This window comes from Mus caroli, unplaced genomic scaffold (genome assembly GCF_978045245.1).
Source record: "Mus caroli unplaced genomic scaffold, Mus_caroli_1 scaffold_15, whole genome shotgun sequence".
NCBI lineage: Eukaryota > Metazoa > Chordata > Mammalia > Rodentia > Muridae > Mus > Mus caroli.
In genome coordinates, this window is record NW_028227270.1 from 9550489 (window position 1) to 9622577 (window position 72089).

The 72089-nt window shown below is 43.7% G+C and overlaps 1 pseudogene; it reads left to right on the top strand.

The window, feature by feature from the left end:
* Positions 1-17748: 17748 nt before the first annotated feature.
* Positions 17749-18415, top strand: LOC110308299 (small ribosomal subunit protein eS8 pseudogene; annotated as a pseudogene).
* The last annotated feature ends 53674 nt before the right edge of the window (positions 18416-72089 follow it).

Genomic DNA, 72089 nt, shown 5'->3' on the forward strand with positions numbered 1-72089 from the left:
GGAGGCAGAGGCAGGCGGATTTCTGAGTTCGAGGCCAGCCTGGTCTACAAAGTGAGTTCCAGGACAGCCAGAGCTACACAGAAAAACCCTGTCTCGAAAAACCACAAAAAAAAAAAAAAAAAAAAAAAAGGAGTTATGTCTTAAAGGTAGAAATTTCTCATTTTTTTTTCTTGCTCTTTAGCATCAGGAGCCTCCTCAGAACACAGCAGAGAAACCTCTCTGGGACCTCGGGACTTGCCTTTCCCAAGTGTTTTCAGGTTCAGCTCAGAGCAGCAGCAAAACCCTGCCTGCCTGTGTGCATCAAACTCACTCTTGGGGGTGTGGGGGCGGGCTTTCCAGCCTCCTCAGCAGGGCTCCCGGGCTGGACCCCACCTAGCAAGCAGGTTTTACGTTGCCTGTTTATTATTTTTTTCTTAGCTTAATTGTGTCTCTATATTTGAAGATAAAAGATTTCCCCTCTCAAAATCGGACTTCCTGGCAGCCTGCGCAAAGACCTGGGTGCATGAGATGTGGGGTTTAGAGTAGAAGAGAGCTCTGTGCAGATATGGTGGCTCCAGCTGGGAATGCTGGGACATCTGAGGAAGACGTTGTGGTTCCACACCTTTCGTGCCAACAACTCAGACACACCTGGCTTTCACACTTCAGAAACGAGCAAAATAAAAGAAGTGTGTGTCACTATAGAACGGCTTTCAAGTTTACCATATTTGCTTTTTAATTTGGCAGTCTCCAACTCATTCTCTTCCCACTTGCCTGTGAGTTCTCATCAGAGATAACTCACACTCAAGATTCCTGGGATATGAGGAAACAAAGCTAAAGCTCATTGTCAAGGGTATGAGACTTCGGCAAATATTCAAATAGGCAACTAATGACGATACATAATATATCTGGTTTCCTGGCTTTCTTGACGAGTAGAAGATTAACTCAAACTTTGTACATGTGCTTTATCCGCAGTTGAGTTCTGAATCTGTTTGTGCCTGCTTACCCCTCCTGCTAAGTTAAATTTCACTTACTCATTAGCTGCCATACCTGTTTTTAAACTATGATAGATGTAAAAAAAAAAAAATCACCTAGAGAGAATATTAAAATTCAGAGTCCAGGACCCCACCCTCCAGAAGGCCAATGGGGTTGGATTTCCAGTTTAACCCAGAGGGTGCTCAGCTGCAGGTCTCAGGACCACACTCAGAGAGCTGCCCTACACCACAGGGCAGGGCCCTGCTTATAAATGATGGACTACTCCGCTTGCTGTCTTGAGGTCAAGAGCTTTGAACACATCTTAGGAAAACAGCAGCTTCTTTACATACGCTTAATGTTACAGCCGTTGCTGGTTTCCTAGCGATACTGGGATAACGAGGAAAACGCTACAAACACCTGTTTCAGTGAATTACTACCAACAACAAATGAAAACACTGAATCCATACAGTAAGGGGCTTGGATGATGCTGGTATTGCTATTACACATCCTTTGCAACTTCATCAGTTCAAAGCCAGGGTCTTCCTTTTATTTCTCCCTTAGGACTCCACCACCGTCACCGTCGTAAGCTGTGCCTCATATGTAATGGATACTTGAATAAACGTTCCCTGAAGGAACAGATGAAGACACGACTGAAGGCAAATTCAAAGGTCACAGAATCAAATAGGGTGTGCAGGCTTAGACTACAAGTTATAAAGGTCTTTTAAACCCAGCACAAAGCCACATTAAAATTTGGTCATTTCTCTCTGAGTCTAAACTCAGAGATGATTGGCAAATATGGTAATTCCCCCATGGAGTGTTAATAGGCAGCCTTCATGCACACTTACTAGATCCCAGGCACTATTTCCTGCACCCTGTGTCTATAAAACCCTAGAATAGCGTCTGTGTTAATGTTAAACCTGGGATTGATACAACAATCAGAAAATTGTATATGACTGTCCCGATGGCGAATCAAAATAACGGTGACTTCTGCACACAAAGGTATTTTCTCTCAGGAAAGAAGGAAGAAAGGAAAGGAGGGAGGAAGGCAGAGAGGGAGGGGAGGAAACCTCCCAGTAGGCAGGTCAAGGCTTGGCGCTTTCATGACTCAGCAAAGTTTGTCAGGCCTAAGGTCTCTTCTACCTCTGTGCCACAAGCTCGACTCGACACAGGGTTTATCTGCAAACTGGCCCGGAATCCAGCAGGATCACAGCGAGTGCTGCCTGCCCTCTTATCTGTTCTACCGCCAGAGTAGAGAAACTGAGCAGCAAAGACAACATCAGCCCACCTCCACCCCTTCAGTCTAAGAAGCCTTCCTGGAAGTCCCACAGAACACTCTAATCAGCCAGAGCTTGGTCACAAGGCCACGCCCGGCTCAAGAGAAATGTGAGCTTTGAGCTGATCTCCTGGCCGCCCCAGAAATCAGCTTCTGTTAGTTAGAAAGAGCGGAGAGACTTAGCTGTCTCTAAGAGCTGGGTCCCAGCTCCCGGGGGGCCGTCTTCATTCTCTGCTCCCCGGTGAACGGCGGACCCCAAGTTAGGCATTTGTTAAGCCAGCTTCTGGGAGCGTACGCTTCAACTCCTCCGTTTTTCCTATCACATATTCTGTTGGGGTAAAACATGAAATTTCAGCACGGCTCAGCTTTGGAGAAAGCAGCTGGGCTGGCAGCAGGGCCACACGCTGAGCAGATGCTTAGTGTAAAATTGGATCTCGCACGCTGCGAGGATGCTGGCGGTAGCGTTAAAAATAAACGTCTCCCCACACTCTCTGCGTGGTGATTATAGTATTCAGCCCTCAGAGCAAGGGGGTGGTGAGCAGGCAGAGGAGAATGAGTTCAGGGTGACACCTCCTTCAAGGGACTCCGGTGGCATGCTCTTCTGCTGCTCTTTCTCATTTCCAAGCAGGAACACCGCTGTCATTTTTTACCTAGCTTTCCTAAGCTAAATACTAAAGCGCGTGTGTGCGAGTCTCCAGCGACAGCTTTCCCAATGGGCATGCTCCAAGCCATCAGCTAACCTGGGTCTGCTCTTTCTCCGATCCCAGAGACTCAGAAACAAACAAAAAACTCCTTAAAAAAAAAAAAAAAAAGCAAGCCGGGCATGGTGGCGCATGCCTTTAATCCCAGCACTCAGGAGGTAGACACAGGCGGATTTCTGAGTTCGAGGCCAGCCTGGTCTACAAAGTGAGTTCTAGGACAGCCAGGGCTATACAGAGAAACCCTGCCTCGAAAAACCAAAAAAAAAAAAAAAAAAGCTTGGAAAGGACCGAGTTCTGAAGCTGATGGAAAAAGTCGCTGTTGAGTGAATTTACCTGAGGAGCTTTGAGGAGCTATAATGGCTGAATAGGATAGATAGTACAGGGCAATTTGTAGGAGTCAGAGATAAAAGACATAGGCTGCATTAACTATAGGGTGAATCGACTCAGAGGTTTAAACTGTTCTGTGATTCCCCTTTACGGAATTTAGTGGAGCAGAAGAAATTGGAGGCTGGGGGGCTATCTTAATCCAGCCACTGGGCACCCTGGAGTCTGTTGGCCCCTGTCTGACAGGTTCTCCTGTCTTCATAAACCAGGAACTCTTTTCAACTTCAAAGAGATGGTTTGGGGGGTTTTGTTTGTTTACTGTTTTTGTTTTTAGACAAGCTCTTACATTTCCCAGGCTAGCCTCAAATAACTTTGGACTTCTGATTCCCCCTGCCTCCACCTCCTTCAGTACTGGAATTACAGGAATGTCCCAGGAGACTCTAATTCCTAGGGATCAAACTCAGGGCTTTATGCATTTGAAGCAAGCCACCTGCCAAGACACATCCCCAGCCCTGGGAATGATCTTTATACTGGAGTTTGACATATAATGACATCCTCTCTAATAAGCACCAATTTTAAAAATGTCCCATTATGATAAGAAGTCACCTTTCAAACTGAGCCTCTGGTAGCAGAAGGGCTATACAGGTGTGATTCAGATCAACCTGTGTTGATGGCTTCCTCCTCATTATGTGGCCTGGACGGAATTGTGTAGACATGACAATGAAAGGTTTGATTTTGGGACAGTCGAGATAGCTTAGTCCACGGGAGATATGGGAAACATACCATAAAGATGGAGGAGACAGACTGCAAACCAAGCAAGCAGGTAGTATGCACATATATGGTTGTTTCTCTCCGTTCTCGACTGTGGATGTGGTATGACTAGCCGCCCGAGTTCCTGCCTTAACTTTCCTCAGTAATGGACCTCAGTAAAGGACCGTAACCTAGAATTCTAAGACAAATAAGGCCCTACACAGCCTATGCTGCCGTTTAATAGGCTATCTTATCACAATAATAAAACAGAGAAAAACAAGACTGTGTAGCCAACACCTTTGCTTGTGAGAATTAAGGATTATCACACAGGAAAGTCAAGATACCCCTGAAACCTACCCACTGTCTTTCAAAGCTCTGCTTTACTCCTTCCAAAGAATCTATAATGGCTGAATAGAGGGAAATAATAATAATGATAATAAACAGAGGAGGTAAGGGTTCAGGGGCAGAAAGGACCCCCAAAAGGTTCAGGCAGCCCATTATAGATAAAAAAAAAAAAAAAGAATTTCATGATTGCATGCTACCTTAGAGATGGTCATATTTGGAACTCTTATTCTACTGTATATTATATTTGTTCTATCTTAATCGGGTAGCATGTATACATGTGTGTGTCTGTGTGTGTGTGTCTGTGTGTGTGTGTGTGCACATACCCATGTCTATGTCTCTATGTGTGTGTAAGCGGGAGGTTACCTTCAGTATCATTTCTCAAGTCCCATGTTTTGTTTGGAGATATGGTCTCCCATCTGCCTGGAACCTGGCAAACAGGATGGGCTAAGCAGCGAACCCCAGGGTCCTGTCTGCCTCTGAGGTCTTCTCAGCACTGGGATTATAAGCTAGCACGACCACTCCCAGATATCTTATGTGGATTCTAGGGGACTGAACTGGGTACTCCAGGTTTATAAGAGAATAATTTTATCAGCCAAACTATCAAAGCAGTCCAGGACCCCAGTTTTGAAAATTGAGTTAAAGGGACTCTCAATTGTTATGAACACTAGGAAAAAATGAACTCGGGGCAGCAGTTGGGGACCCAGAAATCCTGCACAGCCTTATATCCTGCACCGGAGGCACAGTCATTACGATATATAACATGACTAAAATACCTACTGCAAATAGAAGTAAGCATGCATTGCAAAATAGCATTTAAGTGTCAAACCTTCATCTCATGTTTTTTTTGTAGTCTTCTTTGTAAGATGCTGTGAACATCTGGAGGGGAAAGCACAGTCCAAGAAAACTGGGGGTGGTTAAGATCCAAGAATAAAGTTATTGTCACTGAGCACAAATGAGTGGTTCTTTGGAACAAGCTTTCCTTTGCTGTATAGTAATTCATTATTCGCTAAGGGTAGAGTACAACGTTGCTGTTCTGGAATGCACCGAATAGATGACTCCCGGAGTTGGTGTCTGCATGCTTCCAGCCATAAACGGTTACAGATGCGTTCTTAGGGTTCTGTAGATTGCATGCTGAAAAGAAATGACTTGCCTTGTCTTCCACTCTTTGTACAGTTGCAGGCGTTTGAAACTTGTGAGTGCCTGGCTCCCCTACAACAGACTTTGCCCTACAGGCCTGTGTATTTATACTGCACCTGAGTCTTGACCCAGTCTAAGCCAAAGGATGAACTAGGCACATATTTCTTCCAATCGCTCATCACTTTTGCAAATGGCTGACATGAGTCCACGGTATTTCTCTCTCATCCCCGTGCATGTTATAGTCCGTGCATGTTCCATTCCACGTATGTTCTGTTCTGTGCTTGCTCTGCTCCATGCATGTTCTACCCTATCCATGTTCCTCCCATGCATGCCCCATTCTCATGCATGTTCTAGTCCATGAGTTGTGCATTATGTGCCTGCCTCATTTCTTGCACCTTCTATTCAGAGCATGTTCTAATTTGAGTGCATGCCCATGCATCTCTCAGCTCGTGGCATGTTCTATCTCAAGGCATGGTTTCCCAAGGCTTCTTTTGATATGCCATCCAGGAGAAAACTTCTTTCCAGCAAGAAATAGAAGCAGCCATGGAATCGGATATTCTCTCCAAGTTCCTACAACAGAGATGCCAAGATCTATATACTTGAAGGAAAGACTTCTAGAAACAAATCCAGACATAAGCTGACAGTGGATTTCAAAGGGATCCAGAATTGACCTTGTACTCACTTCAGGTTGCTGAGGAGACAACATCCTTAAGTTATGGGAGGAGGCAACTGATTGGCCAGCAATCTTCAAATGCTTGTCCTCAGTCTTTCCCAAGGAAAAGGTCCCTCCACCTTCCCTCCTGTTCTAGCTGTGTCCTGTCTGTCCTCTGAAAATACTGATTTTGGAGCTAGGGGACGGTTCCATGGGTGAAATACGACAGCACAAGCAAAGGAACCTGAGTCCAGATCTCCAGAACCCACATCAAGTTGGACACGGGGCATGGTGGCATGGATAAGCAGATAGAGGCGCTGGCTACAAAGTCTGACCTGACATTTATCTCCAGGACTCACAGGGTAGAAGGACAGAATCCACTCCTGCAAGTTGCTCTGATTTTCATTCATATACTATGGCATGCTCACATATACACACAGAATAAATAAATAAATAAATAAATAAATAAATAAATAAATGTGATTTCTGAAAGGGACACAGTAGTGTGTACCTGTAATCCCAACTCCCCTATGACAAGACAAAAGGTGGGGATGGGAGAATCCCCGGAAACTTGCTGGACAGTTACCCTAGCATACACAGCAGTAAACCACACGAGACCTTGCCTCAAACAAGATAGAAGCTAAGAAATGACATTTTTGTATGCACACATACATACATATACATAACCATACACACACACACACACACACAATCACTAAACCACTTGCTCAGATGCCCCATTCGGTCATTACTCTGTCTATTCTTCATGGTAAGCCATTCCACAGTTTGATGATCAAAGCATGCTACTGGTGAAGTTAAGGTTCATGGATAGCTGGGTGGGATCTTCGTGTGTCACCACATGTGATGTCCGTGTATATATATATATACACACATACACATACATATCCATATATATGGGGGTTGAGTGGGTGTGGGTATACATACACACACACACACATACATATGCATAAAGTTATATAAGTCCATGTAAAATGCCATTATGCTTTCTGGGTCAGAACAATAGTCACATGACCACTTCTGCATCAGTCACTGGATGGATTTATATAACTGAGTCAGATAATCATAAGCACTTACTAAAACTGAGCCTGCTGCTGTCTAATTAAAACTAAGTTTCTTATTGTCAAAAAAGACAGGAGAATAGCAGCTGTGTACATAAACAGTGTCTTGCATAAGCATCGTTGCTTACTGTGCGTTTAGTATGAGGCAGTGGAGGGAAAGGAACAAATGGAAGTGTTTGCCTTCAAGTCCCTCTTCCTGGCATATTAGCGTAGCTCTGCCAGGCCTTGCTAGGTAAGGAAACCCCAGTCTATGAGCCTGCTTCCATGTCCACTCTCTCCCGTGACCTTACTCATTCTTCCAAATGTGTTTGCCCCCCATTGCCTGGGCTGTGCCCCTGTGTCATGTCCTAGAGCCCTAGACTCGGTATTACTTCTCTACCTTCGGTAGCAAACAGGTTTAACAGCAAGCCAGCAATGTAAAGTCCCATGTGTAGAAGCTCCCCGGTATCCAGAGGCAGCTCTTATTTATATCCTCCTTGGTTCTCAGAGCCTACCACTTTCACAAAATTCCACTAGCTTCCACACAACAATGATATGAAGTATAGGATGCAGATATAGAAGAGACTGGACAATTTATCCAAAACTCTCAGCTCAGACCATGGAAGCAGCTTCTTGTGAGCCCAAGCCTCCTGACTCCCAGCTTCATCCCCTGGATGTTCATCCCCATCAATGTTAGGAGCTGAATTTGTTCTGTGTGAGTTCTTCATACAGCTAACAGCCGACCTGGTCGAACAAGGCAGAGCTGGGATTCAGTGAGAAAATATTGAACAAATTAGGCAGTTCCTTTCCTCCTCTCGAGAGTAGAGAGCAGAGATAGTTGATCGCTGTCAAGCTTAAAGAAAGGGGACCCTTGGGAAGACAGATCATTGGCACTTCATCTTCTTGTCCCTTTTAAGCCACACACTACATGTGAGTCTGTGAACTAAGCAAAACCAGACAGTTGGCCGATCTTATGTAGCTTGTACCTCAGAAATAGCTTGATGAACGGCTTTTCTACAAAACATTGGACTCTTCAGTTCCCCGTAAGATTGGAGCTCTCTGTGAGAAAGATTTTAAAAAGTCACTAAGCCGTCGGAAGTGAGCCCAGAGGAAGCCTGTTCTCCCCACTTGCCTCTTCAGCACCATTTTGCCCTTGTCAGTTTCCACTCTGAAACCAGCAGAGGCTGTCTGTGAGAAGATGTGGCCTAAAGGAGTGGTCCTTGCTTGTTTCTGCACGTGAAAAGAATTCAGCCTAGAAAGGAAGGTGTAGAGAGCTGTTTCTTTCTTTGGTGCATCCTTGTTTCTTGTGGCTATTGTTGAGCTATGCATACTTAGGTTTTTAAATGGGATCCATACAAGTCTGAATCCTTTCTCCAGATATTTCTCTTCCTGCAAGGAGGAGGTTTCAAAAAAGCCAAACCAGCTATCTAAGTGATGCCACTGAAGCCCGTAGCTAGGAGATAGCAGATGTGTATTCATCGATATAACCATATAAACAACCCAAAAAGCTACAAAGAAGTAAGTCAGGTGGTCTCGGAGACTGGAGCTTCTCAGATGGCCCAAAGGGCTATGTAAAATAAATGAGAACAATGTGGTAAGTTTTGCCTACATTTGCTTTCATTAAGACACCAACACACACACAGACACACAGACACACACACACACACACACGCATGCACACACACATCACTACCATCAACAACTATAACAACACCCTCACAGGATCATTTGAAAACGTGTGACATAACATCATTATGTATATAATATAAAGTATGTCCGTGAAAGTGAAGATATGGAAGTCTTCCCAATTCTCCCCAAATTTCCTCCCTGTGAGATCAATTGTTGATAGACTAGAGACTTGCCTGTACAGTTCCTTTTATGTAAACACAACACACTCATGTCTCCACCTCCTTTCCTACGCTCCTTACAAGTTCATCTTCCCTGGTATCACCTGCATCCCACGCTTCTATAATTAGCACAAAGGCCTGTAGCTACCTCGTACCACTAAGCACAAAGGAAAAAACAAATATTAACCCGGCATTGCCTCAAGCTTGGTGCTTAAAAATAACAAATAAATAACTTGATATCTCAATCCAAAATTATGACTGCTAGTGCAACAAGAAACTTCCAGAATCTTTATGACTCTAGAAAATTCCAAGAAAGCCATCAGCCAACTGTTACTGAAGACTGTTAAAAAACATCTTGCATAAGACCTCTGGGTCTTAGTCACTCACAACTTTTAACCATAATTCTATGATGTGCACAATTGTGGCTATGTTCTTAACAGTTATAAGATGGATACAGATATACTTTTTAGATTTTTTGGAGGGGTTGGTTGGTTGGTCTTTATATGATTGGTTGGGTTTTTTGGTTTTGTTTTTGTTTGTAGTGCTGGGATTCAAATCCAGGTCCTTGTGAACACTCCTCCTCTGGGCTACGGCACTAAGCCACGGTCCTAACCACAGGTGTGTGTGTGTGTGTGTGTGTGGTATGTATGTGTGTATATGTTGTATGTGTGGTGTGAGGGGTGTGTTTGAGGGTGGGAAGTATTGAACATATTGGGACTATTGGAGCAATTAAGAGAGCTGAAGCTCTACTGGGCTGCTAAACTGCTGTGAAGCCCACACCTTGATTTCTAAACCCACTAACCTGTACCTTGATTTAGAGGTCGATTGCCATTGCAATCCTATACTCCATCTCCTCGGCCTCCTCCCACGCCTGTACAGAGATGGTGCTGATGTGCATCTTGTACTGGAAAGCAATATCCCCTCACTCATTCCCTCTCCGCACCCCACCTGTAGCGGCCAATCCTGGCTGTCGAGTTGATGGGATCTGGAATCAGGTAGGAGATAAGGATCCGGTGTCTCTGGGAGAGGTATAACTGAGGTGGGGAGACCACCCTGACTTGGACATTCCAGGGGTTTGAATCACAGACTGAATAAAAGGGAGTACGCCATCGAAACGCCAGTGTGTGTGTGTGTGTGTGCGTGCATGAGTACACGTGTGTGTGACCAGCTGCTTCACACCCCTGTCCTATGAACTGTGATCTCAAACTGAGCCAAAATAAACTCTTCCTCCCTCCCTGAAGCCGTTTTTGACAAGTATTTGTTACAGCAACGTGAAAAAGTAACTACCACATTATCTCATGTTTGTCAAGCCACAAACCTCTATAAGGAAGTAAGAATTGTACCTCCAGACTGTGAGAGCTCAGAAGACAATGCAGAAGTCTACAGAAGGAACGGGAAGGGACAGGAATGGGGGAAGGAACCTCAGATTCTAGTTTAAGGAATCAGTGTGACAGGAAATGACAAAGGGGAGGGGCAGCTTTAATAACAAACCTGATATACTGGCAGCTCTCTAAAAACTGGGAGCGTCTGCTCATGTCTCCACCTCCAGTGGGTTGAGGAGCCACCCCAAACAGTCCTCCTTCCTTGGAGGAGAGGCTGAGAGAAGCGGCTTTTTCATGAATGTGCAGTCCTTTGAATTTTGCCTTTCAGCTGCCAGATAACAGCCACACGTGAAGGAATGTGCCTACTTCATCATGCTAATCCCTGCTACCCAGCCCAGATGGAATGGAGGGAGATAGGCAGGCTCTCGTCTTTGCACTGCTTGGATCCTATCTATAGTGGATCATTGCAAAGTCTCCAGATGAAAGACAGAGAAAGAAAAAGGGAAGAGGAGAGGAGGGGAGGGGAGGGAGGGAGAAGGAGGGAAGAGAGGAGAAGGAAGGGGAGAAAATGAGGGGGAGGAGGAGAGGGGAAGGAGGAAAAGGAAGGAAAGAATAAAGAACCTACCCTGACCATAGACAGGAATAACCCCAGACAAGTTCATCTCTTAATCAAGATAAGTTTCTTGCAGGTGGTTGTATGCACCACCATTTATGTAGCTGATCCTAAAACCAGAGACAGTGGGATTCAGGATAGCACTCCACCACACTCCTCCCCCACCCCCCTCCCCCACGCCGCACCAGGAGAATGTTCTCAAAGGCGGATTTCTATTCCACAAGCAACAGCACTTCTACCACAGGGAAACCATTCTACAAGAGAAGGTATGGGCTTGCAGCCTAGTGCTTCAAGCAAGCAGGAAGATCAAGCACTTGCTGAGGGTCCACTGCGAGGGTGGAGCAGTTGCACGTGCCGTCTCTATGGAAGTCCTATCTGGAACGAAGATGCTATTTCTGTGCCTGGTGCACAGGCTCCGTGATGGAGAGTCTCATTACAGAGAGTCTATTTCTCCAGAACAACTATACCACTTTTCCAGTTGCTTTGCAAGCTGGTTTTTTTTTTTTTTTTTGGTTGGTTTGGTTTGGTTTGTTTTTTTTTTTTTTTTTTTCTTTTGAGTCTTGGCTCAGAAGACAGCCAAAGAGCATAACACCAACCTCTCACCATGAAGGTGTCCTGGTCTCAATCTCACTCTGTTGGTTGCCAGCCCAACCTCCTTTATGTAAGAGGCAGACCTCACTGGGTGTGGCAGGCATGCCCGGACAGGAGACAAACTGCACATTTCTTTTGGGGGACCAGCCTTTGGGGGTAACTTTTGTGCAGTGTCATCATGTGCCCACTGTCTCTGGTCTCAAGGCGAAAGTTGAAGGTCTGAATACAAAAGAGGAGCCCTGACCACAGGCTGATGTGGAATGACAGTCAAGTCTGGATGCCTGCTTTGGCTGGAAGCAGAGGCGGAGGCAGAGGCAGAGGCAGAGGCGAAGTCGAAGGCGGAGCTCAGCGATCAGCTAGGTGCTCACCTACCATGCACCACTGGGTCCCTTGGGTTCCAAGCACAGGAGCACAGGCACACAAAGGTTGGTTGGAAGGAGACCAGAGCCTCGTCATGGGATAGCTGTAGATTGTGCCAGTCAGGCGGGCCTTCCAGAGTGGCTCTTTGGACCATCAGAGGAAATTGGGGTGCTGACTGACAGGAGCACTGCAGGCAGGAGCACCTCATGAAACAGATTAGGGTGCTGCTCAAATGTGGCCCAGAAGACACTCTGTCCAGTCAGCAACCCTAGAAGACTCACTTCAAGCAAACAGGTGGCTTCTCCAGGAGTGAACCTCTTCTTCGAAAGAGTTTAAAAACGTGACTAGCTCTACTGAGACTGGTTACTATCATTCTCTCAGTGGTTTTGAGATTATAATTGTATTTTCCTCTTCCCTTTCCTCCTTCCAACCCCTTCCTTTGCTCTCTTTCAAACACATAACCTCTGTTTCTTTAACTATTGTTCCATATGCGTATATGCTTATGGATAGACATACTCCTGAGTATTTAACTACAGCCTGCCCAGTTAGTACAACATACAGGCCTTCCGTGCTGACTGTTTAGTATGGGATAACCAGGCAACTAAGGAATGGGTGAGAGAAATCGTCTCCCTCACAGAAGAGCACATCAGGAATGCATTTTTAGAAAGAAGAATGTCTATGCTTTGGAGAAAGTCTGTAGCTGACCTGCTATAGCTCTCCCTGAGCCTCCTTCCTAAACATGCAGGAACCCAAGTGTTTGCAGACAGGGGGAAAAAAATTATTTTCTTCAGGATGGCATTTGATTGTAAAGTTAGATTATAATTTAATTGGTTTTCCTCTATGGTATTTTTCTTATATTACACAAAAAATTCATAAAAATATATAAACAGTCACCCCCCCAAAAAATAGATACAAAGAAAATTAAATTCATGCACAATTTAAAACTGGATGAGCACTGTTAATCTGCTCTGTTTTATTAAAATCCTCAATTTTTTGTTTATATATCTATCGATCTGTTTGTATATATATATATATATATATATATACATATGTATATGTGTGTGTGTGTACATAATTATTTTGGAAAATTAGGATCACCCTAACACAGTCTTCTGTTTCCCCTCATGAAAATCTTAAATATTTTTTGAAACCACGTGTATAAAAGGAATACATAATTGCCTTCAACGGTGACAGTCTAAGCCTAGCCCACTAGTTAGAAGAATATATGACTTTTTAATGCAGCATCGAGAGCCATTTGTATTTAATGCACGTCTCCATTTTTTCTCAAGTTCAGACGCTTTAAGTGCAGCCAATTAGATTTAAAAGAAAAAAAAGGCTAAAGCGAAGATAATGGGGAAGATTTATGGGTGATCTGAATTACTACGGAAACCCGAGACGCCTCTGCTTTTCTAAACAACCACTTATATCAGCAATCAGCTAGAGTCGGCCTTCTGTGAACAGGAGATTGCTCGGTTTGTATACTTCTGGGTGAATCTCGAGCTAAGACTGCGCTGTGCCCTCAAACGCATCAGAAACCTTCTATTCCAACAGGCGCCCTTTGTTACCATCAGAGTGCCTGGTCATTTAGAACAATCTAAACACGAAACAGTTAGAGCACAAGAACCTAACATGGTGCGGAAAATAAGTGAATCCAAAGCAGATTGGTGTGATCAGTGGCTGGCTTCCCCGCCCTTCACAGCTGCCCAGCAGAGAGGGAAGGAAGGCTCGAGGGAACCCAGATGCTTCCTCTGGCCCTTCACAGCGTCAACCTTGTTTGAGGCTTTCTAAGCATTTGTGTTGCTAAGAAGCTGAGAAAACGTTTTTAAAAGCTAGTTCCAGGTCCACTGTGATTCTCATGTAGTAACGGTGAGACATTACACCCTTGCAACGGTGAAAGACAAGGGTAGCAAGAGAGTGGACCTTGCAGTGCGCAGAGAGAAGAAGAAGGAGGAAGACGAGGAGGAGGACGAGAAGAAGGAGGAGGAGGAGGGGGAGGAGGACGAGGAGAACGACGAGGAGGAGGACGAGGAGAAGAAGGAGGAGGAGGACTAGGAGGAGGAAGATGAGGAAGGAGAGGAGGAGGAGGAGGAGGAAGATGAGGAGGACAAGGAGGAGGGGGAGGAGGAGGACGAGTGGGAGGAGGAAGAGGGGGGAGGAGAAGGACAGGGCGGGAGGAGGAGGAGGAGGAGAAGGAGAAGGAGAAGGAGAAGGAGAAGGAGAAGAAGAAGAAGAAGAAGAAGAAGAAGAAGAAGAAGGAGGAGGAGGAGGAGGAGGAGGAGGAGGAGGAGGAGGAGGAGGAGGAGGAGGAGGAGGAGGAGGAGGAGGAGGAGGAGGAGGAGGAGGAGGAGAAAAGAGGGGGAGGGAGGGAGGGAGGGAGAGGAGGAAGGTGGTTCATCTATATCTCAAAAGAGCTTTGGTTCCGAGGACTCCTCTGAAGCATGAAGGCTCCGGAGAAGAAGAGATGATACCGTAAAGTCCAGGAGTTCAGCCAAGAAGTGCTGCCTGGTCACCGGGGGGAAAGACCCACACGCCTTTTCTCTCTTCTTGCTATTATCGTTTCTGCCGCTGTGTAAATGAGAACCAAGGCAACTTAAGTTAGAGGAAGAGTCCCTGAGTTCTTACTGTGGGCAAAGCTTTGAGATCTTGCCAAGGAGGACACAGAAGTCAAGACAATGATAGGAAAAGGACAACGTGAAACAGTAGAAACCTCAGCAGGGACAGAGCCAGCAACAAGACATGGATCATGGAAGCTCCCCAAAGCATCAAACCTCCCCCAACCTCGGTCGCCACCCCCGACAGACTTCTGTTCCCTGGCTGGAACACGGGTTCCATTCCAGAAATGGCTCCCACAGAAGGCGTGGCTGTGAGGAGCCTCTCCTGCTACAGTGCAGTATATCTGGGCATCACGTGCACACCACTGTTGTGTGAAATTTTCCGCTTCTGCCGAAACAAAAGAGGCTCAGAAGAAATGATGCATAATTGTTTTCAACCAGGCCGTCACTCCTCCCTCTCGGGACTTCGCTGTAAGCTCCATGATCTTGAGAAGGCCTACATTCAACAATCAAGTTGTGGTTTATCTGAATGGGACCTGGCCTACTTTCAGTTGCTGTCATATGAACTTCTTAGGTCCCCCTCCCCTTTTTTAAGATTTCTCAACTCTTGGTTTCATACCTTTCTTCTCTCCCCTTCACTGGTTACATATGTGGGGTTTGGGGTTTTGTTCGTTTGTTTGAATGGATTAAGTTGATTGGAAGTCTTCCAGTAATATTAATGGTTCTCTCCTGTGATCTCTAGAAAAGTCCTCTTTCTATGATGGTGAATTTACAGAGTTGCTGTCTGATTTTAATAAAATCACTTGTGTTTGCAGCTATTCCCATTAACAGATACAAACATTCCTAAGCAAAGCATAAAGATTAAAAAGTTTAGGCTGGCCCGGCGTGGTGGCGCACGCCTTTAATCCCAGCACTCGGGAGGCAGAAGCAGGCAGATTTCTGAGTTCGAGGCCAGCCTGGTCTACAAAGTGAGTTCCAGGACAGCCAGGGCTACACAGAGAAACCCTGTCTCGGAAAAAAACAAAACAAAAAAATGTTTAGGCAGGAGCTAGCACCTGAATAAGTTCTTCTGCATACACAGCAAATCACATTTTATTGCTTAGTCAACAACTTACCATTATAAATGTTACAGGAATGAAAGTATAAATACTTTTGTTTTGATTTTATGGTCATTTGGTTGGGTTTTTGTTATTGTTTGTTGTTTTTGAGACTGGATCTTGCTCTGTGACCCAAGTTGGCCTGAGATTCACTCTATAGTTAGCCTAGGCTGGCCTTGAATTCATGACGGCCATCCTACCTCTGTTTCCTAAATGCCAGGATTACAAGCATGCCCAGCTGGCATTGTCTTATTTTTAAAAAGCATGAAAACACTTGGCAATCTTAAAGAAAATTCCAGATCTCAGCACCAGATCAGGACAAGGGCGTGGTTCCTACACCAGCAAACATGGTACCTTAGAGCTGTCCCTGGGACATGATCTACGTTAAAGCCAGCATCCTTGGGGCTTCTTGATCTCGACTGTCCCCTCAGCATGCACTATAAAAAAAATGGTTCCATCAGCACCACCAGCAATTAGAAGCTCTTAGCTATCATAGTGTGTCGGACAATCCATAGCCAAAGGTAAGCACCACCCAGTCCAGAGCTGCAGGGACGCCAAGTGCCAGGAGCAAAGCAAGGGTTTCTCCACTGTTCTGTTGGAACACTAGACGTTTCTGAGGTTCAGAGATCACCCTGTGCAGGCAGCTCCCTTCTGCCTTCCAAAGTGCTTCCTGGTCACATGGTTCTACCATTCCCACTGGCAGACTTATTTCCTTTAACTAACTTTAGAACACTAATCGGCTTGAAGACATTACAGTCTTCTCTTATCTGCTAACTCAAACAGACTTATTCTACAGCACCTGAAGGCTTCTGTTGCTTTATAATGTTCTTGTGTGTGTGTGTGTGTGTTTCCTATCATGTTGTTCAGAGGCATATAGTATGAGTGTGTGTGTGTGTGTGTATGTGTGTGTGTTTCCTATCATGTTGTTCAGAGGCATATAGTATGAGTGTGTGTGTGTGTGTGTGTGTGTGTATGTGTTTCCTATCATGTTGTTCAGAGGCATATAGTATGAGTGTGTGTGTGTGTGTGTGTGTATGTGTTTCCTATCATGTTGTTCAGAGGCATATAGTATGAGTGTGTGTGTGTGTGTATGTGTTTCCTATCATGTTTTCAGAGGCATATAATATGAGTGTGTGTGTGTGTGTTTCCTATCATGTTGTTCAGAGGCATATAGTATGAGTGTGTCTGTGCATATGCACATACATGTGTGCATCATATATCATGAATAACAGAATGTATTTAACAAGTGATTTTGACGGAAGTCCCAGGAAATTCTACACGAATCTCAGCTCAGGATTCTCCAACATACTGGTAGGGCAAATTTGGGTTCCTCACTTGAGAGCTTTAATATATCACAGAAGGTGTTTTGCCCACCAGAACCCAAGATTACACCTGGTCTTCTTAGGCCTTTCTAGACTAGCAGCTGAGTTGTTTTTCAAACAGTGTCGCACTGTGTAGCATCAGTTAACCTGGCAGTCAATCTGTAGACCAGGCTGGCCTTAAGCTCGCAGAGTTCTGCCTGCCAAGACACGCAGCATCATGCTCAGCTGTGTTTCTTTGTTTTGATACGGAATCTTAACCTGATGCCCAAGCTGGTCCTTAGCGGGTGGATTTGAACAGCTTCCTGCCAGTCCCAGCTTCCTAAGCAGTAGGACTAAAGATATATCACATCACCCAACTTTTTTCCTTTTTAAATATTCTTTCTCTTTCATTTTCTTCTTTTCTTTCTTTCTTTTTTTTTTTGCCACAAACATTTTTCAAAGTTTATAGTTTGATGAAAAAAAAAATAAAAACGTTCTTGACTCTTTATACACATGGAAGAAAATACAATAGAAAAATGACTACAGCATCTATGAAACTACAATATATTACAAAGGAGTTATAAGAATATATGACAGAAAATTATTTCCAAAACATAACACTTAATAATAGCACAAGACACACAGTAGGGTACAGTGTGTGTGTGTGTGTGGGTGTGTGTATCTCTGTCTTGTACATAAAAAGCAATACCAAATAACATATAGTTACACACACACACACACGTCTAGGCAGGCAGAGAAAAAGTATAGAGGGAATTATACCATGATACTTAGAGTGATTTTCTTCAGGGAAGAACCAAGAACAGAGATCCAAGTCAAAAGATGAGAAAGAGCTCTTTCCAGCCAGCGCCGAGTGATGGGCATCTCTCGGGACAATTGGCACAAGCGCCGCAAGACCGGGGGTAAGCAAAAACCCTACCACAAGAAGCGGAAGTATGAGCTGGGACGGCCCGCTGCCAACACGAAGATTGGCCCTCGCCGCATACACACAGTCCGACTTCGAGGAGGCAATAAGAAGTACCGTGCTCTGAGATTGGATGTGGGGAACTTTTCCTGGGGCTCTGAGTGTTGTACTCGCAAAACAAGGATCATTGATGTTGTCTACGATGCATCCAACAACGAGCTTGTCCGCACCAAGACCCTGGTGAAGAACTGCATCGTGCTTATTGACAGCACGCCGTACCGACAGTGGTACGAGTCCCACTTTGCACTGCCCCTGGGCCGCAAGAAGGGGGCCAAGCTGACTCCTGAGGAGGAAGAGATTTTAAACAAAAAACGATCAAAGAAAATTCAAAAGAAATACGACGAAAGGAAAAAGAATGCCAAAATCAGCAGTCTCCTGGAGGAGCAGTTCCAGCAGGGCAAGCTTCTAGCCTGTATTGCCTCACGACCAGGCCAGTGTGGCAGAGCAGACAGCTATGTGCTCGAAGGCAAGGAGCTGGAGTTCTATCTGCGGAAGATCAAAGCCCGGAAAGGCAAATGAGCCTCATGCATAGTGTAATAAAGGTGTCTGCTGTTCTAAAAAAAAAAAAAAAGATGAGAAAGAAGCTACAACCTTATATGTTATGTGTAACTTATACAACAAAAATGCAGACATATTATTTGTATAACCAAAAATTAGTACATAGTTACCTATAAGTACATTTCAACAGAAAGGGATTCTCTGAATTCACAAGAGCTGCTTTTCTTCCTTTCTCTCTTTCTTTCTTCCTAACAATGTATGTGATATGTGACACACTGTAGAGTGACATCCTGGATGTCACTAAAACACATTTATTTTGGTTTTCGCTTAGATTATCTAAGTTTTTTTTTTAATGTGAAAAAGGTGAGCCAAACACAGGTCTCTTCTGGTAAAAATTCCTACAAATATCAACAGAAAGACCTTTACATCCAAATCACTCTTGGGTGTATGCGCTGGGTAATTGGCAACTTGACACAGCCTAGAATCATCTAGAAAGAGTCTCAATGAGGAACTAGCTAGATCAGATTTGTCTTGATTACTAATTGACTTAGGGAGACAAGGCCATTATGAGTGACGCCATTCCCTAGGCAGAAGGTCCTGAACAGTAAAAGACAGAAAGAAAGCTAGCTGAGAGCCAGCAAGCAAGTAAGCCTGGATGCATTCATATCTCTGTTTTTACTGTGGACATGACGTGACTGGCTGCTGGAGTTCCTGCCTTGACTTCCCCTCAATAGTGGCTATGACCTGGAATTATAAGCGGAATAAACCCTTCCTCCCCTAAGTTGCTTTTTGTCAGAGGATTTCATCACCGCTACAAAAATGAACCAAAACAGCATCTTAAGGCCCTGCAGTATTCCATGAAGCTCAGGATGAAAGAACTAGGAAAAGATGATGAGAAAGTGAGAGGCCTACAATAGTCAGAAGGCAACTGGATGACAGTCAAGGATGAACCTGAAGACAATGTGGACCACTGGCTTCAGCCATCTTGAGTCCCACAAACACACACAGGTCAGGGATAGAAGAAAGAACGCCACACAGCTTAATGCACACCTGTGAAATGGGAAGTGTCACATAGTCACACTCTTCTGTCAATACCAATCTCTTTTTTTTTCTCTTTTTTTATTTATTAGGTATTTTCTTCATTTACATTTCCAATGCTATCCCAAAAGTCCCCCATACCCTCCCCCCACCCACTCCCACTTCTTGGCCCTGGCGTTCCCCTGTACTGAGGCATATAAAGTTTGCAAGACCAATGGGCCTCTCTTTCCAATGATGGCTGACTAGGCCATCTTCTGATACATATACCAATCTCTTTACAGCAACGTTCGCTTCGTTTTAAGTGAACACATCCAGGTATACCTTGGGTCTCAGAAACATACTAGAAGCCGACATCCCTTCAGATCATCAAGAGGCCTTGGGATATGTAGAAGTCTTGCCTGCCTGACAAACCTTGTGGAGAACCAGTTCTCATTTTAAATGAAGCCATCTACAAAACAAACTGGGCCACATCTATCAAAATGCCAAGGGGCGTGTGAAACACTCACAGACATCAGTGCCAGGTCAGTGAGGCTTAGATTTGTGTTCCAGAGGAAATTCTGACAAGAAGGGTATAGAACAGACATTATAAGAAGTAAATGCGTTCCAAGTTATGAAGAAATTCTCCACATGCTTGCTTTTTATACCAATTTTTTAATCACTACACACACACACACACACATGCATGTACACATACATGCACACACACACAAATACACACACAAATACACACACACACACATGCATGCACACATATGCACTCGCACACACACACACATTTCCTGGTACATGGACATTTGAAAATAAGATTTAAGCACTTGATTCTGTTTACAAAGAAGACAAGTCATTTCTCAGACATTGCATGGGAAACACAAAGGTTTCAGAACCTAGCAGGACCATGGAAATGTGGGGACTTTGTTTTCTAAGATGCATTGACTTCGGCAATGCCAGGCGGGTGGAGCACTCAAGCTGTCTCTTGAGCTTCTCCATAATAGCGCCATTGTGCATTCTGTCTACTCAAAGTTTAATGAGTTTTAATATTACCCCTCCAAGCCAGGGAGTGCCCTGTATCCACAGAAACATCCTTATGAATCGGAACAGAAGTGTCTTACTGACTTTCCCCTGTTAGATAGAATCTTGGTTTAAAGAGCGCAATGGAACATTGCATTGCGTAAGAAGACAGACCCTGAATTCTCATCCTTCCAACATGGCCTAGTTGTTCTTAAGCGCACTGTGATCTCTACCTAAGGTCAAATGGGTTGGCAGTTTGGGCAAGCATGGAAATACAAATGGGAAGGGGGGGAAAGGGGTGTGGAGGGGAGAGAGGGGAGAGAATTTGGCTCAGAGCAAGGGAAGTGTTGTTCCTCACATGCACAGGACCTGCCAGAACAAATCACTATGGACTGCAGGGATCTGAGGAAATCAGCAGAAAAGGACTTACAACCTTTCTTCGCCGCCCCCCCCCCAAACAGAACTACATGAACACTAAGGCTTTGGAGACCAACGGCTCCCACATCTCCCTCCACCACAAGGTACAACATGGAAACTGCTAGACCCAGAGAGATCTGAGATCTTTGCCTTTCATCTTAGTGTAGCTAGGCCAGCAATTCAGTCCAGACATACTCCTTTAATGACTTCTTTGCAATTATTTGATTCCTATTTTTGCATCTGTCTCCTGGCAGATTGGGTTGTCTGTGACTGCTCAGCTGGGCTTGGGGACCGTTGCTCATGCTCATCACAGGGTATTGATTTTTCACTACCCTCGACAGCCACATCTCACGTACTCCTCCTCCCAGTCCCACAGCTTTTCTTTCCCTATCTTTATCCCCTCCTCTTTTGACTTCTTAGCTGTAACATCCATATATTTAAAAATTAAATATCTATATCCCAAACTTTCCCTACCCCAACTTCAGTGATTTTCTCTTCTTTTTCCAATCAGATCTAATACTGAATTTTTATCTTCACCCAGCCCACTTCTCTCCCACATCAAAAGCTTATTACCTAAAATGGGAGTTTATACCATGCCGTTCTTCAAGGAAAACTAATATAACTTCATAATATAATACAGCTTCTCAAACTGTTATGTAAAATTCTAAGGGTAGGACCCACTACCAAACTCTCCTTAGGAAGCTGGTATCACCCTGGTACCCAAACCAGACAAGGATGCAACAAAAAAAGAAAATGATAGACAAGTCTTCCTGATGAACACAGATGTAATGTGCTTGCCAACCAAATTTACAAAACACATCAGTATGGTCATTCACCACCAGAGATGAAGAGATGGTACCACATATGCAAATTAATAAATGTTACAAGTTACATAAATGATCTCAAGGACAGAAATCCCATGGTTATCTTAATAGATGCAGGAAAACTTTTGACAAAATCCAACATCCCTTCATGTTAAAATTTTGGAAAGAACTTAGAATAGAAGGAACACGTGTCACCAAAATAAAAGCTATATATGGCACACCTATAGACAACATTTTATTAAAAGGGGGAAAGCCTCATAGCATTTCTTCTATCAAGAACAAAAAAAATTGTCTATATTTTTGCTTTTATACAATTTGTTACTGGAAATCTCAGTTAAATCAATAAAACAAGAGAAGAAACTAAACAGGAAAAGGAACACATAGGAAATAAATCAAAGTATATCTATCTGCAGATGACTTACACGTGAGACACTGCAGACTTCACCTAAAACTGACAAACATGCTCAGAAAAGTGACAGGATTCAAAATTAACATTCAATAATCAGTAGCCTTCCTATATATCAATGACAACCATAGCATTTAAAAAATCAAGGAAGCAATCATTCACAATATCTTTTTTTAAAGACCTTGGTAGGTGAAGGGATTGCTCCGCAGTTAAGGGAAATTATTGCTCTATCAGAGGACCTGGGTTCAATTCCCAGCATCCACACGCTCATGACCATCTGTAATGTAGCAGTTCCAGGGGACTAATGCTCTCTTCGTTCCTGTGGAGGCACTAGGCACACATGCAGGCAAAACATTCATACACAGGATATAAAAGCAAGTGTATATATTTTTTAAAAAATTAATGCCTTAGAATAAACTTAACTGAGGATATAAAAGATCTCTATATGAAAACTGAAAAATGCTGAAGAAGGAAACTGAGGAAGACACAAAGGGTGGAAAGACCTCCCCAGACAAATGAACTGGTAGGTTTAATACTATGAAAATGACCATCTTACCAAATGCAATCTACAGATTCAATAAAATCTCAATTAAAATCCCAGAGGCAATCTTCATGGAAACGTTTAAAATCTTAAAGTTTGTATGTAAGAACAAAAGACCCTCTATAAAGACAGCAATCATGAGCATAAATAATACTGTGGGAGCCATTACCATACCTGATTTCAAGTTATACTAAAACCGTAGCGATAAAAACAGCGTGATACTGGTATAAAATCCGTTAAATAGACCAATGGACTAGAATAGAAGCCAGATAAATATAAGGTCATGAGACTGCAGCCACCTGATTTTGACAAGGATGCCAAAAATACACATTGTGGAAAGGAAAGCATTATCAACAATTGTGTAGAAAAACTATAAATCTACACACAGATGTGTAGATCCATATCTCTCACCCTGCACAAACCCGAACTCCAGATGGATCAATAATAATACCCGAAATAATACTTGAAACTCTGAGGCTGCAGGAGGTGGGGGGAAGGAATAAGATCTAGGCATAAATAAGAATTTTCTGATAGGACTCTAATTTTTCAAGAAATAAGGCTTATAATTGACAACTAAGCCCTTGTGGCATTAAAAAGATCTTGCTTAGCAAAGGAAACTGTCAATTGACTAAAAGGGCACCCTAAAGAATGGGAAAAAATGTTTGTGGTGATATATCCTGAAGCAGAAACTTTGCTTTCTTTGGAAAGTCAGTTGTGTCAGATGGTGTTTTCCTGAAGCAGACACAGGTGAAAGGGTGTTTTGCTAAAGCAAGCACGTAAAAGGATGAGTGATAAAGAATTCTTCGCTAACACACATTATTGGTTCGCCTTCCATTGTGTTGCTGAGCTCCACTTGTGGTGACTTCATAGAAAGAAACACACCAAAAAACCTCCTGGTTTGTTCTGGAGACTTCTTGCCACTTTTGCAGACTTGGGTCAATGGGCAGAGCGAGGTCAGCTGATACAGACTCACCTGGAGTTTTGCTAAGACAGATTGCTCCAAAGAACAATTTCTAAACAGGTCCACTTCCCCTGTATCCTAATACTCTTTCTTTTCCACTACCTAGTAGTGGGCTAGAAGGGAGGTTAAAGCATTTAAGAACCTTTATTAAAAGTAGGATTTGAAGAATTGAAGCCTACAATATCCAACAGAGGGTTAGTGTCTATAATATACAAGGAACTCGAGAAAGTAAGTATCAAGAAAACAAGCAACAAGTCAAAATGGGGCCTATGGCCTTGAACAAGTTCTCAAAAGAAGCTAATAATGTGTTCGGAGTATTTGACATCATTAGCTATCAATGCAAATTAAAACTACCCTGAAATCCCACTTCACTCTAGGCAGATTGGCTGTCATCAAGAAACCAAGCAATATCAAATGCTAATGAGAATGTGGGGAAAGTGGAACCCTTGTCCATTATTAGCCACTATGAATGTCAGTCTAGAGCAGCAATTCTTGACCTTCTTAATGCTGCAACCCTTTAGTACAGTTACTCACTTTGTGGTGACTCCCAAACACAAAGTTAGCTCATAATTGTAATTTTGCTACTCCTATGAATTGCAATGTAAGTATCCAAAAGGCAGGATATTTGTTATTGTAAAAGAGTTGTTTGACACCCCCCCCACACACACACAAAGGTTGAGAACCACTGGTCTAGAGTCTCTCTAAAAGCTAAAAACAGAACTATGGTCTGACCCAGCTATACCACCCTGGGGCATATACCCAAGGAAGTTTATATTCTATTATGGGAACATCCACATCTATTGTCATTCTATCCAATAGCTAGGAAGTGGAAACAACTTAGATGTTCACCAACAGATGTAAGGAGGAGAAAACCTGTAGTGCATAGACACAGAGAATATTGATTAGCTGTAAAGAAAATGAAATAATGAAATTTTCAGGGAAATGGATAAAACTAGGGAATATTATTCCAAGTGAGATAACTCAGGCCCAGAAAGATACATACTACACATTCTCTTTCTCATCCAGTCCTTGGTCTTGAATATTTAGCTTTGTATATTTAACTTGAAGTGTCAGAAAAGAGGTCAGAAAACCAGAAAGGGTTCATGGGGGTGCATTAATGAACAAAGGGGACACTACTGGGAAATAAAGATTTAAGTGAGGGATAGGAGGAGAGGAATAGGGGACAGGAGGTGATGGGAGGGGTGAATAAATCTAGGAATATACAGAAAAACCTTAGCTAAACCTACTACTGCATAAGCTTCTTGCTGTTGTTGTTGTTGTTGTTATAAGACATTTAAGTGGATATACTTTGCATGAGTAGACACTGATGTCTGCAGAAGACATTTTAATTTAATAATTCATGTCTTCTGAATCATTAAATGAAAATCTCAGCTCCAGGCATGAGACAACCTCTTCCTATCAGTTACTGGTCAGGGTTGCCCCACAGGCCTCCAAAACAACACTGGCTCTTGCTACTGCTACTGCTACTGCTACTGCTACTGCTATTGATTTTGCTTTTGCTATTCCTATTGCTATTGCTATTGCTATTCTATTGCTATTACTTGTCCACCACAATTATATAGTTAAGATCCTGTTGTTGAAAACATCACACATTTTAGTTGCAGGACACTGAGAAATCAGTCTTAAACTGACTAGGAAACTTCCTCCTTGATGTCTAACTTTCATAGTAAGAAGGTATTATGCAGTCCACCAGAAGAGAAAATTATCAATAATCTCACCCTGTACTGGACACTGCACATACACTACCATACCAACCTGCCAGGGAAGGGGTTTTTGTGTCCTAGTCAGGGTTGTCATTGCTGTGATGAAGCTCCACGACTGAAATAAACTTGCGGAGGAAAGGGTTTATTCAGCTTACACTTCCACATCATAGTCCACCACTGATGGAAGTCAAGACAGGAATTCAAGCAGGGCAGGAACCAGGATACAGGAGCTGATGCAGAAGCTGTAGAAGGGTGCTGCTTACTTGCTCCTCATGGCTTGCTCAGGCTGCTTTTTTATAGAACCAAGGATGGCTCCAACCACAATGGGTACATCACTAATTATGGAAATGCGCTATAGGCTTGCTACAGCCAGATTTTATTGGAAGCATTTTCTTTTTTTTTTTTTAAAGATCTATTTATTGATTATATGTAAGTACATTGCAGCTGTCTTCAGACACTCCAGAAGAGGGCGCCAGATCTTGTCACGGATGGTTGTGAGCCACCATGTGGTTGCTGGGATTCGAACTCTGGACCTTCGGAAGAGCAGTCGGGTGCTCTCACCCACTGAGCCATCTCACCAGTCCCTGGAAGCATTTTCTAAATCAAGGATCCTCTTCTCTGATATCACTAGCTTGTGTCAGGTCGACATAAAACTAGCCAGCACAGTGTACCTAATGGTACCATACCGGCATGAAAGTTCGGGGATAATCAACTGCTTTCTTATTGGCCTGCTTCTGTCTATCAGATGGAAGAATCAAGAGACTATCTATACTATTAAGAGAATATTTTGCTTCAGCTGTTTACATTGTACCATTTCCTCATGTAAATCTATTTACCTTTGGAGGGAATTGCTATCATTATCCTGTTTAGAGAGAAGACTGAGCCAGCCTGATGGCCTGTATATGCCTGTAATTCCAGCTACTCTGGAGGCTGAGACAGGAAGATCATTAGTTCAAGCCTTCCTGGGCTACTATGTGAGTTCAAGACCAGTCCTGGCAACATAGTGAGATTCTGTCTCAGAATATAAAACAGAAAAGAGGATCTGAGGATGTAGCTCATTGGTAAAGCAATGGCTTCACATGCACGAGGCCCAAGTTCAATGTCCAGCATTGCAATAATAACAATAGTAATCATACATTTAAAAATAAAGGACTATGGGTACAGCTCAAATTAAAGCACTTTCTCAGCATGTTTGTAAGGCCCTGCATTCAACCCCTGGTACTGAAGACAGAGACTGACAGGCAGACAGACAGACAGACAGACAGACAGAGACACACAAAGAGAGACAGAGACAGAGAGAGACAGATCAAAAGAGAGAGACAAAGAAAGAGAGAGAGACATAGAAGACAGAGAAACAGAACAGGGAGGCAGAGACAGAAAGAGAGAGAGACACACAGAGAGAACAAGAAAGACACAGAGAGAGAGACAGAGAGAAAGAGAGAGAGACACACAGAGAGAAAGAGAAAGACACACAGAGAAAGAGAAAGACAGACAGAGAGAGAGAAAGAGAAAGGCAGAGAGAGAGAGAGACAGACACACAGAGAGAAAGAGAAAGACAGAGAGAGACAGAAAGAGACAGAGAGAGAGAGAGAGAGAAAGGCAGAGAGCAAGAGACAGAGAGAAAGAGAAAGACAGAGAGAGAGAGACAGAGAGAGAGAGACAGACACACAGAGAAAGAGAAAGACAAAGAGAGAGAGAGAGAGCCTCCCCACTCTCTCGTCTTGCTTCTTCCCCACAACTCTCATTTCTTTTTGCTACAACATAGATTTGCTTTTTATACATATCTGACATTTTTATTAATTCTTTGAGGGTTTCATACACATATAAAATGTTATTTCTAATCACACTCACTTCCCATCCACCTAACTCCTCACAGGTTTTATTTACTTTGTATCTGACCCTTTTCACATGTCAAGTGCACAGGAGAACAGAACTGGCATTGTTTGCTGCTGTTTCCCCAGCACACAAAATACCTGGCATGGAGTTAATACTCAATAAATATTTGCAGAATAAAAAAAAAAAATTAACAAAAGCTGTCTCAGGCTGCAGAGCTAGTAGTTGGTGAACTCAGTCTTTGCTCCTAAGACTGAAACTCTCAAGCCTTCACTTTTATCCACGTTGCTGTCATTTGAAGTCACTTAGTGTCTTCATGTGTTACGGCTTCCAACACAAAGGAACACAAACTAGAAATGTATTTCTCGGGATTCTGAGAGTTTGAGACGTTTGTGAGCCAGGTGATTTTTAAAAAAGAAAATGGCATCTGAAATGAGAGTCTACTTCCCGGTCCCTAGGTGACGTCTTCTTAGTGTGCCCTCACATGGGACAAGGAGCGTCTTTCTTAGGCTACGTGTATGAAACAGAGAGCACCACCTGAGAGGCCTCAGCTCTCAAGGTCTAAGGCTGCACTGTCCATCACCTTGGGGACTGGGATCTCAACATACAAGTGGAGGGGGGGGGGGCTTGCAAATAAGCAACCCCTCACATTTACTGAGATGAGTAATCCCTACTCTTTCCCAAGGATTCATCTGATTTCACATCAAAGTACTTTGCAGGAATTCCAGGCTACCCTGGCCTTTCTCTAGTTTCTCTTTGTGTGAGGACTATGTTATTAGTCTATTGACTTGAACACCACAGAAGGACACTTGGATCAGAGTCCTCAGATGAGGTTCTAAACCCATCCAACAAGGCACCTGAGGCTGAGTTATCTCACCTTTGTACATCTCTGCAAATTTATCACCACAGATATTCTGTTTGACCCTAATCATTCTTCATCCCTGGGGCCAATATTAATGACAGGACTCCAAAGCATAGCAGAAGTCTCTGAAACCAAACTAATGCTGATGAAGTTGAAATTATAAAATAACTGCATATGTTATAGCTAAGATTCCATTCCTACCCTGCTAAACCAAATTAACAACATCAACAACAAAAATAGGACATTCTCAGTCATCAATGGGAGGAGAGGCTCTTGGTTCTGTGAAGGCTCTATGCCCCAGTATGCCAGGGCCAGGAAGCAGGAGTGGGTGGGTTGGTGAGCAAGGAGGGGGGCAGATGGGGGGGGGTTTCAGAGGGGAAACCAGGAAAGGGGATAACATTTGAAATGTAAATAAAGAACACCTTTAATCCCAGCACTTGGGAGGCAGAGGCAGACAGATTTCTGAGTTTGAGGCCAGCCTGGTCTACAGAGTGAGTTCCAGGACAGCCAGAGAAATATAGAGAAACCTCGTTTCAAAAAAATAAAAAATTAAAAAATAAAAATGAAATGTAAGTAAAGAAAATGTCTAATAAAAAACTAGGACATTCTCTAAGAAAACAAGCATTAACAGCAGGGCTCCCTCGAAACAGCATGGTTACCCTTCTGTGTTTATTATTTTATTTTTATAATGGAAAACCCACTGTTTTTTAAACATTTAAAAGAGTAAAACAAATGCATCTGATGTAGCTTTTGGGGATAATAAAGTTTTATTAGAACAGCAATCATCTGCTCTATAATTTATTGAGTGCCATTAAGCCATATGCATTTCGAGCTCCTCCATGAAGATGGTAAGTTGTTTTATAAAGCTTAGACAGCTGGGGTGGAGGACAGAAAGGTTTTGTCAAATGTTATTGCTTGTAGAGAATGGACTAGTCCTACTGATATACAGAAGACATATGCTGCCCTATTGTTGCCATCTGACCTTCAGTTCCTTTTCTATACACAAAGCAAACTGTCACTTCTGGGTTTCATTCAACCTCCATCAAGGGTATTCGTGTAACACTGACCCATTGCGAAGGTCTGCAGTGGGTCTCAGTCAGGTGGTAAACACTCTTCCCACGAACACAAGATGGAAGTCCGCAGTTGGAGTTTCGCCCTTTTTCCATGGTAGTGACCTCCCTAAACCTTTCCTTCCTCTGGCCCAGGGTTCTCTGCCTTCTGATTGCTATTTTCTGTGTCAATTTTCTCAGCTATACTGACCGTCATCATCTTCCTGCCTATGTCCTCAGATTTGGCCAAAGTAGAACCACAGGCCTAATGAGAAAGGGGGAAAGAGGAAAGCAGATCCAATTTATAGACCCATCAATGGTCTTGGTGTCACCTTGTCTTCCAAAAACAATAGGGCAGTAATTAGCTTGGCTTGGCCAGCCAGCCAGCCCATGATAAAAGGCAATGAATGGCAGTAAATGGGAAGACAAAAAAAAAATAAGTTTATAAGCAGCATAGCTTTAAACATTTTATTATCATCTTAAATGAGAAGGTTCAGACCTTTAATTACATAATTAATAGCCCAAGAAGATGCTTGTCTGGACAGAGGGCATACCAACTTCAAGCACCCAAGTGAAGATGCCCAAAAGCAAGTTGGGTGCAGCAAGGTACAAATTATAAATTCTTTTACAGACAGCAACATCTGAACTCCTCTGATCTGCCTCATGAATCTGCTTCCAGAAAGTTCTGTTATCCCTGAGGGAGCCATCGAGGGCAGCTGTCAGAAACCTGTGGGGGGAGGGGAGAGGGGAGAACACAATGAGGAAGATGTTACGTGCCCTGAATGAGAGCAACAGTGTTTATTTGCAGAATAAGTCCTTGTTGCACAAGTACCCCAGTCTGTCTCTATGTGCATGTGTGCACGTATGCACAAGCTCACAATAACCATGCCAAGCATAAATCCTACTTGGGCTGACCTTGTTCAGTTTTCCCTTGTGATGGCCTCACGGCCAAGGCATGGTGAAGAGTTAAGGAAGGTATCCTAATTCAAAAATGAAAAGGTGAGACCTTTCTACCACCACACTCTGGTTCATCTCCAAGTCTGTTTGCTTCTTGACAAAATAATTGATGATGATGATGATGATATATGATTGTTGTTAAGAGTCCTGTAGCCGGGCGTGGTGGTGCACGCCTTTAATCCCAGCACTCGGGAGGCAGAGGCAGGTGGATTTCTGAGTTCGAGGCCAGCCTGGTCTACAGAGTGAGTTCCAGGATCAGCCAGGGCTATACAGAGAAACCCTGTCTCGAAAAACCAAAAAAAAAAAAAAAAAAAAGAATGATGGTCCTAATACAGACGCAGATGCTCACAGCCAACCACTGGACTGAGCACATGGAAGAATTAGGGGAAGGACTGAAGGAGCTGAAGGGGGCCCTTATCTTGCATCAGTGGGAGGGGAGGCCCTTGGTCCTGTGAAGGCTTGATGTCCCAGTGTAGAGGAATGCTGAGGCAGTGAGACAGAGTGCGTGGGTGGGTTGGGGAGCAACCTCATAGAAGCAGGGGGAGGGGGATAGGGGAGGGAGATAGGGGGGTTGCAGAGGGGAAACCGGGAAAGGAGATAACATTTGAAATATAAATAAATAAAATATCCAATTTTTTTAAATGTTCGAAAAAAGTTAAAAATAAAAATAAAAGAGAATGCTGGTTATGATGGCCTTGGCCCAGTGGTTCACATGACCAAGGGCTGGTGCTGCAGAACTTTGGCTGGGGCGGGGAGCAGTGAGTTACCCTGAAACATTGATGACAAGCCAAAGGCAGAGAAGAGAAACTCAAGTGAGTGAGATGCCAAGGGGACCATGTAAAATGGGGATCTCCAATGGAGTCACCAGCTGTCTCTTCAAGGTGCAGAGGGTTCAGATAACACCAAATTCAGTGTTGATCTGAATTCATTGCTCACAGCACCTGGAACAGACAAACCTCAGCACAGTAATCCCTGGAGGTTCCTGAAGACCCTAGCCTACACAAGAAGTCTCTAGAAAGGCTTAATGGGTCCAGACAAGTAGGCTGTGATTGAAACTCATTCTAAAAGAATAAAAAGTCGTAAGGAACAAGGAGAAAGTGGCTGTGTATACAATCATGGTTAGGCACCTCTGCATCCACAAATCCATAGATAGCCAGCCAGGTATAAAGCAAGAAGAAACTGAGGTGCTAGTAGCCCTTTAGCAGAACCACCAGCTCAGAGGCTGGCTCTGTGGGCCTTAATGCTGTAGCAAAGCTCATGGTTCTGAGGGAATTCATAGTTGGCCTCAAGATTTAGCTCCTGGGTACCAAGTAACAGACAAGCCACAGAAGGAAAGAAAATGTATTGAAACAACCATGCAAAAACCAAGTCTTAGCATCTATATCCACCCCAGACTAAGGGTTAATGGAAACCTGCTTGACAACTCTTTTGTATCTCCACAAAGTGAGCATTTATGTACAAAATCAATACTCTGAATTCTTTAGCATGCCTCTGCTATAGATAGGGAGGAAGCTTACCCCCCACCCTAGGGACATGTGTTACCTCCTTTAATAAGAAGAAGGTTAGGCGCAAAGATAACCATCTTAAAAGAGATGCTTCGGCTGGGCGGTGGTGGCACACGCCTTTAATCCCAACACTTGGGAGACAGAGGCAGGCAAATTTCTGAGATCGAAGGCAGCCTGGTCTACAGAGTGAGTTCCAGCAGAGCCAGGGCTACACAGAGAAACCCTGCCTTGAAAAACCAAGAGATGCCTCTCAGAAGAAGGCTCCCTCCAAAGCCACAAAGAACTCAACCAGGAAAATTTTGAACAAACTGCCATCTGGCCACTTTGGGGAGAATCCTACAACAATAGTTGAACAACTGCTCTTTGCCAGGCACTTCTTGGCCAGAATGCAGAATAAGCACCCCTCACCACAGCTGTGGGCATCACTTGTCTTTTGGCGGAGCGAAAGCCAATACCTTGGAAGCGCAGAGGTTACGCAGAGAGCATAAGTCAGCGGTTCTCAGTTCAGGCTGCCCCTAGAATCGTTTTGAAAGTTTTCTTTATAAACAACAGTTGCCTGTCTCTATCCATAGAGGCTGTGGCTTTCTCTGCCGGGGAAAGCAGTCTGTCTGGGAATGTTTTGAAAGCACCACAGGTAAGACTTCCACACAGCTGGACTGAGAGTGGGGCTTTGCAAACACCAAGTGCATATGACTCGCGTGCGATATTGCAAAACACATAGACAAGGCCTCGTGCTTTTAACTACCTCCCAGTTCATGCCCGAACTGTTTGTCCGCGGGCCATACATGAGGTGTGAGAGAATGGCACTCTGTGACAGGAAAGGAAGTTCCACCCAGGGCTCTTGGTGCATGATGGCTCCCTAGTCAGCAGCCACCCTACCCCACCCCAATCTATGGCTCTGCTTCGGCAGACTGTTAAGTTGAACAGATGTCCCAAGGCTCAGAAATGACCGTCTGAGTTAGTTATGGGAATAAGCAATGGCCCTGACATCCAGTTAGGCCCCAAATAAATCAGCACAGAGCTAGTGGGGGCTGGATTGGGGGGGGGGTGATGATGAGAGTCTTTGGAAACACGTATCTTCTTTTGTTTTACTTTGGCTCTGTTTGTGGGGAAAATCCACAAGCAGAAATTTGTGCAGCCCTGGTTCAGACAGTTGGCAAACCGGACTGCAAATGAGGAAGGAGGATGCTAAGGACAGAGGACTCGACCAGTGTGCTACAGAGCATACTGCTAACAAAGAACCTCTGCCAACCAGCCTCAGCCATACAAAAGTTAGACTTTACGAACACCTCCCACAGTGATGGCTCTTCTTGCTGTCTTAGTCTCCTGACCACTGCCTTCTTAGTTCCCGTTTCCTGAAAGGAAGTGTCCAGTAAGATGAACTGCACACCCCTCCGAGCCATCAGATGTGTGCGTTCCTTCTGCCTTTACCTCCAAAGCTCAGGGACCATCTCCTCCCCATGGCTCCCAGCACAGAATCTCCTTCATGCAACGACCTCTCTCACACATTTCCAATTGCTGTACTCAAAATGCCCACCCTGTAAGGCCCTATTTTGCTTGTGTGTTTCTCTCTACTCATTCCAAACCACTGCCAGCCCTGACTTTCTGGGACACATCTAGAACATTCTCTTGTTGTCTGTGGCTTCACCATACTCTATTGCCCTCATCTATGGTGTATCCCTACCCCCATCATAAACTTCTGCTTGGCATCCATATCCTTCCTTTCTCTCCTTGTCTAGTAGGGTCCTTTGCAAATAGTAGATGCTTGGTGAGATTTCTCCAGTGTTCACCACAGTTTCTGAACCTGAGATTTCCGGAGGCGAGGAAGATCCTTGGGAATCTGTACTCCTGGCCTTCTAACCAAGAACAGATGTCTTTGTCTCCTTTAGTGTTTGAAAGTGGAGAACGCCAGTATCCCAGGGGCCAGTGGTGATTTGCTATCAGATCCTCCTGATTTGAAAGTGTTTTGCTTGTGTGGCCCCTCACAGTCCCACTCCGGATTCCCTCAAAGTCTCATGCTTTGTTTTCCGACAGCCAGGCCATCTAGTCCAACCTCTGGGCTGGGGTATGCATATGTTTCCATAGCTCTGCCTCGGGCTCATGAAGTTTTCTCTCCCCCTAAGTTAGTCTGAGTTCCTTGCAGAGTCAGGGCTTCAGTCTGAAGAAGAAAACAAGAGGGTGTGGTTGGGAGAAAAGACAAGTCCCAGCCAAATAAATGTCTCCTAGAAAAACCACTCACACAGAGCAAACAGGTATGACCACTCTGCTCCTTGTACACCCATACAAGGCTACAGATGGGTATACAGCAAGCCACCCAACATTCTGTGCACAGGCCTGTGAAGCACCGCCACTGGGAGGAACAGGCTCAAATAGGAACAGTAGGAGGAACAGCAATACTAATAACAGTAAGAGCAGACATTGTACGGGATGCACCCAGAAGAGTACTTTGAAAGCAGTCTTGCTGGGGATGGGGGGGGGGGGGGGTGCTTGAGAATGGCTTGGTAGCTGGTAGCTCTGGATGACCAGCAAAAGAGAAATTAGATACCTCGGCTATCCATCTCTGCTTCTGCCCCAGGCCTCAGTGCACAGAACACCCCGTATCCCTGCCATTTCCCTTGGATACGGGATCAAAACCACTACCCTGGGCTACATGCCTGACTCTGGCGTGAGCAGATTGTGTGTTGGCCTTGTGTGCTAGAAGCTTTGCTGAGTCCCCTCCTCTCCCGCCCACTGGGCTGCCTTATCTATTCAGACAGACTTTCCCACTTGCTCCATTCCTGTGTCAGAGAGGGAAGAGAGTTAAATTCAGGCAAGGCTGAGGAGGGAAGAAAAGACTTCGTGATTAAACTGCTCATTAAGGAACCACGAAGCTGAAGAAGCTAAGTTACACTGACCTATTTAAAATATCTTGCAGCAGATCATCCGTGAGCGGGGGTACAGCCCTTCCAGGCATTAGCCAACTGGCTCCCTTTCGGCATCACAGCTATCAATAATTCCATGCTGAGGACCGTCTGATAGGAAATCACCGCTGGCCCCTGGAATGCCGGCCTTCTCCATGGCTCTGTTTTCCCAGTTGTCAGCCCTGTTTATAAATTGTCCATTTATAGCAAAGCCAGCACCTGCTAGGAACACCTCACCCTGCCAAGTGTTGGAGTACATCTCGGAAAGAGACACTATAGACGTTTCCCCCCAAGTGCCGTTTTAATCTTTTCCCAACCTGAGAGGACAAATGTTTGCATAGGAATTCTGAGGGATAGCTTTCTCTGCACAGGAAAAGCCAGATATTCTATGAAAAGTGTTTTTGCTCTACTTTAAAGAGAGAGAGAGACAGAGACAGAGACAGAGACAGAGAGACAGAGAGACAGAGAGACAGAGAGACAGAGAAATAAGAAAGAGTAAATTATTGTTCTCGTGAGAGATACAATACCATCTTTCTGAGTTAGTCAGAATAGGACACATTTAAAATAACTCTGAAGAAACCAGCAGGATCAAAATGCCCTGGAGAAGACCCTAAAGCCAGGAACATCCTAAATTCTAACATATGGTTTTTAATCTCACGGTCAACATCAAACCTAAGATGTTGTCTGCTACTTAAAAGCATTTTGTAAAATGCACTTCAGGACGCTCTCCTAATATTAGAAAAGTATTATATGACCTAATCTGAGGGCTCCTAGAAGTCTTTCTCAAAGTTACACTCCTATTACATCCTCATGCATTTATTTTGTTCTTTGCATAATGAAATATGATCAGTAGCATATAGACCATTCACAGAATGGAAGGGAGTGATGATGGTCAGATGGGATGCTTTGGCAGACAAACTTGCTGAGTAACCTTGGGAAGACAGGGAGAACCCTTGAGGCCTCCCTTGACACATTCCCCCAGTAATCCTGCTCGAGAAGAAGATTGTCACCCTTTTAAAGCCAGAGAGGCAGATCTTGATTAAGACCATGTGGCAGAGGCAGCTGGGCCGAGCTGAGGACATTTCCAGAGTCCCAGCTCTGCATTCGAGAAGGCAGCCCTCCCTATATTTTATGGGCAAGATAGGAGCCTTAAATTTTTCTTTTGTAAAATGTTGAGACGTGTGGATTAAAACTGACACGTGCGAGCTTATTGTTAATTTAATCGGTAAAGCCAGGTGGTGGGATCAGGAAACGGGAGTGGGGCCAGAAAGAGAAATAGATCAACCTTCCGCCCTTCTCCAAGTTTCCCCCAAGTCTTAAGGTAAGGTGTTCCTTTGCATGCCTTCAGCATTCTGGTCCCTATGCCTTGTGGCTGGTGTTACACTGTTACATCCAACAAGCTGATCTCCAATTAGACAGGCACCCATTATTTCTTTGCCAAACGTGACTGGCTCTCATCAGTTTCATGGCCCTTCTAACGCAAACCACGCTTGCTTATTTCCCAACCATCCCGCGGCCATCTATTTTATCAACAAGGGGTTCATTCACCCAGCACACACGTCAACCCCCATGGTGGAGCTGATCTCTGAGATGCCCCTGCTGGAGAAAGGAATGTGTAAATCAAGACACTACAAATCAACATGAAAACTCACTGACTTCAGCCCGTAAATCTGGTAAATCTGGGTCCGTGATATTAAAGATCATTTGGAGGTGCTGAAAGAAAGAGACATGATCACTACAGAAAGCATCTGCGCTGCGCTTCTCGGGCCACCGACTAGAAGTGGAGACGGGTTAGGCAGACCCAGATCCATATTCTGCTCCCAAAAATAGAAAAGAGGAAACCTTTGAAGCTAAAGAAGGCCTAAGAATAACTGTCAGCAAAGAGAGAGCCACACGGACCGGAAGCTCTGCTCAAGTGGAGGATTTGTGTTGCCTTCTCCCCCTCCCCCTCCACCTCCCCCTCCCCCGGAGCTCTTCACATTCATCCTGTTAAAAAAGATAGCTTTGAAAGGCTCGCCTTCAGCTCGGACATGTTGGCCAGCGCAGCTCGCCCTTCCACAGCAGCTCAGGGCCAGCTCTGAATGCTGCCTGCACACAGCCCTGGGGTTTGTTCTCGCTTCCCTGGTGGATCATTTCAATCTGTTTAAAGCTGAACAGTGAACGCTTCAGACACTGCGCTACACAGAGAACCCTCAGTCGGAAACAGCTGGCCGAGAAAATACTCATTTCCTGTTTGCCTTCTAGTTTTACATCGCAACCCAGCCTAGCTTTCATCTTTTAGTCGTTCTGGTCTTATGAAAAATCTAAATTAATACCACCAAACTGGTGAAGTCTGTGCTGTCTCTGGGGCCTTATATGATACTAGACAAACAAATACTGGAATATATATATATATATATATACACATATATATATGTGTGTGTGTATTTATATATATGTGTGTGTATATATATATATATATATCACAGATCCTTCAGTAGCATATCAAAATCCCAGGTGAAGTCAGAATTTTGCTGCTGGTTGAGGTTTAATGGAGAACAGTTAGCAAAACCAAATTTTTTTCAAAGCAGCAGGCTGAACTCACGTCTCATGTTTTCATCTTGTGTGGGAAGTGTTGGTTTTAAGGGAGTTTTGGTTTTAGTCACAGCCAGTGAACAACTTCCAGAAATCATATGCTCTTTCTATTTGCTTGACAGGACCCAGATCTATGTTTAGATACAAACAGCTCCAGTTATCTGCTGAGCTCCACACAACATCATTCGTGATTTAAGTGATGGCGTTGGAAATTCTTTTTCTTTTAGAAGTCTTCTTAGTGTATATGTGCCTGTGTATTTGTGTGTGTGTGTATGTGTGTCTATGTGTGTCTATGTGTGTATGTGTGTGTATGTGTGTGTGTATGTGTGTGTGTGTGTGTGTGTGTGTGTACAATGTGCACGTGTGCAGGTTCTCTCTAAGGCCAGAAGAGGGCACAGGCTCCCCTGGAGCTGGTTACAGGCAGTTGTGACTTCCTCAGCTTGGGTGCTGGGAATCTAATTCTGATGCTCTACAAGAGCATCAAGTGCCCTTAGCCCCTGAGTCACCTCTCCAGCCCCCACACAGAACGTTTATCTGTATTCATCTCAAAATTCAAAAAACGCTCTAGTCAAACAACTGGTTAAGCTTCAGTTTAAAGTAGGGAACAGAGCTCCTGTCTATATTTTTCCAGGGACTCTCAGTGTCATCTGTGAAGCAGGAGGTAATAAATATGGTGGTTTCTGGGTTTTCTTTTTCACTTAAGGAAACTACTTGATGCAAAATAAATAAGTATATATGTATACATACATAAAGTTTCGGCTTGCAAATATTAGACTTTTGAGGTCAAAACCTCCTGAGGCCAAAACCAAAGATGACGAAGCATTAGTTACAAGCGGTTTCTGTTGTGCTTTCCACGGAAAGTTCTCGAGTGGCCTAGAAACCCCCACTAAGTGCCCTATCTGAAGTGTGGGTTTGGAGGCAGGAGGATATATTAGTGTAGTTGTTTTATTCTGTTCTAACCTAATTTCTCTTTACTGGTTTTGCCTGTGGCTGCAGCTTCTTTTCACAGAACCAAACCGATCTCTTGCTTGGGCCTTCATTTCATGACTAAGAGGGAGCCACTACTTTTTATATGACAGAGCCTATAGTTCCTCAGCAACTTTACAGACAGCGTCTCAGTAAGAGCTCAGAACAGCCCTGAAACATCAGCTCATCACTGCCTCTCAGCAGATGAAGAAAATGGGGACAAGCTGAGCATCTCATCCATGGCCACTGACAGAAGTCGGACGCTGTTCTGGCCTTCTACCCAAAGCAGTGACTGCCTATGCATCAGCTTTTTGGCTCCTCTGAGACATCTCCCATAGCCCTGTGCATCATGGACCCCCAGGTGACAAGCACTCAGCCTGACAGGTGAAGGGGTGAGCATTGACAAACACTGACCACCTCATGCCTCGGCTTCTGAATGCCTTCCTTCCAGAGAACATGAGCCCAGAACAGCGAATTGTCTGCTGCTGCTGACTCAGGAGGGTAACAACCCACTTAAAAGATCTGCTGTTATATTAATGGAGCCATAAAGCCAGAAGTATATTAAATAAGATCAGACTTCAAATGGGACAGTTTTCCTGGGGTTTTATTTTTGTCTTGAACTGGCTTGGTAAACTTAAGTGTGATGGGTGTGTTGAACCTGATAGCATTTGACAGATGCTGTAGTCTGGATCTGGACTGTATCCCTAAACCCCATGGGCTACAAAAAACAAAAACAAAAAACAAAACAAACAAAAAAAAAAACCAAAAACGTTTACTCACTAGCTTGCTGCTATCGGGAGATGGTAGAACCTGGAGTGGGCAGGACCTGGTATGAAGTCTTAAGTCACTAGGGTCTGCCCATACAGAGGATAATAGGAAATCAAGCCCCTTCCTATCTTCTCTAAGTTCCCATTATGGGCTAAAAGGCTTTGCTTCTCCACACACACTATATCATACTGTGAGATCTGCCTCACCAGATACCCAAAAGCATCAGGACCAACTGACACTGGACTGACATCTTCAAAACTGTGAGCTAAAGTGAGACTTTCTTCTTTATAAATGCGTTGTCTTAGATTTTTGTTACAGTACTGAAAAGCTAACTAACACAATGACATTGAAAGTAGGTCATGCAAAGTACACGTGGGGTGAGTGAGATGGCTCACTGGGTAAGGGAGCTTGCCACCAAGTCTGCCATTCTGAGCTCCCATTCATCTCTGGGACCTACACAATGTAAGGAGGTGATTGACTCCCATGAATTGTCCTCCGGCCCACGTGCACATGAACACCTAGCAAATACAGTAGTTCAGAAATGTTAAGACATTTGTGGTGGGTTACAGAGGAATGGCCTCCATAGTCTCATATATTTGAATGCCTAGTCATTGGGGAGTGGCACTCTTAGGAGGTGAGTCCATGTTGAAGGGAGGTGTAGCCTTGTTGGGGGAAGTGTATTACTGGGGTAGGCTTAGAGGTTTCATGTGCTTAAGCAGGTCCAGTGTTGCTCTCTTCCTGCTGCCTGAAGATCCAGATGTAGAAGTCTTAGCAACCATGTCTGCCTGCATGCTAGCATGCTTCCCACCAGGACTTAAGCCTCTGAATGTAAGCCAGCCCCAGTTAAGTGCGCTCTCTCATAAGAGTTGCTGTGGCTATGGCGTCTCTTCACAGCGATAGAACATTGACTAAGACAGCGAGCGTTTGAAACAACCTAGCTGCCTTTTGTTGGAGAAATAAATTTAAAACTATAAATCAATTTGGATAGAGAGAGGAATTTTATACAGCAAATAAAATTAATTGATTAGATACACACATTTCAGAATGTTTACAATATATATTGCAGAATTAGAAAAACAAACAAAATGTGATAAGTGTATGAAAATACCCTCAGGAATTTTGCACACCAATTTCATAGGTACTCTGTGAGGAAGGACAGAAGCTTAAGTAGTTTTGTTTTTTGGTTTGTTTGGTTTGGTTTGGTTTGGTTTGGTTTGGTTTCCTTTTTTCGAGACAGGGTTTCTCTGTGCAGCCCTGGCTGTCCTGGAACTCACTCTGTAGACCAGGCTGGCCTCGAACTCAGAAATCCGCCGGCCTCTGCCTCCCGAGTGCTGGGATTAAAGGCGTGCGCCACCACGCCCGGCTTCAATCGTTTTTTAACTACCTATGAACATTCTTTAAACTCTGTACATGATTTTGGCTTTTATAGTATTCAGACCAACCAGTACAGTATTTGCATGCAAGTAGGCGGATCTCCTAGTAGAATAAAATAAGGACTCCGGAGCGTCCTCACAGTGTGGTTAAGTGGTTTTTAAGAGGAGAACCAAGACCAAACTGGGAAACAGTCTGTGGTAAGTAGCAATGAGAAAACTGGACATCAACATGTAAAAGAATAAGGTTACGCAATAATTTATACCACATTAGTGAATAAATTCAAAGTGGATGAAAGAGTTAAGCATAGCTTCTCTGGAAGAAATCAGGAAAGAAAGTATCATGGCTCTGGGTTCAACAATGATTTATTGGTTACGACACCAAATGCTCCAGCAATAATACAGATCGATTAGGATTCATTAATATGTACATTTTTCATGCATCAAAGAATACAGTCAAAAGCATAGAAATGTCACACACACCCCGCCCCCAGTGCCGGAGGCCATTCACAGATTATCGCTCTGGCAAAGGGTTGATATCCAGACTTTAAGGGGAAAGATAAAAGCCATAACTTAAAAATAGCCAAAGGGCTCGACATGGTGACACATACCTTTAATCCCAGCATTCAGAAGGCAGAGGCAGGTAGATTTCTATGAACTCAGGGCCAGCCTGATCTACATAGCAAGTTCCAGGACCAGAACTACATGATGAGATCCTGTATCAGTCAACCAACCAATCAATCAATCAATCAATCAATTAATCAAAACAAAACCCGATCAAAGTTCTTGAATAGACATCCCTTCAAAGAAGATAAATAGCCAGAAAAAGGTGTTCAGGGTCCCTGTTCACTCGAGAATGTAAACTAACAGGATGCCGCTCACACGCTCAAGATGGGGCAGAGCGAAGAGAAAGCAAGAGTTGATAATAGTGTGGAGAAATGGAAGCCTGCACATTCACTCTGATAAGAATGTGAAATGTCACAGCCACTTTGAAAAGCATCCCAGAGGTAAAATTCAAGCACGGAACTGCTATACGATCTGTGCGTTCCATTTCTCGGTGAATTTAAAAATAAATTGATAACAGAGACTTAAACAGTACTCACAGCAACATTATTCACAAAGCCATACTGGAAACCACCCAAATGTTCACCAAACAGTGAATACATAGATACATAAGATACAATACAAACATGTATGGCTCTGCCTTTTGAAAAGAGGAAATTTTCTGCGGCATGCCACATGAATGAACTGTGAAAGCATTATGGTAAGTGGGAAAAGCTACACCCAAAAGAATATAGATCACCAGTTGCATTTAGAGGACTTATCATGAAATAGATTCCCAAAGTAGAATAGTGGTGGCCCTTTTGCTACTGCTTAGTGGGCCAGAGTTTAACTCAGAGATGCTGGGTAAAGGTTCTGAAGAGAGATAGAGGTGACATGGCCTCAAGTGTGAACACTTTTAATTTGACTGAATTGTATGCTACCTGGGTTTTAAAAGCACATTCTTGTTATATATTTTGTCATATACATATATATGTATATTATATATATACACACACATATAATGTGATGAATATATATGCATGTATATATATATCAGAATTTATATGCATAAGAATAAATATTCTCAATAAAAGCATTTTTAATCAAGAGAGATAAGTAAAATATGACAAGCTGTTTTAAAATTAATCCCAGGACTGTATTCTATGAGTTTCTGCATTCCCTGTGAAATGTCTCATCTTCTTTGTGAACTGTTAGAAATCTTGAACGTGTTCCATAGGCTCGCTCTGAAGAATCAAGCTCTGCTTGCCTAGTGAACCCTCTGATCACATGATGATCTTTCTGTGGCCTCAAGCAAAGCTGCCTGAGCTCACATTCACTGTGCAAACAAATGACCTAGTGATAGTGTTGAAATGTTGATCTAGTCGCTTAGAAGGGGCCCGGGGGTCTCTGTTTCTAATTCCCAGGTGAACCCGCTGCTAAGTCCGAGCAGCAAGAATCCAAAAGAATGATTACAATCTACATAGATTAGCTTGCACCACAAGTTTTCTTCTGTTTGCTTGGTTTGGGTTTTGATTGTTTTCTGAAATAATGCCTTGTGAGATAGTTAGGCTAACCTGGAACTCACTATGTAGCCTAGGATACCCCGAACTCAGGAAATATTCTTAATCATTGTCCTGGTTAGAGGTTTGTCAACCTGACACAGTCTAAGGTCCTCTGACAAAAAGATGCCTCAGCTGAGAAAAAGCCCCCATCAGATTGGCCTGTGGGGTATCTTCTTAATTGATGATTGTCATAAAAGGCCTAGCCCAGGGTGGGCAGCACCAGGCAGTCCTGGAAAGTGTAAGAGAGCAATGTGCACAAGCCGTGTGTAAGCATTGTTCCTCCGTGGTGTGCTTTGGTTCCTTCCCTGGCTTCCCTCAGTGATGGAGTGTGAGTTGAGAATTTTACAATGAAATAGACCCTTTCCTCCCCAAGTTGCTTTGGGTCATGGTGTTTTTTATCACAGCAATAGAAACCTTAAGTCACTTACATACCATTAGTTAATGAAGGGCTGAAGTAAGACACAAGAACTCTGGCATGTAAAATGTCATTTAACGTCTGTTCATCTGTTTGATAGACAAGTATAAGGCCAAATTAGAATTAAACCCTAATCATATTGAACATTTTACAAACTTCATCTTCTTTATAATACTGCCTGAAATCTTTTGGATCTGCAGCCAAAATCTAAAATAAATGCATAGGTTGGGCTAAATTAATTTCTCTTCCCACAAATGATTTTTGAAACAGGAATTGTTATGGCACAAATTTCAATTGATGACAAGTCACTTAATTATATAGGCCTTGAACATCTTCTCTGGCATTTTTTTAAATTGTAGGATAATATCAGGCTGGGACCTAATGATTTTTACCTGCTATAAAATGACTGGTTAATTCCTAAATCGAAAATGCCCTTAGGTGACGACTTCCTGCCTGAATTGTTTAGAATTTATGCCGTCTCATAGGCCCCAGGTGCCAATCTAATAAAGTTTTCAGATGTTCTGATGTCCAGAATTAACCTAAATGTCACCCACTTGATTGGCACACAGGACAAGCCCTCTGTATCCACATTCTGGCCTTGGCCCCAGGCCCTCCCAGATTCAAATGGCAGCCCCCACCCCACCCCCAAGTGGTCCAGAGGAAAACGTATCTCAGCTGCAATCAGACGACTGCTAGGCTTCTTGTTGCCCACAAGAGAGTTCTGAGCCTTTATCGACCTTCCAATGCCTGTGATTCCAGAGGTCAAAGTGACTTTATTCCAAACTGAATACCTAACTCATGTTCTAGGTCAACTGAGTTGCTTTTCAGGATCCATACTCAGTCTTTCCAAACAGAACACTAGTTTTGCTAATAATAAGACAGCAGCTAAATGTGATGGTGCCCCAGCACTGTGCCGAGCCCTTTGTAGGCCTTTCTCGTAAGCTCTCCCATAGCCCTTAAAAGCTGGGATTCTCATCCTCACCCCCTCATTGCAAGGAATCCCAGGAAATTCACATCCAAAGCCACAGAGCCCTGTTATAGTCAACGATACTCATTTTATTCTATTTTTTTCTCTGCTATACCTCTTGTTCTAAGACAAGGCAACACTACAGAGCCCAGGCGGGCCTACAACTTGACATAATCCTCTTTGCTCTGTCTCTTAAGTGCTAGGATTGGAAGCGTGAGCTGCCACAGCTTTCTGCTGGTAATTGCCATTGCTACCTGCTGTATAAATTATGTCAAATACCCTCCCCCCCCCCCCCCAAACTGCCTCACAGAAGGAAGAGAAGTGGGAAGATAATTTCTTAGCAAACAGCCTCTTCCCTAATATGCTTCTGGTCACTCTCCCTTGGAGCATTTATTAGGCACAAACTGGTCTGCTAAGTAATTACTGTCACGGGGAAAAGTCCTTATGTGTGGCAGAGAACCTGCACTGTTTAACCAGAAGATCTCTGGTGCTTCTGTTCCTTTCATAATGGCCACTTAGCAGTTTATAGCAGGGTAAATAAAATCTAGGAATTGCTGAAATCCCTTTTTCTCTTACTTACTAGTGTGTGCATGACAGAAACAGACAGACAGACAGACAGACAGACAGACAGACAGACAGACAGGGGTGGGTATGAGCGGAGGGAGCTCAGCAGAGAAGTTACAGGAATCAGTTCTTTGGGTTCTAGGGATCCAACCCTGGGCATCAATATTTCATCACAAGCACTGTATCCACTGAGGCATCTCATGGCTTCTAAGGTTTCTTTCTGAGCCATGCATCATTGTAATGAGGGCCTAATATAAAAAGGGTGATTGCCAAATATCAGCATGTTGTCATGTCTAAAAGGAGTTCAAGTTTTAAACTACTTACTTTCCTCAACAGAAAAGAAACCTCTTCCCTTCCTGGATCTGCTATTTCACCACCCAGCAAAAGACTTTATGGTGCAGGGCTCAGAAACCAGGGGTCACATTCTTAGTGACTCAGGAATTGTTCCTGCAGGTACAGGGGGACATGGTGACATTGCGCCCAGGGTGGGCAAAGGAGAGAAAAGCTGACGTGCTGACATGTTGGAGTACCAAAACAGAAAATCAAGCCAATCTCAATGCATTTACAGCCTTCAATTCCAATTTAAGTTGACAACATATGTGGTAGTTTAAATGAGAATGACCTACAGAGTCACATGCCTTAATGCTTGGTCCCCAGTTGGTGGAACTGTTTGGGAAGGATTAGGAGGTGTGGCCTGTTAGAAAATCAATCTCTCTCTCTCTCTCAGCCTCCCCCCTCTATTCCTGCCTCTTACTTATACATAAAAATGTGAGGTCTCAGCTACCCCAGCAAACATGACTACTTTTTTGCTTAAGCCTCTGAAAATGTAAGCTTTCTTTTATAGGTTGCCTTGGTCATGGTATTTTATCACAGCCATATAAAAGTAACTAAAATTACAACTTCACACAAAGACATTTCTCAATGAAATGTAATTCTGTGACAACTTCCTTACCAAACTGCTACCTTGTTCTTTCAGGCTTGGCAGCGTTTTTTATATCAGACCCCGAAGGCACGAATGAAATACTGAGATGAAGGGGCACAGCAAATGAGCAACGGTCCTTTTAAAATGAACAGTCACAGAGAACATACTTTCAACAACCCCACTGAAAAGCAATCGTGTTGTTAATCACTGTGGTTAACGCTACAAACCTTAAGCGTATTTCTCTTAATTGCACGTTTTACCCTCAGGCATCTAGCGTGAAAACGGCCAGGCTACAGCCTGCCTTATGTGTGGGGTCAGAATTACAGGGTGGCCATTGAGTAGAAAACATAAATACATTTTTTAAAAATAAAAATAATTGGGACTCCTTGGTCACTTTGCGGGTGGGGTGTGCTATGTGGAAGGTCTATGTTTGTTAGCAATAATCCGAGATCTTCTGAGACCTCTCATTACAGATACACATTCAGGGCTTGCTAAGAATGCTGTATCTATGACGGTGTTCATTACAGGTCTGTACACTGGACTGTGTTTCAATAGAGAGGAGCAGTCCAAAGGACACCTATTCAAGTCATTCACTATCTATAACTTGGCAGGGTATCCAGACTTTATGCTTATCCTTCCAGTACATGGTTCTATGTAGTAGACTGATTCTTGTCAAATATTTGGTTCTGGGACCTCTTCACATACATATAAATTACTGAAGACCCTAAAGAGCTTGGGTTTTTTGGTTTTTGGTTTTTTGGTTTTTTGGTTTTTTCATTTTTTGGTTTTTTGGTTTTTGTTTTTATTTTTATTTTTATTTCTATTTCTATTTCTATTTTTATTTTTATAAAGCAGGCTACATTTACCAATGGCTACTGTATTTAGAAGTTGAAACAGAAAAAAAATATTTACTTTTAAACTTACTTTTTAAAGATTATAAATGATAAAAAGCCTTCTCTGTCCTGAAGTCTGGCTCTCGTAGTTCCTGAAGTGCAGACTGCCGAGGGAAGGAGGAGATCAATCGCCCTTTCCAGATGTGACATCTCTGAACCACAGCAATTGCCAGCATGATCTAAAAGTGTAATAGTGGCACACTTACATTTCTTGGCGGTAACCAATAGATATTTAATTGGACTAAAGGCCGACTCAGTGGGAGGGAAATCATGGCCAGTGCTGGAATATCTTCCAAGCTTGAATCATTAATTTATAAAATAAGAAGTTATACTTGATATGTGTTAATAATTTTGTAGATATTATTAATATGTTATTAGAACATTGAGCTCAGAAAAGCCTTTAGGCATTATTTAGTAAACTTCACCTAATGGTGGCAAATACAGTGTATTAAAGTTGTATTTTTTACTTGAAATCCAAGATTTTCTTTTAAAATATTTTTCCATCCATATCACCCCACCCATGGAGAAGACTGTAGACAGCATTATTCACATCCCTGTTCGTATCACCCTTCACGGGAGAAGATTACAGTTGCTTATCTTTCCAGAGTCTTGCAAGCCCCAACACCAGTGTATGGGGCCTAAGCCTGGCCCTTGATTTCACTGATGCCGATTTGGAGACGACAGATCAAAGGATGTTGGAAGCTAGAAGAATCCTGCAGTACTGTACCCCTATTTCACTGATAAAAAGGTCCCAAATCACAATCAACATTTTTTTCTTGCCTTCCTTTGAGACGGTGGCGTGGGATCTAGAAGCCAGTCTATCCCCAAACATTTCCTGATAAAATCACGAATAAGGAAGCATCCCTTTCCTTCTGTGGTCTGTTCTTACAATTCTTGATGTCTACAACTATGGCAAGACACCGCCAGTGTGCTGCAGATGACAGTACCATAAAACAAAAGAGCCCATGTTCCGCAACATTTAACCACTGATCTAGCCCCTGAAATAACTCAGAGTCCAGGGTTTTGATTTATGTGTGGCACATTTCTTATTTTAAAAGACATTTTTATGTGGGTATTCTATTTTACAGCCCAAAGCACCCTGATTGGGAGTCATTTCATCCATTATTTTGTTTCATGAATAAAGCAACTGAGATTCACAAGACCCTGCCTTCCCAAAAGAAAAAAAAACAAAAAACAAAAAAACAAAAAAAGAAACAGACTCTAAATGCCTAAAGAACTTGCACAACAGCACAGTGATTAGGTGACACACAGATTGGTTACAGCTCAGTCGCTAGTGTCCTGACTCTTAGGTTGAACATTTCCCAGCAACTTCTAGAGAACAAACTAGCTATAGTCAAATGGAAATAAACCCAGAAAGCAGCCTGGTAGGCTCTGCAGGGAAGCCATTCCAGACACTCGGGGGTGAGGGACTCCTGCGGGTGAGCCGAGCAATGGGGCAGCAATGATCCAACTGTGTTGCTGCTGCCCTTATTCCTGACCCCTTCACCCACCCTCACATCCCCAGAAAGGCAATTAAAAACAAGCATGGACCATGTCATTGTCCTAGATACACCAAAATAACATTACTGTACATGACCAACAGTAAAACCAGATTCCCTGCATTTTTATCCAACTTCCAAAAATAGTTAGGACTCCCTGCCAAAGAGAGTGGGGCGGGAATTCTCATGAAACAACTTCAGTCCGTGGCATTTGCTCCAGTGTAGAAATAATTAAACACGCGCTGAAGAATGGAACTCTAAGTGCTCTTTCACCCGATCAGCTTGCTTTCTAAAAGTAAAAAAAAAAAAAAAAAAAAAAAAAAGACAACAATGTAGCAACCATTGTGTTGCCAGAAATGTACTAGATTGACAGTCAGGGTTTAGTCTGTAGAAAACACTTGCTACTCTTAAACTAGGCACTATCTGACCTTTCAAAATTAATTTATTAGTTTTTTGGAGATTTTTTTTTTGGAAGCCCTCCTCTTAAGACGAGGATCCCATTTCTCACTGTTGTATAAATTCGGAAGGCCAGATACATACGTGTGCAGCCTCTCTTGCAACTAGTTTGGGCCTCTGGCCTAAGTTTCACCGTGGTGGATAATGGTATGTGCCAATCTGACCTCGGTACTTGGTACCCAGATATTTGGTTACACATTATTCTGTGCCGGTGATGCTGTTTCTGGGTGAGGCTAGCATTTGAATCAATAAAAAAGTAGAGTCCTCCCCTGGACATGGGCAGGTCCCATCCAATCCAGCAAAGACTGAATAGAATAAAAGGGAAAGAGAGATTTTTGTTTCCTCTGCCTATTTTTGAGCCACCATTTTCATCATATCCTGACTTCCAGTTTATTCTGGAGCATGCACCACTGGCAATCCTGACTCCCAAGCCCTCAGGTTTAAACAGGGGCCGTGTCCCCAGGTCTCCTGGGTCTCCCTCCAGATCAACAACGACAGGTCTTGACGATTCTTGGTCTCTATAACCGTACGAGTCACTTCCTTATTTACACAGCCTCTCTCTTTTGGTTCCGTGCACTTTTCTCTGGGGAATCCCAATGTACCCAACCAACCAGAAGCACCGTCCTTAGATTTTTCAATGGGAAGTTGGAGTACCGAGGGAGTCAGAAATAGGGGTTGGAAATGAGAAGTGGGAAGAGCAGATTAACTACTTATGATTGAGCTTCGACCTGGAATTATATACTGAACAATCTGGGAACGTTCTAGAAGAGATGGCTCCTGTTGTCTCTCTTGATGTTGAGACACTGAACATTATTGATTCACGAGTCTGCCTTTCCTTATGGTTCATACAAGAAGCTCCATGGGAGAACAGGCTGCCCTGGGCTATTCACCACTGTATCCGTAGCAGCAACTGCCTCAGTGCCTAGAACGCCACACCTGTCCAAGAACATCTGCTGAACAAATGAAGGCCACTCTACATAAGGATGCATCAGTCATATCTTATTAGATTATGGGGATCATGATGATGATGGGTATGGGGATAATGGGAATGAGATGGGGGGTGATGAAAATGGGGTGGTATATGCATGTATGTCTATGTACCACATTCATGCCTGGTGCCATTAGAAGCCAAGCAAGGATCTCAGATCCCCTAGAAGTAGAATTACAGAGTGTCATGAGCCTCCGTGTGCATGCTAGGATTTGAACTTGGGTCCTCTGAAGAGCAGCCGGTGTTCTTAATCTCTCAGCCATCCATACAGCCCTGATAACAACTTTTTTTTTTAAGATAGGACTGTTTTGTTTTGGGATTTTTAAATACTGACCAAATCAAACTTTGCTCGGTGTAGAAGCTCTGAGGAAAATCTTAGGCTCACACAGACAACATAACAGCCAAGGAGACCTGGACTGGAGCGGAGCCTTAGGTCTGACCTATGCTTAGAAGACAATATATCTGTAGTGATAAAAATGCACACGTTGTTGATGCCTTGGCTGGGAAAGTAGCACCTTCCCACCCACATGTCCTCATAGGTCTTACTGAGATGCTCTGGGATACAGGCTGCCCACAGGACCTCATAGCTCTTACTGGATGCTCTGGGACATGGGTACCCAATCCGAAGGTGCTCTGCTGGGCAGCAGCTCTCCTTCCTAGCTTGGCTGAGACAGTTCTTTTGCTACTATTTGTATGAGTTACTTCCTAGTCGCCGTGACCATATGCCCACCAAGAGGAAGGCAAGGAAGGTTATTTGGCCTCACAGTTTCACCGGATCTGTGGAGTCACCATAGGAAGACTCAACGGTGGGAGAATGTGGAGGCCTGTTCATTCCATAAGAGGCTAGGAAGCAGAGAGAGTATGACGGGAACCAAAAACAGGTAGACCATCACAAGCCCACCCCAAGATATCCACTTTCAGCAACCAGGGTCCACCTCCTAAAGGTTCCAGAGGCTGCAAAACAACTTCAGTGGCTAGGAACAAAGAGTAAAGCCATAAAGCCATAAACCTATGGAGGGCATCTCACATTCAAACCATTACACTGTTAGGAGGCGAAGGGAAACAAGTGAGTATAAGCAGATGCTGTTTTACATCTGCGTGTTCATCGTTAGAGAGTTGAGTTCAAAAGACAATCTGAAAGTAACAGTTAGAGTTGTATTAAAGAAGAAAGAGAGAAAGAAGGAGAGAAAATTCCTCTCTTCCTCTTCTCTCTCTCTCCTCTCTCTCTCTCTCTCTCTCTCTCTTTCTCTCTCTTTCTCTTCAGAATTGTATTTCTTCAACGTTTAGGTGTGGCCATTAAAAAGGTAGGAAATAATGAGGCTATTCATTGGCACAGAACCATCCTTGGACTGACAGACTTCCATGTCTGATAGAAATAAGAGTCAGCACCCGTAACATCTCATGATGTGTCAAGCACGTGTTTATGGAGAGAGCTGCTCAAAAATCTCCGTGATGTGTGCCACCATCGTCACGCCATTCTGTATCTAAGACAAAACAGACTCTGAGACCAGTGTCTGGTGCCTAAGTTTGCAGGGTTGAAGGAACACAGACTGTGACCTTCGCTGCTACATAACACAAGCACTGGCAGGGAAATGAGACACTACCTAGCGTAGACAGCGTGTTACTTGCCAACAGAGGCACCACAGGGGCCAGTGCTGGGTATCAGTGAATAGGAACCTAGTCAAGGAAGAGACAGCAAAGTCTCCACAAAATTGCCCCTTTAGCATTTCCTTCTGAAACATAATATATCAAAATAATACAAATATAAACAATATACTAATTGGAGGAAGTATAGATAACATTAAAAAAAACTCAGTGAAAAAAGAAAGAAGCTAATCTAAGTTCAAGTCTATCCATATCTCATTTGTTAGCTATTCAACCCCTCGACCAATTCAGTATACATTTGCCAAGTGCTATGCATAGAACTGTAGAATAGCTCGTTCTCCTTAATTTAGAAGCAGGAGCTAAACACACGCTAAGAAGTGTCTTGTCGTTTGTAACTGGAGGCAAGTTGTAATTAAAAATGATACTTGTGGAACAGAAGGATTTGAAGCCAGGGAAACTGTTCTTCCTGACGCTGTCATGGTAAATGCCATTATATATCGCTCTAACAAACAGACTGGACAATCCTAAGCATGAGTCTCAGTGCAAATATGGACTCTGACAATTGATATGACAACGTGTCATCACTGATACGTACAGCCAGGGCAGGGTGGTTACAGCAAGATCCTAACCCTAGCCCTAACCCTAACAGACCAGGGTCATACCATGTAAAAACTCTCTACTTCCTGTTCAACTTTGCTATAAACCTAAAACTACTATAGAAAACACAAGTGTCCTTTAATCTCAAAAAGAGTAAGCTTCGGAAAATTGATAGGAAGTTGAAATAGCACATGCTTTTTGAGTATATGCTTAGGCCATACAGAATCTTATGTGAATTAACTCTCTCGTTCTTCCATCACTAAAGGAGGTGAGAGTATATTTAAATCTCACCTATGTTTATAGGCAAGGGAACTAAGGGGCAGAGATGGTCCATAGCTTACTGAAGCCATCATTGGTTACTAAGAAGCTTGCATTGGATCTGACCAGAGCAGCACACATCTAATCATTATGCATGGCTCCTCCTTCAAGGTTCAGGAAGGGCTTCCTGCCAGTGAGGGGAGGGGCTGACAATGGCTGGAACTCTCAAGCATTTTATGAGAAGGGCACTGGAGCATCAGAGGTGTATGAAGAATAAACTGCAACCCTTTTTCCTGGCCCTTTAAATAATCCAGAGCCTTGCAACACCTGTGTTAGTTCCTTTGGAGGTGACTGCAATTTCTGATCATTCTTCCCAGGAGAACACGCCATAGCTGGTGTGTGCCTGGTGCTGCTAAACACCACAGATACCTTGTATCTTTAAGGTGGGGTTGGAGTTCTCCAGTTGGTCACCGTATCCAACTCCTCCTTCTTCCTTCCCCTCAGCCATATCTCTGGTCAGTTCCCAGAAGTGGTATCTCCAGCCTTATTCTCTTCAAAGCTAACCCAGCACCCTCCCTCCTGGCTTTTCTGCTCACAGTGCGGTTTGGCCCAGGAGGTCTGAATTGAACAGGGACAGCCTGAGCTGAACTTCAGGGAATGGGAGGTTCCAGTGTTTGCCTGAGGCATAAGAAGTCATTCAGCAATCAGGAACTCTTACCTGGGAGCTGTCCATCCCAGCTGTCAGCTCTTCTGGCACCGTGGGTCTATTGAGGAGGGCCAACCCAAACAGGCTACTTCTGTTCTTCCTTCAAGAGACATTCACAAGATTACCTTCTATGGAATGCTTTTAGGTAAGAGAATATGTCAAAAAAATCTGTAAAAATCTTATCAAATGATAGTTCAATATATTTTCAAAAATGATCTGGACTCCAAAGATGGCTGCCAATCTCTGCTGCCTTCTCTAACTGCTCAGCCGCTCTTCCTTGGGGAAGCACCGTCTATTCCTTCTCATTTTTGAATCAAGGCTGGCTTGAGACTGCCATTGACTGTAGAATATGGTGGAAGATCTGAACCCTCATCGTTAAAAGGGTGGTCAGCTTCTACTTTCTGCCTCCAAGAGCCCTGAGCACCATGGGAAGAGTTCCTGCACATGAAGAAGCCATAGCAAATGCCCCACCCCTTCTAAGTCCCAAGAAAAACATTAAGCTCAATGCACTCACCCTACAGCAGAGCCACCAGAGAGTCACTAGGGAAGCCAAGCCCAGAACTCCAAGGCTCCTCCTGGCATACTCCGTTTGCCTTCTTTACGTAAGCCAGGACCACCTGCCTAGGAGGGCACTGCCCACAGTGGACTGGACCCCCACACATCAAGGATCAATGGAGAAAATGCCCTACAGGCCAATCTGTTGTTCAGTTGAGGTTTCATCTTGTCAAATGACCTTGCTTGCGAGTCAAGTTGACAAAAACAAAACAAAACAAAAAACAGGACATGCAGACTATGACCACCAGCCCACCTAGAACAAAAGTCCTTTCTCTCTCCCTTCTGGTTCTCAGACATTGGCAAATAACTTCAGTTCTCAGAGTTACCATTTCCCTTCTCTAAAACAAGCCGTTCTTAACACCCCCAAAAGAACACTATGAAAGTTGAATGGAGCAGTCGTGGAACTGTTTGGCAGGTTTAATTAATATCTAAATGGTAATGATGTAGTAATTCTTCCTTTATAGAAAAGGCTGTTGCATCTGATAGAGCCCAAAATTGACTGAGACAAACCAGCTTTCAATCCTTCATTTAGAAAAAGGGAAAGTCAGTCAATGGGCCACAGGCACTGTGTATTACATAGAACATATAAGGAAATTAAACAAGGATCCACAGTCTGTTCATGACATGATTAACAAAGAGCCTGGAGATAGCTATAAAAAGATTGATATTTAAGTCTTTATTTTTCCCCAGAAGACATAACAAAAGGAAGAAGGAAAATAAAGAAACCTCTTATTGTTTGATATTTTACTTTATCAAGTGCTACACATGATGGAGCAGCTATAAAATGAGCTATCTCAGTATTAGTAGTTCTCTATTATAAATGAAGAAGACAGCTACAGCTCAATCACAGAGCACTCACTTAGCATATTCAAGACCCTGCATTTGATCTCTAGCACTGCAAATAATAATATTTAACAGTAAATGAAGAAGCTAGGACTTACAGAAATTAATTTACCTATGGGCACACTGTGGTAAATGAATGGCTTAAGCAGGATTTGAATCCAGTGTTTGATTCTAAGAATTGGGTGCACGGTGTCTCTGTCACCTTCCCAATGGCTGCATGGCATCTCTGTCACCTTCAGCATGATCCAGAGTTAATTCCTGTAAGGGTCTCCATAGTGGAATTTTAAAGATCATTCTGGAATAATCATACTCCAAATATTTTTATTTTCCAGACTGGAAAATGGCTGAATCCTCTCCATGAAGGAGCAGGTGTTCTGGGTATGGTGGACCAAGGCCTTGCTGGGTTTAATGAGGCAGCATAATGAGCAGTGGCCTCCATGATGACTCGGTGAAGAAGCGATGACTTTCCCACCCCTCCCTCCAGGCAGTTCACTCTGTCCACCCAACTCCCATCCCAGGTTGGCTCTTCTGTCTTCTCTCTCCTGTCCCCTCTCCCCTCATGGAGGACTTTAAGTCTCTTTCCTGAAATGTCCCATCCCGCTTGCCTTTCAAAGTTTCCTAGAAGGCTTTAATGGAAGCAGTGTCCAGTTGATCACTCCAGGGAGCGTGGGAAATCTCCCTGAGGTGATTATGATTCTCCAGATCACCAGCCATCCCTGATTCCTAAAAACCCATGCTACCTGTGAATCCCAAGAATAAAATACTCTCTGATCTCCTTTTCCAAGATCTTCCTGGCTGACATCATGTTTGCCCAAGAACTCAGATCTTAGACGTGTCAAGCACTGCAGTCTCTAGCAGGGAAAATTTGACTTGTTCACCAGTGGAACTGTATTACAGATAGGGTTCTGGGGTCTGGGAAGACAGCTCAGTGGTGAAAGTGCCCCACATTCTTGAGGACTTGGATCAGGATGGTGTTTGTTTGTAACCCCAGAGATGGGAGGCCTGGAAACAGTCTGGGCCCTGCAGCTTGTTGGTCAGCTAGTGTAACTGAATCAATTCAATCAGTGATCAGGTCTTGCATGTGTCCGACTCGACCAGCAAGAACGAAGCTGCAACAGGATCCTTCTGCACACGTTTATTGGGAGAGCTTGATTGTAGAGGTGAATAGACCCCGAGCCCAGCACTGGTGCTGCTTTATATAGGCCTAGGAGAGGCGTGTCTCACACCCGGATTGGTTGTGCTTGGTTGATGCTTACCACCTCATTTGCATGCCTACATCTGATTGGTTACTTTCTCTCTCATCTGATTGGTTAACTTCTCTCTCTTCTGATTGGTTAACTTTTCTCTCATCTGATTGGTTAACTTCTCTCTCATCTGATTGGTTAACTTCTCTCTCATCTGATTGGTCAATTTTGGTTAGTTCTCAAAACCTCATCTTGGCAAAAAACTTGCCTGCCTATGTATGCGTGGTGGCCAGCAGAAGCCTGTGCCACTCTGCAACGGCACATGTGGCTTCCCACAATCAGGGAGAGACCCTGTCTCAAAAAGTAAAGTGAAGGGCAATCCAGGGAGACTACAGATGTTAATCTTTGTCCTCCATGTGCACACACGTTGATGCACATGCACACATAAATACACATATACACTCTGTGTGTGTGTGTGTGTGTGTGTGTGTGTGTGTGTGTGTGTGCAGAAAACACACAGGTAAGTAGTAAAGCACCAAGGTGATTAAATTAATTAATTTATTGATCTAAATTCATTGTTGTTTCCATTGACTAAATCCTTTGGGGTGTTCTTTGTTTGTGAATGAACTACAATTGCCAACATACTACCCTCTCAGAGGGTAATACGGGTTACTGATTGAGCAAGCTTTCCCTAACTTTCACTCCTTTGTATGCCAACTTCAAAATAGAGCTTTAAAAAATAAATAAATGAAACCTCTTTGGAATGGAAACAAACCCGGTACCTTCATTTGGCCTCTTTGATACTCACCTTCCTGTTTCGGTTGTCGATCTCGCGGAGGCATCAGCCACTGTAGAACGCTCACTTCTTTTTCCTGATAAACCCACGGAACGGAGCTTTTGAGATGAATTAGCCGTTCTGTGATAGCTTAGCATTGCATAGCCCAACAGAAAGCTTCAAACGACTTCCTCTCTGCCTCTGGATGGGAACCTGGGTCAAGCACGAGGATCTCTCTGAGAAACCTGAAGTGGAATCCAGATTCCGCAGAGCCTTTCTTAAGGTTCTTATTCCAGAAGAATTCAGGACTTTGCCCTGGATGAAAACAGAACCACTGGGCTGCTGTGTGGAGTCCTCTGAGAAGGCTGTGGCTCTGCCTCAGACCTGTCTTTAATGTCCTTTAGGAGGATGCACTAGACCCAGAAGTACCCACGGACACAGCCTCCGTGAGGAGGCTGCCAAGCCCACGCTGAGACTGGGGTTCACACTGCTGCCTCTGGAACTCGGTCCCACATCAGCACACAAAGTTGCTTCCATTCTAATTTGCTCCCCAAAGGTTGCTTTGGTTCTAATATTCTCTCCAAAACAAGGAAATGTGGACCAAACAAAAAACAAACTAACAAAAAAACAACTTCTCACTAAGCACACATACTAAACACACACAAAAAGAGACAGTCACTTATTGATAACTTATTGATTTTAAAACCACAGCAAAGGCCAGAGAGATAGCTCAGCCGGAAGAGTTGCCCATTGCCAAGTATGACAACCTGAGTTCCAGGCCAGGAACCCAAACGGTGGAAGAGAACTGACTCCCACCAGTTACCTTCTGCCTCCACACCTGCTCCTCCATACCTTCTCACAAGCACAGGTACAAAAATAAATAAATGAAAATGCAAACATTTTTAAAATGGTTTTTTTTTTTTTTTTGAAACTGAGCAGTGGTTACCTTAATCTAGATGCGTGATATTCATTTGTGAGTTCATTCCAATGAAGTGACTTAAAGAAAGCCAGGGACTGAGACCCTGGATCTTTAAGCTACAAAACGTATCTCTTACTCCCGAAAGTCACTTAGGATCATATTGATTGTACCATGAGGATGCGAAGATGGCAATGGAGAGGGAACAGCACTAACAGTCACTAACAGATGAAAGGACACAGAGAAATCAGTCCGCATCTGAAGAAGACTGGTGCAGAATTCCTCCACGTTGAGCAAGCTTCCCTAACACCCATTTCTTTGTATGCTACACTCCCTGGACCTGGAGTCTCCCTATCTGTGTCCATGCATGCAGTTATTTCTTCTTAGACTGATAGTTATAAAAGAGAGCTCTAGTCATTTTCATTGAAAGTTCAGCTAAAAGCTCTTCAGTTGAGTTTGTTAACCATAGGTGAATGAGTCTCTTATTAAAATAACAAATATCTGAACAGGAGGATACAGATTATTTTAATTGTTCTCCATGCTTTTTATTGTGCTAAAACCCAGAATGCATTATTTTAGAATGAAATGTCATTTCATTCTGTTTTCCAAAAAAGCTAGAAAAAGGACGAAGACATCACACTTAAATTAGAGCTAATTTTAAAACAACAACAATAAAACCCTACTTTGAAACAGTCAGTTCTTAAAGGAATGTTTCCATCAAATCTCGCCCCTCAGGGCTTACTGAATACTACTGAAGAAAAAATGGTAGGAGCCAGAGGGGATGGAGGAAACAAGGCCCTCTAAGCAGCGCTGTGACACTCCTGTGAACTCAGAGAGACACTCCTGTGAACTTAGAGACCGAGGCCGGCCACAAGCACAGGGCCTGCACGGGTCTGCGCCAGACAGGGTCCTAGAACTGAGAGTGGACACACATGTTTATCCCTAACCCAGAAGCTAGCTCCAACCGATAACAGCATGCAAATGAAAAATTAGTTTTCTCCAAGGGAGTCTCACTGGGGAAACAACCCATCCTTAAAGAAGATGGCCAAGAGGAAACTCGACATTTTGGAAATCGCCTCTTTGTCTCATGATGTGTGTCAGGATGTTTTGGGTTTTTTTTTTTTTTTTTTTTTTTGGTTGTTTGGTTGTTTTGTTTTAACTTATAGACGGTTTCCAGTTTTGAGGTTTTATGGGATTCCTGTGTAGTGTATAGGAACTTGTTTGTCTCTGTGTCTGTTTCCTATGCTTTTTCTTTGGCCCCTCTACTTCTATTTGTTTTGTTCTTTTCTGATTCATCTGGTTTTGTTTTATTTATTATTTCTTAAATGCCTGCTTGTTTTAGACTCAAAACTTATAGAGACTCAAAGGGTATGCAGCTGAAAGAGAGGAGAGGTGGGGAGGAACTGGGAGGAGTTGGGGGAGGGGAAACTGTAATCAGAATATAGTTATGAAAATATCTATTTTTAATAGAAGAAAAACTGTGTAATAATTCAATTTAGAAATGGTTGATCTGACTGAAAATCTGCCAAAAGCCCAATAGCCAGAGTGTTCTCTGTATTTATTCTTTCTCTGTGAACAGATAGGTATGGATAACTGTATTTATTCTTTCTCTATGAACAGATAGGTATGGATAACTGTGATTCTTTTCTTTTTTTTTTACATACCATAAAACTTGTGCATTTTTTCCTACTGATTATAAAATGAATATTTTCCATACCATCAAGTAAATATTCTTCTGAAAAAGAAAAATACTATGTAAGACATCTAGACTAACTAATCCAAACAGATTTTTTCCATTTGCATTTTTATTTTACTGTCCATGCATGACCCACACATTTTAGTCTTGTCAAAAGTCGTTATATTTTCTAATTGAAGAAAAAAGTTCCGAACTTAAAAAAAAAAAAATACCTGAAGGCCTAGAATAGAACTTTTTAAAAGCATATGGTTATACTTTAACTGGATCTATAAGACAAAAAATAATCTGTTTTCATGGAGATATTTTTCACGTGGACTGTAAGAATGAACGTTATGAACATGCCAGTACTTTTCATTCCACACAAAATGTTCACACTTTCCTGCTCCGTGGTACAACCCCAGAGATTCTGTCCTGAAGTGTCTGTGGCCTATGCTGAATTTGAAATGACCGTCACGGCCTCTTAGAACAGCAGTTCACAGAATATCGAGGGCCTGGTAAAGCAGTGTTTGTAGCACTCAGCAGCTGAGCCCAAGGGGCAGAGAAGAAATGCACCCATTGTCCTCCAAAGCAGAAATGACAATTCTCCACAAACAATCACTTGTCCATTGCTGTTATAAATAGACTTTAATACACAGCCAGCTGTCTGAGAGGAGTTTACAAGTGTTGACCCAAGGCACAGTAGGGAAGGGAAATGAGAGATTTCCACATAGCGGGAGAACCGCTTATCGTCTTGTTGGCAGGCCGTAGTAAATGAGGATGCGCCCAGCACTCAATACGTAAAATACGTCAGCATGCCTGGGTTCAGGCTAAAATGATGGGAACAACACTATTCATGTGGGAGTCTCTCAAGAGATGCTGTATTCTTCCTTCCTGGGCATCCATAACATCCATGATTGTGAAATAATCGGCAGGTACCAGTGGGTAGCTTGTGAAGTGCTGTCGTGAGTGGTCACGAGCAGTGTTCGAGGATACAGCTTGATGGGCCCCAATTTGGCTGTGATAAAAGCTGTGCCTTTTGTCTCAGCTCTCACCCATTTCCTGTTCTGTTTCCCTTCATCTTTCCTAGAACGGCCTTCTTTCCTCCATCCCACCCCTCACCCCCATCTCCCCACCCCTTCATGTTTCTTTCACAACTTTTCTCATGGGTAATTGCTAGTGTTCTAGACAGTTAATTTTAACCAGACCCAGTCCCTCAGGCAAGATGTCTCAAGAATCCGATCAGGTGTGACAGAGAACAGGGCCCAGAGCAGCCAGCCATGGACACGTGACTGTCCTAACTCCAGCACATCCCACCCACACAGCTCAAGCCGGAGGCAACCAGAAAGAACTGCATGTGGCTGAGACTGAAGGTGGGTGGAAGCCTTCATGCAGGCCGGTGTGACCCAGCAAAGCAGGACAAGTGTGCCCTCCGGGACCAAATACAGAAACAAAAGAGACAGGATGTAGAGAGCTTCAGAAAAGACAGTCCTGCCCCTTGCCCAGAAAAATACATAAACAAAAAAGCAACTTCTTAATTGGAAGGCCCATCTTGTGCATTTTAACGTAGCTCTTTCTGATGTAGCTATAGGAAAGACAATTTGAGGTCCTGAAATTTTTCAGCCTCCTTTGTTTGATTCTTCACCCATTAAAAACATTAAGACCGTCACCAATATTTTGTCTTTTTTCATTAATTGACTTATTTTTTACTTTACATTCCGATCACAGCACTCCTCCTTAGACTCTCCCCCACGTACCCACCATCATCGATTTTTTTTAAACTCACTTTTAAGATGAAAAATAATAATAACTGGCACATGCCTTTTATCCCAGCACTTGGGAGGCGAGGCAGGCAGATTTCTGAGTGCGAGGTCAACCTGGTCTACAGAGTGAGTATCAGGACAGCCAGGACTATACAGTCTCAAAGAAGAAGAAGAAGGAGGAGGAGGAGGAGGAGGAGGAGGAGAAGGAAGAAGAGGAGGAGGAGGAGGAGGAGGAAGAGGAGGAGGAGGAGGAGGAAGAGAAGGAAGAAGAGGAGGAGGAGGAGGAGGAGGAGGAGGAGGAAGAAGAAGAAGAAGAAGAAGAAGAAGAAGAAGAAGAAGAAGAAGAAGAAGAAGAAGAAGAAGAAGAAACCTCCAGAGCCAACATGCATAAGCTCAGATCACTCTTAAATTACCAGAAGTGAGAAATGTACTAAGAGTTTTAACTAGAAAATTCTTTTCCAAGCTTGGTGGTAATGCTGAACACCTTTAATCCCAGCACTCGGCAGACAGAGGCAGGTAGATTTCTGTGACTTCCAGGCCAAGCCAGCCTGGTCTACAAGCTAGGCCCAGGATAGGCAGGGCTATTCAGAGAAACACTGTCTCGAAAACAAACAGAGAAAGAAAAAAATCAGAATAGATTGAATAAACAAAATTCCAAAAATAAATTAAATTAAAAGAGGAAAAAAAAAGAATTTTTCTTTCCACTTGAGAGACAAAAAGTTTATAGCCAGACCTGTTAACTAACTGATAGCTAGCCAGGGCCTGGTAATTGGAAAAGGGTAAGTTAGTTTTCTTTAAGGGTATGGACCCTGGCAGGTAGATGGCCACACCCCCAAGAGCATATAGGCAGCACTAATCGAACTCAGAGTGTCAAACCGTACACATAGTTGGGTATGGAATGGGGAAATGGATCTGAAAGGAGCTTGGGAACAGGGTGAATAGGATCAAATTACAACATATAAAACTCCGTGAATTAATAAAAATATTTTTAAATGCTTCTGTTTCACAGTGACAAACCTACAACTAAGTAGATAAAGGCATATTCTCCCATAACCGTGTGTTGACGTGCTCTGGAATCTGCTGCTGTGCCTGTGGGTAGATGCCTCCTCGGGCCCCTGGCGAGTCCTCGGTCTGCTCTTTCACAAATCATCTCTTCCTTGGGTCAGTAGAAGGCCAACTGAGTTTCTAGAAGCTTGCCTTACTCCCAGGGCTTAGTAGCGTATCTGTTGCAAGGTAGTTCACTTCTAAAGCTTTTCATTGCTCTTCCTTTCAAGTTAACTTCTTATTAAAGGATAATATACGTGCAGAGGTAAGCATAAATACACATCTTGAGTTTGCACATATCTACAGGGCCTCTGTTTAAGTATCCAGAACATTCTACACCTTTCAGAGCTTCTCCCTCCCCGCTTCTCTCTTCCAGCCACTCTAGCTCCACCCCAGCTAGGCGTGGCTATTATCCCAGTAATGCTTTGCTCGCTTTAAACTAGATACTTGAAGTGTGAGAAACATATGTATAATTTACTACCTCCACATACAGATCTCACTACGTATATGGAACTCACTACATAGACCCGGCTGGTCTAAGAACTCATGTAGAACCATGACCAACCCTTTTTAAATACATTTTTAAAGACTTATTTTTATTTTTTTTTTATTGTGTGTCTGTGTTGGGGTTTGTGTCAGGGACTGTAGGCACCTGCAGAGGCCAGAGGCATCACATCCCCTAATGAGGAGTTGTGAGCCGTCAGCTGATGGCAATCCTTTGTAAGAATCCTTCACTGCTGAGCCCTCTCCCCAGCCCTGCCTTAACCTTTCTAAACGCGCAGGTTTGTACATTAAGTACAGTCCCATAGCTATGCGATGATCACCACCACCCATCCCCGACCCTCTTCATCTTGCAAAACCATACTACATACACTAACTAGAATCTCCCTATTTATCCTGCTGGGACCCCGGGCAACCTTGAGGCTACTCTGCAGCTGACCATTCGAGTTGCCCCCATAAATGGGATAAAAGCACACTTCCTGATCTTGCCATTTTCCCTCTAGACAAATCTGTGTGACCTTCAGGTCACACAGATACCTTCTTCCTATGTCTGCCTTCTTTCCCTGAATCATGTCTGTGGGATTCTCTTCCGCATATTTATTCTCACCCCATCCCCATTAATAGTACATATTATTAATTATTATTATTAAATGCACACCTACTGATGATAGGTATTTGTGTTGTTTTTCACTTAGGAGTCTTTCAGTTTGGATAGTGTCAGTTTACCTTCTGGGGCCATTACAAGGCCTTGGGGTTGGGGTATATGTGTGTTCAGCATAGTGGATAACCTCAGGGCCTTTTAGATCAATCACTACAAGGAGTGTGAAGTGAAGAAAAGTAATGAACTATTTGAACAAACACGGCATTGTTGGCTCCGCCCAGAAGAGTTCTCTTCCCAGGGTTTACCTGCAGTCATCGCCCTCCACCTCAAACTCACACTTGCCTGCATTGGCCAAAACACTACTCTCACCCTCCCACCAGCCTAGCACCCCATCCCTGGCCAACAGTCACAATTCTCCTAACAGCACTAGCTAGCTAGATTGATTGATTGATTGATTGATTGGTGGGTACTATGGCATTCACTTCAGGCTTCTTTTCTGCTTGGATTGATGGCTGCTTGTCACTCTGACCTCAGCTCCTTTGAGAAAGGATCCCAAAGCATGAAAGCATGACTCCTCACACATGAGGCCGAGTCTGTGCTAGTTTGCTTCCTGTTGCTATGACAACATCCTGTCCCAAGGCGATCTGGCGGGGAGATGCTTTATCTTACGCTTGGTCCTAGTTTGCTCTTTATTTTTGTGATAGAATCCTGACCAAAACCAACCCAAAGAGAAAAGGGGCTTATTTGGCTTACAGATTACAGTCCATCATCAAAAAAGCCACTATCCAGGCTGAAGACAGGAACCTGTGAGGCAGAGACTGAAGCAGAGCTCCACAAACACACCCACTGGCCAATCTGATGGAGGCGATTCTTCCATTGAAAATTCTCTACTCTCAGGTATGTATCAATCTGAGAAAAAACTATGATGCACTTCCAGGTCCATCTTTAAGAAGAGTTGAGGCGGAAACTCAAGGCCGAAACAATGGAGGATTTTGCTTACTTCCTTGCTGCCCTTTTCTGCAGTCCAGGAGCACCTGCATAAGGGATACTGTCACCCATGGTGGGCTGGCCTTCCTATATCACTTAACAATCAAGAAAATGCCCTACAAACATAATGTACCACATATTGTCTCATTAAGCGTTTAATAAACCAAAAGAGGAGATTCAAAATCAAGGAGACTTAAGAAATATTCAAATTCTTGACAGGCAGTGATGGCACAGCACTTAGAAGGCAGAAGCAGAGAGTCTCTGAGTTCAAGGCCAGTCTGGTCTAGAGAGTGAGTTCCAGATCAGCCAAGACTACACAGAGACCCTGTCTTGCAAAAACAAAAACAAACAGACAAACAGAAATATTCCAATCCTCATTTTAGAAAAGATACTGTTGTGATCATAAAAAGAGAAAGAGTTATAAGTATATGTTCTGGCACAGTGTGGGGGAAGGGGGTGCCTCAGCTGGCCCACACCAAGGCATCCCTTCTCCCTGAGGGACCAGACACACACTGGTATAGTATAGAATAGAGTTTATTTGGAGCATGGGGAGGGGAGTTAAGAAAGTAGCAGAGGCAGAGAGAGAGAGAGAGAGAGAGAGAGAGAGAGAGAGAAGTAGAGGCCGGCCATGACCACGTGGAGAGAGGGGGAAGGGAATGGGGAGAGACGGGGAGCAAGGGGGCAAGAGGCAAGGGAGAGAGAAGCAGGAGTAAGAGAGAGAGGAGGGGGCAAGCAGACCCTTTTATAGTGCCAGGCCTACCTGGCCCGTTGCCAGTAACATGGGGAGGAGCACACCTGGCTGTTACCAGATGACTGTGGGGGTGGTGTCCCGACAGAATACCAACAGATACAACTTGAAACAACACAATGGTGTTTTCCTCATCAGAATAAGCTTCTCTGTAGAGAAAATGGGGACTCGCCCTTAAGGGGTAATATAACGTGGCAATCTTAAGAGGGAAGCTCAGTCTTGTGGCCAGGCCAGACAAGTCTAACAGCTCTATGTCTACCATGTCTGCCTTAGAATTCCTTCTACCTGAAGAGATGATGAATTCAAACATTTAATAGCCTAGGACTTTAAATGCCTATCTGAGTGTCTACCAATAAAGAAATCAATCAAATGTGTTATTGAAGTCTTTAAATCTAACACCAGCATAACCAAATGCTATCACTATAGAAATTTGAGTGTTAGAGTTTTGAAGTGTCCCCATTGACCCCTTGTTAAAGAGCCACAGGCCAGAGAGCTGTGTCACAGGCACGTCAGACCTAACACTATCCCAATCTGTCTCCAGAGAGAAAGTTGTAGCTCAACAGTAGGCTTTTCACATTGCTCATGCTGGAGATGCCATTGAAACCTAAACCAAATGACTACCCTCAAGTCTGTCAGAACTTAGATTGTAGAAGCGTACTGAACAGGGCCCACAGAAGGTGAAGACACTTGCCTGACAACCCGATGCCAGTCCTTATAACCCACATGCTAGAACACTGGCTCCCACAGTGGTCTTCAGAACTCCACACATGTGCCTCCTCTTCCCCCTCTCTCCCTTCCCCTCCCCCTTTGAAACCACTACCAAAAAAAATCACTTAGGACTGACAGAAGTTTGAGCATCACCGTCTACTTTAGAAACTCCAGCTTCTGCCAAGACAGAGCCCAAGCAAAGCAAAGTGGGGGCCACCACCCAAAGGTCTTCTATAAAACCAGCCCTCACTCCACCACCATCCCACACACATACAGTGGTATAACCATCCACTAAGACAGTGTCGAAAGGCAATTCCGAAATTTCTAATGCCCCAAGTGTGTGCTCTTCCCTTACTGATGAGGGGACAAAGAAGATATAATGTTGGAAGGTACAAAGTGTCTCTCTTCTACACCAAAACTGAAGAGTGCTTTTGGCATGAAGACCACACTGAAATCCTTCTCTATGTCTTTTGGGGTTTTTTGTTTTGTTTTATTTGTTTTTTGTTTTTGTTTTTGTTTTTGTTTTTAGCCATTCCAGAAGTCATTTGAGTGGATGTAGTGAAAGTTTTCATTTCTTTTAAAACACACTTATATTATGTGCGTATGTTATTGTTTTCATCTCTTTTAGAACACACTTAGATTATGTGAGTATGTTTTGGTTTTAATCCCAGGTGTGGGATATGGGGCTGCTTCAGTTTGTCCACGGCCACTAACTGTGACTGTCTCTCACTCTAGGAGAGGCATGATCTTTGCCAGCTACAGATAGTTTAATTCTGGAAACTCTGGAGAACGTATAAATGCCAGAGCCCAGAGACAGGTGGGAGGCGCTCCGAACAGGAAAGGGTGGCTGCTGCTCCCACTGCTGGTCCTGGCTGCTGTTGTTGGGTTTGTCAAGTCATCATAAGCAAAGTGAGCAAAGAGACAAGAAGTGGAGACTTGCCCCAAGGAACCCAACAACCCTAATCAGCAGGAAGTAGCCCAGAGAGACCTATGTCCCCTTTCCCCTTTCCCCTTTCCCCTTCTTTCTCTCCTACCTAATGTTGGGGGGTTCGAAGGAACTAGGGTGGAATAAACGCTGGAAGAGAGGTAGAGGAATAGAGCAGAGAACAATAGTTTTATATATATATATATATATATATATATATATATAATATATGTGTGTATATGTGTGTATACTATATATATGTGTATACACACACACACACACATATATATATATTGCCAAGTGGATGCTTGAATGGGAAAAAATGTACATGTCCCACCCTCTTTTTCATGGTCCTTGACAATTAAGACTTGAAGCCTAACATATACTCACTCATCTCACTGATTCAAAGAAAGGAGGTAGAGAATCCAAAATAAGAGACTCTCAAGCATTTTATTGGAGGTAATAAAAAAGCAAACTTCCATTAAGTTAAAGTCATCTGGCAGGAAGTGTCTTTTAAACCGTGAGACCTAACCCTCCCATGAGACAAGAGACACCCACACACACATTAGTCTAAACGCAGCAAGGGGCTTAGTGCCCTGCACTCATGGCTAGCCTGTGACACAATACTCCTACAGAATTTTCACTCAGTCCAGAGGCCAGGAATGCTGGACTAAAGGGACGTGTCATTCCAAGGTTAGATCGGACTCCAATCAGCCCCGAACCTATGGTACAGAGAATCCAAAACAGAGTCCCATTTAAACATATCGTTTTAGCCCAACACAGTGGGAAAACATTTCTTCAAGCTCTGCTTCCCCTGAGTGCCCTCAATGATGAGCATTAAGCCTGGCCTCTGGAGACAATTCATCTCAGATCCCTCAGACAGCTGGATACCCAATGGTCCAGTCCCTCACTGATAACCAGTGTCTGAGAACATCAACACATAAAGGGAAGGACTCTTTGTGGCCCTTTTTGAGGGTCCTTGGACTCTAGAATGAACTCAGAGGCGTAAGGAGAAATTGGCACCCAGGCCCAGAGCTATATTACAGAAGAACCCAAGGTTGGAGCTGCTTCAGAGTGCAGAAGCCAGGAACGATGTAGGAATTGGTTGCCCTTGGGAACAGAGGGATGCTGGGATGCTTCAGGAAGTTGCTATCACAGATGTGAAAGCTTACTCACCCCCCTCTTATTCCCTGCCCCCCTTACTTCTGGGACCCACGAAGCTGAAACCAGGAGACACACCTGAGGACCAGCGGAGTGTCCTCGCTCAGTAACTCCATGCTCTGCCTCCCAAGAAATCCAAATGTCTGTGTTTCCTTACGAGGCCCACAAAAATGCCACCAGATGGCTGCTGGATTATCACCTCCCTGGTGGAGAACAAAAACTGTAGTCGCTTACTTTTAGATGTGATGGTGAAACCGTGCTGCCTGGAAGAGACCATCTTGTTTACTCAAGAAGGCAGACCACAAGTGGGCATTCCAATGGCTGCACCCAGCTAAAATCCACGCATGAAAGAACCAGAGCAAAAAGACCACAGCTAAGCCAAGGGTTTCCACCCGTGCTGCAGCAAGCCCCCCTCCCCACCCACCCCCGTCAGGCTGTTCTTCAAAGCTCACAGCCCCTTCTTCTGCCTTTGATATTCACCTACCTGGGTGTGGGCTTTAGCTTCACCCAGACAGCTTGAGCCTTATAGGGCATCCAAGACAAAGTGGATTCCGGTGGGAGAATCTGCCATCCCCAGCACAGCCTCGGGACCTGCTTATGCAGTAGAGGCTGAAGGTGATCACACAGAGTGCTTCTCAGACTAAACTTGGAAAGCACAATGATAGAGTAGTCAGAGGCATGAGTCGGAACGTGTGCACTGGCAGAATGCGTCAATCCAAAGGCTACAGTGAGCACGGAGTAAACCACCTGCACGCTACCCCAACCCTGAATCCTCCAGAGCACGGCTCTCAAACTTTAGACAACAGAATAGTCTCCGTCATCAGTGTTTGTTAAAACAGAGGTGGCTGGGACCCTTGCCTGAGCTGTTCATCAGTTGACAGAGTCTGAGAAGTTACCTTTCTAGAAAGTTCCCGGATGATGCTGAAGCCTCCGGTCCTGAGACGAAACTTTGAGAAGCACTGATATACATTGAATCTACTGCAATCTGCACATAGGAAATGCCCAAGGTCCGTGTTCATTCACTCACTAGAAATAAGTAAGCGGTGCCTGGGTGTTGCAGAACTCTGGAATTCTTACAGAAATCCATTCACATTAAAAAGGGTAAAACTCACCAAATCTGGGAGTATCAAATTAAGCGCCCACATTTTCTTAATGGTGTTCAAGGAGAGGAAAAATGTGAAGCTTCAAAATGGTACAAAAATGACAAAAAGAAGAGATGCCAGCACAATCCTCTTCCGGTAAAGACACAGTGGTTGTTATGAGCACATTACACACAAGTGTGGAGTGAACTTGTCAATTAAGCTTACAAGGTAAGACATGCTTCACTCACTAGTTAATCTGGCTGTCATAATACTTGCTTTTATTAAAAAACTAAATCATACTGACATACGCACAGTCAAAAAAAAGGAAGATTTACTGGAATTAATAAAAAACTGTCTCAAATTATATAAATAAGTATAGCACAATTAAAAATCAGAAGCATCTTTAAAAATGCTTCCTCACATAGGAGGAACAACAATATCAACCAACCAGACCCCCCAGAGCTCCCAGGGTCTAAACCACCAACCAAAGAGTACACATGGAGGGACCCATGGCTCCAGCCGCATATGTAGCAGGGGATGGCCTTGTCGGGCATCAATGGGAGAAGAGGCCCTTGGTTCTGCGAAGGCTCAATGCTCTAGTGTAGGAGAATGCCAGGGAGGAGAGGGGAGAGTGGGTGGGTAGGTGGGTTGGGGTGCACCCTCATAGAAGCAGGGGGAGGGGGCAGGGGATAGGGGGTTCCTGGAGGGGAAACTGGAAAAGGGAATAACATTTGAAATGTAAATAAATAAAATATCCAATAAAAAAATGCTTCCTCAGCATCAGTTTGTGGGCTCACACGGCAACACAGAAGGCTTGTGAGGTCAGCGTGAAGACATTTGTTTTGTGGCTGGAAAAAGACAGGTAAAGACCAAGCCCATAACAGGGTTCAGTTGGTTCCCAAGGAAGAATTTTATGTTAGGACAGTTTCTCTGGGTTTTTTTTTTCCCTTTAAAAATCATGAGATATGGTGGGGCGTCATGCTTCACGCCTTTCATCCCAGCGTTCAGGAGGCAGAGGCAGGTCGAGCGCTATGAAGTCAAGGCTAGACAAATCCGTGTGGCTAGTTGCAGGACAGCCAAGGCTTCATAGTAAGCCCAGGCAAACACCACCACCTCCTCCCTTCCCCCAACCCCCAAAGAAACAGTCCAGACAGGAAGCTAATGAAGAGAGTTCTTAAATGTTCGATAAAGATGGTGACACGTAGCTCTTCACACTTGATGGCATCTGGTGGGAGTTGGGGGTGGGGTGGGAAAGGACGCAGTTATCTTTAAGGGGCTGGCCACTGGAAGCTTGACCATGCTCCAGTGAGTACATGGGCAGCACACGTTGGACTTGGTGTATTTTTTTTTCTCCTTTTCTGCGGTAGGGTGGAAGGGTTGACCTGGGAGGACTAAGGAGTGAGTATGATCAGGGTACATTGTACAAAATTCCCAAATGGTTAATAAGAAGATTATGTTGGGGGTGGGGAGGGGAAGGCCCCCATCTCTAAAATAAAATAAATTTATAAATCATGACATACAAGGTTAGGGGTGTGGCTCAGTTGGTGTACTGCTTGCCCAGCATACAGAAGCCCGGATATTCAGCCTCCAGCACCACACAAACCAAGCATGATAGAATACATCTGTAATCTCGATACAGGGGTAGAGGCAGGAGGATCAGAAGTTTAAGGTCATCTTCTGCTATACAGAAAATGTGTGGCCAGCCTGCACTTCATGAGACTTTGTCAATAATAATAATAATAATAATAATAATAATAATAACAGCAGTAATAATAATTGAAAGAAGCTCAATTTAGAAAAAGAAATGAGCTTCTGTGAAGGAAAGGGTACTTTCTGAAGCTAAAGGCAGGAAACTAATTTTGAAAGCGAATAATTTGTGTGTTCTGAGCAGTCTAATAATTGCCACCAGCCCCCTGTTATTTTTCTGTCCAGTGAGAAAGCAGTGATAACTTCTCCGTGGGGCTTGCCTTCTCTGCTCTTTTTAATGAGCAGATTTTTTTTTTACGGAACTCCAATTAGATATGAAGTGAGCGTATGGAATTTCCAGCAAACCTGGGTCTCCTTGTTTACATAAATTAATCTTCAAATTCTCAGCAAGGCTTCCAAAGCCGCACCAAGTGTGAACGGGTAGAGGGAAATCCTTCATGAATTTGTAAATTGCCTTAAGTAAGAGCCTGTCAGTAGCCATGCCATATGATAGCTTGTTTTACTAACTCGTGGCTAAGCAGCTGTTGTTTCGTTACATGAGAAAATCTGAAGATGAATCAGGCAGAGAAGGCAGATTGCTCTGTATGGTAAATGTTTTCACATGCTTCTCAGAGGGCTGGCTTGTTTGCCAGAAAAATCAGCATCAAAAAAGATCATTCATTAGCAATCGCTCTGGAGAAATGCTATGGACTCCTCAAATTGCCGTGGATTATATCTGTGTCTCACACCACGTCACAGCTGAGAGTGTGGTATGAGAACATGAGGGAACTGGAGCCAACTCCTCTGAGAGCCCACCAAGCCCGCCAAACGTCTGGAGGGGTTGTGTAAGGCTGGTACTGGCAGGCATAGGTCCTCACCGTGGCATTCTGTCCATGTGGCTGTCCTGAGGACCAGAGGCAGATGCAGACACTTCGTAGGTTTGCTCTCTCCATGGTGGCTGCTTGGTAAATTGTAAACCTCATGTTCCTTCCATGGGCCGGGTGTCATGTATACCTGTAATACAGTCATCGTTGAGTTTCCATGGGCCGGGTGTCGTGTATACCTGCAATACAGTCATCGTTGAGTTTCCTTGAATACTTTGCCAATGAAAAATAACTGTACACATGTTCAGCCATTAAGAAACCAGGACTGGCAAGATGGGTCAACTGGTTAAGATGCTTGCTGGGAGAGACTTATGCCTTGGGTTCAGTGCCCAGAACTGTGTAAAGATAGAAGGAGAGAACTGGATTCACAAAGTTGTTCTCTGCCCTTGGGGAGGAAGTTTAGGTTTATTGGGGAGGAAAGGGTTTATTTGGCTTACACTTCCATGCTGCTGTTCATCACCAAAGGAAGTCAGGCCTGGAACTCAAGCAGGTCAGGAAGCAGGAGCTGGTGCAGAGGCCATGGAGGGATGTTCTTTACTGGCTTGCTTCCCCTGGCTTGCTCAGCCTGCTCTCTTATAGAACCCAAGACTACCAGCCCAGAGATGGCATCACCCACAAGGGGCCTTTTCCCCTTGATCACTAATTGAGAAAATGCCTTACAGTTGGATCGCATTTCCTCAACTGAAGCTCCTTTCTCTGTGGTAACTCCAGCTGTGTCAAGTTGACACAAAACTAGCCAGTACACACACACACACACACACACACTAATATATAGATATAGACATAAAATTTAAGAAATTTTTAAATAAAAATACGTCATATAATAAGAAAACTATAAGGATCACAGATACATTCTAAAACAGAAAACCAAAAGAACAGAAGAAAATAGCCATAATTAACATTCATGTAGTATATGCAAATACTGCTAGATATTACTAATTCTGGTGCTCCCAGCATATTAACTCGTTTGATCCTGGTAATGGCTTTATTACTGTGTTCTTTCCTCAGGTGATGAAACTGGAGGCCAGATGGTCTCTTGATTCATCCACAGCCACACAATTACAAAGGAGTAAAGAGAGGTTATCCGTCCACGTAGCCTAGAGCCAGTATCCAACTGTAATGAACCTGGGAAACCTGGTATCTGATCCCCATGCTAACGAGTAGGTGAAAGGGTTCACGTTCATCGGCTCCTGCAGTGTCTGGATGAAGACAAGTCTCCTTCCATGCTATAGTTGTTGTTTCAAATGTGTGTCTCCATGCTAGTCTGAAAAGGCCTTTGGAACAGAGACCAGGTTTATATTGGACACCTATATAAGTGCTCTTCGTAGGTATTGTTAAATGGCTGTTGGGTGAAAGAAAAAGATTTTTTAAAAATGTGTGTGTGAGTGTGTGTGTGTGTGTGTGTGTGTGTGTATGAGAGGGGTTGGGGGAGAGACAAAGAGACAAAGAGATAGAGAGGAGGTCTGGGCAGAAGGTATCAGAGACCCTGAGCTAGAGTTTCAAGCAGTTGAGTTGCCCTATTGGTCCTGAAAACTGGACTCTAGTCCTCTATAAGAGCTGCAAACATTTTTAACCACTAAATCTGCTCTCTAAACCCCAGAAAAAAAAAACTTAAAAAACTGGGTACATGGAAGAACGTAACCAAAATCATTAAATACACAGTGAAATTTTAATATGCTTGAAATAGACCTGGACATCTCTCCTGTTAACAGGGATACTCAGATTTCTTTTACTCCTAAGAAATCGGTCCGCTGTTAAGCCAGCCCAGGGGAGAATGGGCATGAATAGCTTCAGGCTCCAGGTGATGATTCTGCTCATTCGGGTTCTCCAGACCCTTAAACTTAGAGAACAAAGGAGGAGATGAAAGAAGAGCGAGAAAAGGCATGGCTTGTGGGTCCCTATCCATGTTTCCTCTCATGAAAGAGTAAAACACAAGGAGAACCTGTGCTCACACTCTGGAGACAACTGTATTTCACTGCAACTGTAGCCTATGTATCTAGTTAGAAAAAAATAATAATTGAC